General features: G+C 44.6%; 1 protein-coding gene and 1 long non-coding RNA gene across 2 annotated transcripts; both read left to right on the forward strand.

Moving 5' to 3' along the window:
• The first annotated feature begins 2,484 nt into the window (after positions 1-2,484).
• Positions 2,485-55,549, forward strand: LOC147703182 (uncharacterized). The gene is made up of 17 exons (XM_086929478.1): positions 2,485-2,509; positions 4,476-4,529; positions 17,171-17,224; positions 18,915-18,947; positions 30,293-30,349; positions 32,223-32,267; positions 33,472-33,528; positions 33,913-33,945; positions 41,020-41,079; positions 42,247-42,315; positions 43,541-43,606; positions 45,862-45,942; positions 47,730-47,807; positions 51,004-51,081; positions 52,515-52,592; positions 54,563-54,619; positions 55,425-55,549. Exons 1-17 carry the CDS (start codon positions 2,485-2,487, stop codon positions 55,547-55,549), a joined length of 1,050 nt encoding a protein of 349 aa, XP_086785604.1.
• Positions 55,550-56,526: 977 nt separating this feature from the next.
• On the forward strand, positions 56,527-59,354 carry LOC147703183 (uncharacterized). Its single transcript, XR_015297286.1, has 4 exons — positions 56,527-56,623; positions 57,741-57,785; positions 58,400-58,456; positions 58,817-59,354. It is a non-coding gene; the product is annotated as an uncharacterized LOC147703183 (long non-coding RNA).
• Positions 59,355-72,089: the final 12,735 nt, after the last annotated feature.

The following is a 72,089-nucleotide window of genomic DNA, read 5'->3' on the forward strand; positions in this document are numbered from 1 at the left end:
CTCCACAGATCATGCTGTGGATGTAAGCCAAATGTAGCTACCCATAGTGGGTGTCATAAAAAGTGCCTGGCATTCCCCTGTACTTTAGGTGCCATCACCAAGGGCCGAGGGTTAAGGGATGCTTAGGGTTAGCGGATGGATTATGGTTTGTGGCTGGGAGTTAGGATTTTGGATTATGGGTAGTGGGGGTGTTATTAGGAACTGCATTGGGTTACAAGTTGCATTCAAGGGTCAGTAGTCAGGTTAGGCGTTGTGTTAGGGTTGGATAGGAGGTGTGGTTAAGCATTGAGTTAATGGATGGGCTGAGGTTCTTTGGTAAAGTTTGGGCGGAGTTAGGATTGGAATAGCGGTTAAGATTTTGAGCTGAATTGGGGCTATTTGTTGATGGTGTTAAGGTTAGCGTTAGAGGGAGTGACGGGTACGGATTATGGTCAAACTGGCATTATGAATAGAGATTGTGGTAAGGTGGGGAGTTAGAGAAAGGGGTCTGACCAGGAGTAGGGATTGTGATTAGGTGAGCTGTTGATCTAGTGGTATTGATAATTCAACGGTGACAATGTGATAGTACAATATGTACAGTGTGTATTGATGCAGTATATATATGACGATTTGAAAGCAACAATGTAAATGTTGACAATGTAGTCCTTGTAGATAAAGTGATAAATATTCCCAGTCAACTCGTAGGTTACAAACAAAATCAGATGGATTTACATGTTTCTTTATTGAATTGTTCCAATACTTGTACAAAGTATACATACATGGAGCACATAAAATGTCAACCACTGGTTCGTAATATTTGCATTCTGCTTTCACCTGGCTTTTTTACAGCAGAAATAGCCACAAAGATTAAAAGAAAACAAGCATTGGCATAGCCAATAGGTCTCGCCTTTGGGACTTTATAAGTGTTTAGCCATGCAACAGTTTATGTTGCACCAATGATATTGTGCTGCATAATTAAATACTTATAAGGTCCCAAAGGCGAGACCTATTGGCTATGCCAATGCTTGTTTTCCTAACAGCATTACCCGTATCGTACCATAGTCTGCTAAACATCGTTATCTGTCTCCTCCTTGGAGTGCTTTAGGAAAGTATTGATTTAGAAAAGAAACAACCACAACAATAATCTCCCTGGTCTGGGCTTTCTAATATTGCCAGTTGGTTTGCACTGAGGCTACTTCAACATTTTAGCAGTGCTGATGTTGAAAGGCAGTTGAATTTCACCTCTAGTTTGTCAGGCTACACAATTGTTTTGCTTGACGTCATCACCATGGCAACTATCAGTCTCTGTATCTCCGTTCTTTCCCGCGTGGCACTCATCCCTAAATAAAGACCACAGGAATGTAGATGTGGTGACGCCACAGGAAAAGTGTGTGAATGACCTTGATTGAAGTGTCTGAGGAACAGCACTAGATTCGCACATGTGCAGCAAAAGGCGCAAAGCAGACGAGGTGAAGCGTCCTCTGCTTTACTAACCTTACTTGCGCCACCATGAACAGAGTGCATATCTAGCATGGAACAAAGTATAATAAAAGCAGTGATTTTATAGAGTTACAAAAAGTAACTAAAACATGCTTAAAATATTAATGTTAATTCCAAGATGGCGGTATACAGGTCTGTTGATTATAGAAAACGTTAATGGTAACATATTTGTGTGCTAGAAGTTTTAAGTGACAGCTTGGACTGCAATAAGAATATTCAGTACTCCAAGATGGCTGACAGCGGTGTGCTCACGGAGACAGATAAGGGCTGGCACGGAATGAGCATGCAGGCTTGTCCTACGTTAAGGTTTATTGTTTTGGATGCTGATCTAAGCTAAAGCATCTGCGCGACGTGAGCAGCAGCCTCTTCCCTGCAGCAGGTGTTGCAGTAAGTAGAGCAGTTATCAGCGTGAGTGCCAACGCAAGGTAAGAGATATGCATCCCAAAGAGCTGCACAGGTGGGTTTCTGCATGCTTCATTCCCTGCAAGTTACTTCCCTCAAGTTTGCGTTCAGTCCGTTCTGTGCTGCAACCGAGTATAGTTGGCCAGTGCCTCAGAAAAACACCATGCACGTATTGGGATAGTCTTGTGCATTTCCGCCTATCATTAAAATGTACCTGCTTTACAGTAATGTCTGTCTGTTATTTATTATGAATAAACATATTTTGCTCTGATGCCAGTTCCTTGTCAAGCTCCGCAGTAAAGATTGTGTCGTGGATCGCCCCTGCTCTGTCTCAGTGTCGATGAGTGTTATAGTAGCTGTTAGAGACATTGGCTATGTACGCAGAACCTGGGCATCTAGCTTTGGATATGGAGTTATTGGTGGAATGTTTGAGGTGAACTTAGTTTGCTGCGAACTTAGCAAGTGAGAGAGGTGGGGGGAGTGCACGCACACGCGCGCTAAGCAGCAAAAGGAAATTAAACAAGCCGGTAATGTTTGTTTAAACAAGAGTTGTGTGCGCGGATGCTAAAGTGGAACGCGAAAGTAAAACTGATCGCGGTCCAGATGGCGCCTCAGACGGTGAAAGCTGGTGGGTGCATGCGTAACCGCAAGCGCTAGGCCATCAAAAACATGGGGTAGCACTTTGAAAACCCCGCTTACTAAATGTGTCGCAGGGCAGAGAATGCGCTGGCTCAGGCGAGAACTAAAAAAGAACCCCCCCCCCCCAAATTTCCCTGCCAAACAAACAGTTGTATTCTTATTTCCTTGGTGCAATGTTTAACATCCTGATCACCATATTTTGCTGACATATTCACAAGTGCAGTGTTGTGCGCCTTCCCAGTTGTCACACGAGTTCCCTTGTAAAGCGCCTCCATTAAGTAAATTCCAATCACATAATTGAACATGTGTGTATCCCACCAAAACACTTCCAGTTATCTAAATAATATTCTAACGGCATTACATTTCTCATTTGTTATTAATGTTTTTTGATTCTGGTCAGAAGGGCAAGTTTTCCGACCAGGGAACAAAGATGTAAAAAAAGGGAGGCGATCACATTTCCTCATTTGAACATGAGTGAATCAATTTCTCCGTCCGCTAACATATTGGTGCATCGCATGTATGCTTATGCACGCATGCACAGATATGTGTAGACACACACACACTCTTCCCGCCCCCAGGAGTGGTAATAATGTATACATAGTCTTCCTGTGTTTTCCCTAGCACAGGAAGCCAGACCACTAGCTTACCCTCCTTGCCCTGGGCTCTAGGAAACTCAACAACACACATGAGTCTTTGTATCGCATGCCATATTTTTTTGAACTTCCATTTATTCCATGTATTCCATTTACCTGCTTATGTATTCACCCCAGAGGTGGGTACATAAGCAGGTAAATAGTTATATATTTAATACCTTTTTGGTCCTACCTCATACCCTTTAGCCACTCACAACCACAACACTAGTATAATTCCCTACATCTTCCTATGAAAAGACCTCTACAACTCAGTAAATAATTGGGGGATTTTGTTTGTCTGAACTGTTTATGCAACTACTATCAACTGCAGATCAGTTTAAAACCACAGCTCTTGTTGCCTTTTTAACAAATTAAGAGCATTTTATCTGGACCGAAGATCACCAGCACAGTCGATACAGTGTAAGAACCATATGATTCAGACTCAATTAAATAAGACTCAGCCAAAAGGGAGACTTGATTGTTGGACCATAACGTGAAGACCAAGGTTTGGAATTTTTAAAAATGGAAGGCTGAATGTGGGGTACATATGTTGCTATTAGAATAATGTGCACTTTGTCCCCTCAGTGAACTAGGATATCAGGGAAGTCATCTAAAAATATTGCAATTTTATAGCATGTGGTTGAAGTATTATAAACTAGTGTTCCGAAGGATGAAATTCTCTCTAATAGCTGTCTAAGCTGTATAGATTACTCTCCGGGTACTTGGCTTCACGTGTTTTGGCCCTGAGACACCTCTCTAACAATTGGCAAGATTTTTCAATTTCCTTCACCAATTAATTTCTCCGGCAGTGCTGATTCCTTCAGAGAGAATAGCACATTCATAGACCGAAGATCGAAGTAGATGAGTTGGCGCATATATCTACGCTTTTGGATCATTTTCTAATAACTGCAAAGCAAAAGTGAACAAATCTCCTGTTTTTAGAGATTGGTGTTTCAAATTTTCTAGGATTAGAGAATATAGCATTGCTCTCATATACGCAATTGACCTGTAAAAATATATAACCAAATTTGAAACAAAGGTGACGATTTTATTGAACTTGGAAATTTAGATTCAATTTATTTTCTTGAATCGGTATTGGCTTTGGTTTCTTTCTTTCTTCTTTTCAAGATCCTTTATTCACTGCTAAAATGAGATTTCTTTCTACTATATATAAAATGGAGATGACTGAGTTGAGATTCTGTATTAATATGTATTTATATATTTGTATTATGTATCATAATGAATACATAAAACATTTTTAAAACATTTTAATTCCATCACATGTTGCAAATTATGAATCCAGGTTTTTCTTTGTATTTCCAGGTTACAATGCAGGTGCATACCCAGGCGCTGGGGTTCAGCAGCAATATGGCAATGGTAAGACATCGACCAGCAGTGCTCTCAGCCAGCAGGGGTCACTCTAATACTAGTAAACAATGGGTCACTTCAGCAGTAATAACAGAACCAGCTAGCGCTTGTCACTTAAGAGCATTTCATGGGCCTCTCTCTCTCTCTCTCTCTCTCTCTCTCTCTCTGCAAGCGTGGAGTCACTATAGCTGTAATCTGAGCCCAGGTCAGAAGGTGTCACTCTAAGAGGCAGTAGTTTGTTCTTTTGTTACATAGGTGTTGGAACTCATCCTGAAGGGATTGTCACAAGGGCATTCACATGACATTCCGACTTGGATTCCAGGCTTGGAATCGGAATGTACTTTGACGGCAGTTGCTGCTGGGTTGCCTGTTCACTAGACTGAAATAAAGGAAGCTCCTCAACGTACCCCGTGGCGTCTTCCTTTTATTAGGTTATTAGTTCACCTGTCCTCACGCCCCTGTTTAGCTGGTATCCCCATAAGAGCATTACCTCCCTCCCACCACAAGGCTCTCCAGCTCCACTGCGCGTGTCAGTATTAGGCCTGGGTGAACGTACATTATGCTGGCATAATTTGTGCAATTCTGAGAATGTCCTGTTACATGTGTGGGAAATCCCACAAATTACGCTATTAGGCCAGTGTAATTCCTTGCCACAAGCATGCCATTCGCGATAAAAGTTGACCGGGAAGGCACAAGAACAGTTAAATTGGAAAGGGGCGACCATTCGGTCCCCCCGAACGTATGGCAGAGTGCCTCGATCCCCCCGGGAAGCCATTTTGGGCGGGAGGCGCGTCTCGGCTGGTATGCCCGAAGCGGCGTAGCCGGGGCGCGCTTTTTCCCGCCCTAGAGTGGGCTGGCCTAGACACTGACGCGGCTGGCCACGCCCTCGGGGCAGGCAGGGGCGGGTTTACGCCCGCCCTGAAGATGGATAAAAAGGGACGCAAGACCAGAAGACATCCTCTTGTTCCTGTGCTCTGAAGCTGCACCCCCTCGCTGCACGTGAGCTCGAGACGGAACGAAGAGCCAATTTTGAGCGTTTTAATCGTTCTTGTTTGTTTTACAGTTACTTTGTTGGAGAATGTCGAAGAAGGTGGGAAAGCGCATGACTACTGACCAGATGCTGCGCGTTCTCATGAAGGAGATGTCCGAGCTAAAGAAGCGGGTGGACAAGAATGAGGAAGGGGGTCCAAAACGTCCTTTGGCGGGAGCAGCCCCGGGAGGAAAAAACAAGAGGCCCAGGAGGGGGGCAGCGGGTGAAGACATCCCGGGTCCCAGTGTCCCGCTCGAGGCTCCAACTCCCGTGCCGAAGGAGGGGAATCCAATTCCCGTTGTGGTCACCCCCGTGTCCGAGGATGATATGCCGCCCGAGCTGGCGGAACAATTGGCAGCGTGGTTGGGTAAAGGTAACGAGGGCGCCACGGCTGTCGATGCGCAGGCGCTGATAAAGCAACTGCGTGAGAAACGGGAAGCAGCCAAGGTGCCCGTGCCGGCTGCAGTAGGGGACAAGACACCAGGGACGATTGCGACCGCAGAGGCAGCGTCAGGTGCAGGTAAGCGGCCATTGCCGATCGCGAGGGATGAGTCAACACCCTCTCGGAGAGAAAAGTTGGGGCAACATGTTCCTTTGGCAATTAAGGAAAAGATTTGGGCGGGGGAGTATGTGAACATTTTCTCACTGCTTGTTGATCATTATGAAGTAGAGCATGTGAAGAGTCAGAAGGATCTCATGCATCCGAGTGTTTGGCGTGCAAAAATGGCCGCCTTTAAAGTGAATGAGAATATCGCCAATTGGGGCAATGCTTGGGGAATCTTTACATCAATCTTGGGGGAACGTAGACCTGAGTTGCTTTCCGAGTTCCCAATCTATCAATCACGAATCATGGGGTACTCGACATCGCACCAGGGTAATCATTGGTTTTGTTACGATAATCTGTTCAGAAAGGAAAAGGAGCATAATAACAGTTTAACCTGGGATTGTTATGATTCCTTGACTTGGGATAAAATGAAGGAGTCAGGAATGTTGAAAATGCCGTTGGTGGGAAGTAATGTTGGCGAATCCTCCCGGCAATATGCGGGGACGCCCTTTCGATCAGGTACGGGTGCCGACGATTACTCGAAACCTGCCGGCAATACCGGAAAAAAGGGTTTCTGCTTTAATTACAACAGAGGTAAATGTACTAGACCCCAGGGATCGTGTAAATTCAAACATGAATGTAGTGGTTGTGGGTCGTCCCATCCTGAGTCCTTGTGCAGAGCCAAAACGGGTGATAACGGGGGGAGAGGAGGTGCCAAACAGGTCTAATATAGTCCGAGGGGCGCCTCTACCTACCCCAATTGATACCCTGGCGATGATTCCCTGGCTCAGTGAATACCCGGATCGTACTTCTGCTGGGGTGCTGCGGAACGGTTTTTCGTATGGTTTCCGCATCCCGGTAGGGGACTTTCAGGGTATGGAAAAGTGTAAAAATCAACTTTCCGTCCTGCAGCATACGACCGTAGTACAGGATAAGATCCGGAAAGAGGTGACTCGAGGTCGGGTCGCCGGCCCGTTTAGTTTACCCCCGGTCCAGAATTTGGTTTGTTCTCCCTTAGGGGTAGTCCCCAAGAAAGACCCCGGTGAGTTCCGACTGATTCATAACTTATCAGCTCCACGAGGTCTTTCCGTAAATGATGCAATTGATCCAGAAGTGTGTTCGGTGCGGTACGCATCCTTCGATGAGGCCGTAGCCATTTTAAATCGCCTGGGGCCCGGGGCGCTGATGGCGAAGTCAGATATCGAGTCAGCGTTTCGACTGCTCCCGGTACACCCAGACGACCAGCGTCTCCTAGGATTCATGTTTCAGGGTTGTTATTACATGGATAGGTGTATGCCAATGGGGTGCTCTATATCCTGTGCTTATTTCGAGAAATTCAGTAGTTTTCTACAATGGGTCTTCACAAAGAAAACAGGTTTCCAAGATGTAATGCACTACCTTGATGATTTTCTGTTTCTTGGGGCAGCCGGGGATCTTGAATGTGGCCGGGCCTTGGCCGAATTTTGTGTGTTAATGAAACAGTTCGGTGTGCCATTGGCGCCGGGTAAAACAGTGGGTCCTACGACTTGCCTCGAGTTTCTGGGGATCGAGTTGGACTCCATTGAAGGGTGTTTCCGTTTGCCAGCTGAGAAAGTGTTGAAGTTCAGGGCTGCGCTGCAAGTGTGTATAAATGCTTCAAAAGTTACGCTGCAACAATTACAGCAGTTGGTGGGACAGTTGAATTTTGCCCTGAGGGTAATACCAATGGCCCGCCCCTTTTCCCGTTCAATTGCCCAAGCGATGGTCGGCCTTAAAGAGTGCCATCATCGCACGAGACTATCGGCCGAGATCCGCCAGGACATGCGTATCTGGTTAGCATTTCTGGCGGACTTCAATGGTAGAATCGTCTGGAATGAACCAGCCGTGTCTTCTGAAGAGCTGGGGCTGTGGACAGATTCAGCAGGAAGCATAGGTTTTGGCGCCATTTTCGGCACAAAATGGTCGGCACAAAGATGGCCGACATGGTGGCATGAGAATGGTCTGACGAGTAATATTGCTTTCCTGGAACTGTTTCCCATCTTGGTGGCCTTGAGAACATGGCCCGATGGGTTCAAAGATCACTCTGTCATATTTTGGTCTGACAATATGACCGTGGTCGATTGCATCAATAGTCAGGCAGCACGTTGTAAACTGATTTTGAGACTGCTTAAGGAAATTGTTTTACTATGTATGCAATTGAACGTGCTATTCAGAGCAAAACATGTTCCGGGGGTGATGAATCAGGCGGCTGACGCACTGTCTCGTTTTCAAATGCAGGCTTTTTCGGGTTTCCTCCCCTCAGCGGACCCAGAGCCGGCACCCTTTCCCGAAGCTCTCTGGTCTCTCGGTGCCCTGAACTTCGTCACCTCGTGGGAGAGAGTCTAGCACCAAGGACGAGGAAGGCATACGAAGGGGCGTTTCGGGCCTATTTAGCCTTCTTGGGGAATGATAGAGAGCGACTTTGGGGTCACGAGGAATGGGTAGTGAATTTCCTGATGTCCTTACGTAAGGCTGGGAAATCGGTGGCTACGGCCCAGAGGCATCGTGCTGCCATTTCCTTTGTTGCCAGAGCACACGCTATCCAGGACCCAACAGCGTCTTTCGTTGTACAGAAAGCGCTGCGTGGGTGGCAACGCCTTGAGGGTCGCAGAGTAGATGAAAGGCGCCCGATAGGTTTGGATAGATTGTCCCAGTTGTTGGCCACACTCCCGGCCACATGTTCATCTCAGTTTGAGGCGGTGCTGTTCCGAGCCGCTTTCACGCTAGCATTTCACGGAGCAATGCGGGTAAGCGAACTAGTGGCAAGGAACAAACTGGATATGGCAGGGGGTTTGTGCCAGGAACACGTTCAGATCAGGGGAGAAACAATGACTGTCTCCTTTGTAAAATCCAAGACTGATCAAGATGGGATGGGTGACTGCGTCATCATACACAGGATTCCTGGGTCCTCCATATGTCCGGTAAAGTGTTTAGAGGATTACCTAGCACGAAGGGTGGCATCATGGGGGGGGACTTTGTTAAGACACGCTGACGCCACCCCACTGACGAAATTTCAGTTTCAGCGGGTGCTTGCGATGTCAATTGCCGCTGCGGGCTTGAACCCGGGCGAATTTGGGACCCATTCCTTTCGGATAGGGGCTGCTACGGAAGCTACAGCCAGGGGTCTTAATGTTGAGCAAGTGAAACGAGTGGGGCGTTGGTCCTCCAATTGTTACAAAAGATACGTGCGGTTGCACATGTTGTGAAGCTGTAATAATGTACTCACGCTTCTTGTTTTTGTTTACTTTTTCAGTTACGCAAGCCTACGAGGCGGGGCGGACTATGCAGTCGACCCTACACCGGGCCAGCGGTCTGACATCACCGGCTGTGAAAAAGGAGGTGTGGGTCGTGGGCCACTCATACGTGAGGCGTGCCGCAGACGTATTCAAAGCAGGTGACATGATTCACGTAGCTGGGGAATACGGGTACAGGATGTCCTTCTACGGAAGGGGCGGTCTCTGTATTGACCAGTTTCAAACATTTTTCGAGGGTTTGTTAGGGCGGACAAGGTCACCGCCGTCTATAGTTATAGTGCATGTTGGGGGTAATGATTTAGTCACCATCGGTAGACGACTACTCCTGGAGGCAATGCTTTCCACCGTAAGTTGGTTGGCGAGGAGAGTTCCGGGGTGCACGATTGCATGGTCCCATTTGATTCCACGAAAGGTGTGGCGGGGGGCTATCTCTATTCCTGCTTTGAACCATTCTGTTAGAAAGCTTAACAATAAAGTGAGTAGGTTGTTCCGTTCCCGGACATTGCATTCTATTTCTCATAGCTGTATTAATGATGACAGTATGTATTTGGGGGATGGTGTGCATTTGTCTTGGGTGGGGAATGAGTTACTCTTGGGTGACTTCTTAGCATGGTTGAAATCGTTGAAGCATGACCTTTAGGTAGGAGTTGTGTGGGGGGTCCGGATAGCCGGTCAACTATCCGGCCTGTGGCGGTAAGGTCATGATCGGTGAGCACTAATTGGAAGATCCCTATGAGTGGGCGTCACCCAACACGGATGGGAGCGCTCGGGAGAGGTGGCCTTTGGCCCCTCAACGGGGAGGCGGTCCCTTCTAAGGATGGGTCGCCGAAAGAAGAGGAAAGGCGGTCAAGGCCCCTTCCTGTGTAGGAGGGGTTACAGCCCCCTCCTGGGGAATTTCCCGGGGCCAGTGACATCTGCGACGGCAGATGCGGTAAGTTGTGTGGGGTTGGGGGGAGGTCTACGATACCTTCTAGATACCTCACACGAGTCTTCGAACGACCTTTAACTGGCGTCGAGGTGATAAGTGCCCCCGTCAAGTCAAGGGAAATTGGTAGTAGTTGCACTTGAGTACGCCTCAGTGCTGTCGCCCCTCCAAGTGGGGGGGGTATGTCTGGTTAGGGATCTTGACACCGGTTACGACCTTGCCGTTGGCCCTTAAACGTTAGGATGTACAATTTCAATATTTCAAGTAAATGTTTTGTAGGATGTTAGTTCGGCTAGGAGAACCTCTGTATTAGAGAATCTGTTAAGGTTAGCCAAACATCGCAATGTGGTATGAAATTGTACATTAATGTTTAAATGTTTTTAATTTTTTGTTTTAATAAATACGGCCGGGAGGGTCACTCCCTCCCACTTCCAAAAACTTCAAGAACCGTTTCCAGTTTCCCTTCTTTGGGGATTGTGTTGAGAGGGGGTGGCGGGTATCTCAGCCATATGGAAAGGGGCGACCATTCGGTCCCCCCGAACGTATGGCAGAGTGCCTCGATCCCCCCGGGAAGCCATTTTGGGCGGGAGGCGCGTCTCGGCTGGTATGCCCGAAGCGGCGTAGCCGGGGCGCGCTTTTTCCCGCCCTAGAGTGGGCTGGCCTAGACACTGACGCGGCTGGCCACGCCCTCGGGGCAGGCAGGGGCGGGTTTACGCCCGCCCTGAAGATGGATAAAAAGGGACGCAAGACCAGAAGACATCCTCTTGTTCCTGTGCTCTGAAGCTGCACCCCCTCGCTGCACGTGAGCTCGAGACGGAACGAAGAGCCAATTTTGACCCACCCACCAGCCCCTGAGGACAGCTAGTTGTTTTAATAAATTTGATCAATGATTCTATTTCGTTTTCAGGTTATTGTAGTGTTGTGTTGACATTGAATGTGTAATAAAGATTGGTCTAATTTTACAAGTTTGTGATTAAAGAACTTCGGTTGTAAGGTCCATTTATAAACAGGTTTTTTCGGTCATAGTGGCCAATGTAGTTTCGTTAGTTATCATTTGTCGTATTTATTTTTTTGGTCGGGCGGTAAGGTCATGATCGGTGAGCACTAATTGGAAGATCCCTATGAGTGGGCGTCACCCAACACGGATGGGAGCGCTCGGGAGAGGTGGCCTTTGGCCCCTCAACGGGGAGGCGGTCCCTTCTAAGGATGGGTCGCCGAAAGAAGAGGAAAGGCGGTCAAGGCCCCTTCCTGTGTAGGAGGGGTTACAGCCCCCTCCTGGGGAATTTCCCGGGGCCAGTGACATCTGCGACGGCAGATGCGGTAAGTTGTGTGGGGTTGGGGGGAGGTCTACGATACCTTCTAGATACCTCACACGAGTCTTCGAACGACCTTTAACTGGCGTCGAGGTGATAAGTGCCCCCGTCAAGTCAAGGGAAATTGGTAGTAGTTGCACTTGAGTACGCCTCAGTGCTGTCGCCCCTCCAAGTGGGGGGGGTATGTCTGGTTAGGGATCTTGACACCGGTTACGACCTTGCCGTTGGCCCTTAAACGTTAGGATGTACAATTTCAATATTTCAAGTAAATGTTTTGTAGGATGTTAGTTCGGCTAGGAGAACCTCTGTATTAGAGAATCTGTTAAGGTTAGCCAAACATCGCAATGTGGTATGAAATTGTACATTAATGTTTAAATGTTTTTAATTTTTTGTTTTAATAAATACGGCCGGGAGGGTCACTCCCTCCCACTTCCAAAAACTTCAAGAACCGTTTCCAGTTTCCCTTCTTTGGGGATTGTGTTGAGAGGGGGTGGCGGGTATCTCAGCCATAATGAGTGGATGTTCGTGGTCCTTTTGTGTTTTTTGCTCTATTCCTTTGCGGCGAAATGCATCCTTGCTTCAGAAATTGAGAGGAGGCAGCATTTTGTGCTAAAGTATAGTGCGAAGTTCCGTATTTTAGTTTTGCATAATTTTGCAAACAAATGTGCTTAGTTATGCAATGCAAATTACCTGAATTTTGCACACTCTAGTCAGTAGCCCTGACAGGTTTTGTTAGCAGGTGTCACACATTTGTAGTGATAAGGACCAAAATAAACTTCTGGAGTTGTGTCTTGTTCAAGTATTGTACTTATTGGCCACAGTCTCGGCAGTCCGGCATCAACTGGCCATCATTGAACTGTGCTCACCTCAAACCCCACACACCAAATTCCACCAGGTTCGGCTTTAGAGCTTGTGGCGCCCGGTGCAACAATATCTAATGGCACCACCAATGACCACCTCCACCATAGATTACCTCATCACCAACCTTTAACAGTGGCCCAATCTCCATTACCACTCATAACCACTCTCTCTCAGATGCATATTTAGCACTCTCCTTCAGATGTTTACATTGCGCCACTCATAACAGTGTAGGGTGTCAGAGCACTTTGCATCACACACACATTACACAGAGACAATCAATCATACGTGTGTAACTCAGAGTATAGGAAATGTTCTATAAGACAGAGGACTACAAGGTGTAGGAGTCACATGTCATCAATACTGGTAGGCAGTATAGTTTAATAGTGCTTGGTTTAGAGAAGAACAAACTCAGAATTTAAAAAGGAACACAATAGTTGGGTGTTCTCTTTAATAATGAGAATAGATTGCTGCCCAAATGAATCCTTTTTCCAACATTAACCTTTGCTCCAATCAAAACTTTGCAGTGTGCATGCAGTTCTTTGATAAAAGTTAATAGTTCAGTACAATGACAAAGTGCATAGAATGTAAATAGGTCAATGGGTTACTGCTGTTAAAAAATACATAATGTTGTTACTTGCCAGTTATAAGTTCAAATTCTATATTAGGAATTTTAACTTATAAATTGCAAGTAACAAAATTATGTCTCTTTTAAACGCAGTAACCCACTGACCGATTTACATTCTATGCACTTTGTAATCTGCTCGGTATTTGTTTTCTGCAACAGGCGTATTAACCCTCTGCACTACTTTATAGTGAGTCAATACACCAAATAAACAAAACTCTGATCTCTCTTCAGGAAAAACATTAATCACAGGATTTTTTCCGAACATTTTTTTGCTGCCCCAAAATTGCAGGAGGAAACAAACGTGGTAGCAGGTGCTTTAAATTATTAATAGACTTGCAAACACATCACCCCTCGGAAGCCAGCACCCGGTGCGGTGGCACCGGTCGCACTGCCCTAGAGCCAGCCCTGCATTCCACATTCCAGGCAAGGGCTTATGGAATGTGGAATGTACTAACAAAGACATCACCACAATACCTCCCTTCCTTACAATTAACACAATGAAGAGCAAATAAACTAATACAAATTTTAAGAACAAAGAAAGGATGGAACAAAGGCAAAATAACTAAATACAACATAAGTGTGACATATAAAATGAAAATAACGTGAAATGTGCAGAGAACAAAATAACATATAACGAAATCTGATAGCCTTAGTGATAGTACTTCTACTCCTTAGTTTGAAAGATTGAGTAGCCCCATTAAGCGTATTACTCACACCAGGTTTCAAACTCGAACCCCCAGCATCAGACTTGTCGCCTGAGGGACCCCCATTAATTTTTGGTTCAGAGGAACCATTGTCATTGCTCACCTTCACCACCTTCCTTCTGTTCCACCATTCACTTCCCTCAGTGGAGCCAGCATTTCTAGTGACCACTTCCACTCTAACTGGTGTTCTAAACTTAGATATTCCCTTGGCAACATTAGTGGAATCTTTCACATGCACCCAATCGCCCACATGAATGTTGACTCTGTTATCTTTGACTTTGTGCGTGGCATCATACTGGCTTTTCATTTTGGCTTGAAACATTTCAACTTTAGGTCTTACAATTTTATCTACACCGATCATCTGATCAGTTTTCCTTTGACACTCTCTCAACCATGCGGGACATAACCTTGACGCAGGGGGAAACATCGTTCACAACGCGGGGATTACATTGCGATGCCATTACATCACGGTTTTTACAACGCAAGTCATTACAATGACTTGCGCTGGAGGGCACTCTAGGACAAGGAATGGTATAATTTATTACCCAACACCTTCCCTACTGCACGTAGACTGGAGTTGGAATAGTAAATTATACTACTCCCAAGTCCAGCAGCCTCCAACGCAAGTCATTGTAATGACTTGCATTGTAAAAACCGCAATGTAATGTACTGCGATGTAAATGTATGCGTTGTAATGTCATACATCCGATGCAGGCACTCACCCACTGATCATTTTGAATGGAGACAAGCCAGAAACAGCATTCGGACTGAACCGGTGGGACCAAAGCATATTCACCACAACTTCACACAACTCCACCTTGTTTTGTACAGCCCACCGAATCCACTCCACCAGAGTGCAGTTCATTTTTTCTATGAGTCCGTTAGCCTGGGGTTGATACAAAGCTATGCCCTTGTGTCATATGGAATTGCTGTCCAAGAAAACCTTAATCTCTCTAGACACAATTGGACTCCGTTAGCAGAAGTAATTTCCTTTGGACAACCCTCCCTTAAAATTTTGTTTTAAAAAACTTAATGACACCTGAGATTTTGGGTCCCTCTATGAGTTTAACTTCCCACCATTTGCTATAATAATCTACAACCACAATGGCAAACCTAAACTTATATGTCAAGGTACTGAAAGGACAAATAAAATCAATTACAAGTGTAGACCTTACACTCTCATGAAGACAGACAGGCTTTAGGGGGACGGCTTCCATTTTCAGACCTTTATCACCACTGGTAGCACATGACACATGCGCGCACAGTTGCTATAATTTCAGCATCCATCCAACCAGTAACTGTCTCTAATCTTTCTCTTGGTGATCGTCTGACCCATATGTCCTTCATCTTATCTCTTAAACCAGTGGGAGGTACAAATTTATCACCTCGGACCAGCATCCCTTTTTCTCGATAGAAAATTCATCAGCCACTATGAAATAAGCTTGCAACCCGGTAGGGCAAGGCCTTCTCTTTAGGCCATCCCCCCATAGCGAATCTCTGAGCAATCTCAAGTTCTTCATCCTTTACTGTTTAATTATTCCACTCCTGTTCCATGAAAGCATTATCTTGACACACATCAATGGTTGCAATTAAACATTCCTCATCATCTTCATCCCATTATCTGGATACTCAGCAGCATTGAGAGGAGAAAGTGATAAATAGTCCGCTCTCGTGTTTTTCCCACCTTGGATGAACTCCACATTGAAATTGTAGTGCAACAGTTTAGAACTTAACCTGGCCATCCTATGGGTATGAGCCTTGATGACCGTGCCCCAAAGAATGCTGACTAAAGTTTGTTATCAGTCCTGAGAGTAAACCTTCTTCCCCATATGAAACATTTGAAATGTTTCACCGCCCAGCAGCAACCCAACAATTCTTTTTCTATGACAGAAAATACTTTTTCGTTTACTCACAAAGACCTGAGCACAAACCCCACCGTTATTTCAGTTGTTCTTTTCACTTGAGCAATGGTGGCACCCTAACCATCATTGCTGTCATGTACAGTGATAATACATTCTCCGGAAGGAACAAATGGTGATAAACCATCATCGGAAACAATGTCATTTTTAAGTGCTTGATATTCGTCTTGGCACAAATCGTCCCACTCAAATGTTTTGTTCTTCTTTGAAAGTTCCCTCAAATGAACTGTTTTTGCAGCAGTTTTTGTTAGATTTTTCATAAGACTCACAAAGCCCTAAGAAAGATGCTACTTATTCCTTACTCTTGGGTGTTGGGGCTACTCGCATCTCAGAAATTATGTGTCCCAAATATTCAATGTTCTCCCTTGAAAATAATTCTTTTTTAAGATTGGCTCAAATTCCAAATTTTTAGCACTTTATCTGGACCGAAGATCACCAGCACAGTTGATACAGTGTAAGAACCATATGATCCAGACTCAATTAAATAAGGCTCAGCCAATAGGGAGACTTGGTTATTGGACCATAACGTGAAGACCAAGGTTCGGATTTTTTTTAAAATGGAATTCTGAATGTGGGGTACATATGTCGTTATTAGAATAATGTAAACGTTGTCCCCTCAGTAAACTAGAATATCAGGGAAGTCATCTAAAAATATTGCAACTTTATAGCATGTGGTTGAAGTTTTATAAACCAGTGTTCCAAAGGATGAAATCCTCTGTGATAGCTGTCCAAGCTCTCCGGGTACTTGGCTTCACGTGTTTTGGCCCTGAGCCACCTCTTTAACAATTGGCAAGATTTTTCAGTTTCCTTCATCAATTAATTTCTCCGGCAGTGCTGATTCCTTCAGAGAGAATAGCACTTTTGTAGACCGAAGATCGAAGTAGATGAGTTGGCTTTTGGATCGTTGTCTATTCATTGCAAAGTGGAAACTAAACAACCCTCCTGTTTTTAGAGACTGATAGTGACAGTAAGGTTTGTTTTGTGAATACTTAACATTGTTACACAATATAAAATATCTAAAACTTCAGTACAGGAGCCTTTAGCTGGACATTGTAAAATTGAGGTTGAGTCATAATAAAGCTGCACATATCAAATATTTTACAGACTTGGTATTTAAAAAAAATTTAGGATTATGGAATTGAGCAGTGCTCTCATATACGCTATTGACCTGTAAACATATATAACACAATTTGAAGAAACGATGACTTTTTTATTGAACGAAGACATATAGATTCAGCTTTGGTTTATTTGTTTCTTCTTTTCAAGTTCCTTTATTCACTGCTAAAATTAGATTACTTTTCACTATGTAAAATGTAGATGACTGAGTTGAGATTTTGTATTAATATGTATTTATATATTTGTATTAAGTATCATGATGAATTCATAAAACATTTTAAGAACACTAATTTCTTCACATTTTGCAAATTATGAATCCAGGTTTTTGTATGTATTTCCAGGATACAATGCAGGTGCATACCCAGGCGCTGGGGTTCAACAGCAATATGGCAATGGTAAGACATTGTTAAGCAGTGCTGTCACCAGCAGGGCTCATCTTAATATTAGTACATATCTCTCCTTGCCCAATGGGTCACTTCAGCAGTAATACTGGGACCAGCTAGCAGCTGTCACTTAAGAGCAGTGCATGGGCCTCTCTCTCTCTCTCTCTCTCAGCAAGCGAGGAGTCACTACAGTTGTATTTCGAGCCCTGGCCAGAAGTTGGCACTCTAAGAGGAAGTATTTTGTTCTTCCGTACCGTAGGCTGTTACTTCAACAGTCCTCACGACCCTCTTCAACAGGTATCCCCACAAGAGCATTCCCTCCCTCCCAACCACAAGGCACTCCCTCTCCACTGCGCGTGTCAGTAGTAGGCCTCGTGACATTTAAATTATGCGTTTTAATCGATGTAATATTGAGAATTTCCTGGTACGCCTGTGTTGAAGTCCCAAAATTACGCCATTAGTCCACTCTTCGTAATTATGTGCTACAAACATGCCATCTGTGATAAAAATGTACTAGCAATGCGCGTGAACAGAAGAATGCGAGTGGATGTCCGCCGTTCTTTGTGTTATTGCTCTATTTCTTTGCGGCTAAATGCATCCTTGCATCAAAAATTGACAAGAGGAAGCATTTTGTACTAAATATAGCGTGAAGTTCCGTATTTTGGTATCACCGTAATTTTGCAAACAATTTGCGTAATTATGCAAAAACGATTTACCTGAATTTCGCACACCCCAGTAAGTAGTAAGTAGCTCTGATAGCTTTTGTTAGCAGGTGTCACAGTTTCTTACTGTCTGCTCCAACGGCTTTATTCATTTTCTGTTTGTTGGCTGGGCTAGCACATGTCAAGGTTCTTTTATGATTTTAAACTTCCGGGTATTACTCAATGGAAGCAACCGTGCCCATATGCGTGGATTGCAGCATCAACATTAAGGGGCCTATTAGGATGGCGGCGGATTTTCGTCCGCCCGCCACCCTAGCGGTGCTGGGACCGGCCACCAGTGGTGCGGCGGTTCCGCACCAGCAATTAGGAAGCCACGCCAAAGGTTTTGGTGGCAACCCCCATCTGCAACATTGTGACGGGTGGTGCACACAGCACTGCCTGCCACAATGCTGTAGCTGCACTCTGTGCATTTGCACGCACAAAGTGGCACCCCCCCATGTGCTCCCCCACCCCCCCAACATCCTGGGGGCCCGCAACGGGATCCCAACTGAGAAAACTGCATGCCTTTCCGTGGCTGCAACGTTGCCACAGAAAGGCTGCTTCCTGCGTTCATCATAATATGGATGGCGGTGTCTAGCAGACACCGCCACCATATCAGTCCCCTTTTCCGCTCGGTCACCTGTGTGACCGGCGGAAGACCGGCGGACGGTCTTCCTGTCCGCCGGGGTCCCCCCGCCATACTAATATGGTGGGGGGAAATGGGATGCGGGCGGAGGAGAATGTCGGGCGGATCTCCACCGCCATGCGGGCGGTGGCGATCCGCCCGACATTCTAATAGACCCCTAACAGTGGCGAAAGGAAAAATAGAAATTATGGTGCTCATAGCTGTTGTCATTCAGCGCCTCACCAACAAACTGATTTGCCTCTTGGCAGAAGCCCTCTTTAATGTATTACTCCTCAGTTGACAGTGTCCCCTCAAAGGTTTCACCTGCCCTCTCTTTTCTGGAATTAACCCTTTGGTTACCCTCTTTCATTCACAGGTGCAGGGCTCGGTTCCAAGCCAGGAAAAGCAGGTTAGTTATCAGACATGTGTCAATGGGTTCTTGAACCACATTAGAGGGGAGACATCTTCCTTTTCACAGGCTTTTTCCTCCTCCACTTCTTTTCTCTGGCCTCCTTGTTCCCTGGTTCCATGATTTTACTGTACCTCTTATTCCATGCTCAGTTCCTTGGTGCATTTAGCTCCCTGCTCAGATTCTTTCTCTGCTCTTCTTGATTGCCCTCACTTCTTTACACCATTTCCACCTGTTTCACCTTTATTGATTCTTCTGTGCACCTTCTTTCCCTTTCCGTTTTTACTCTTGCCACCCTATTTGCATAGATGTCTGCCATTCGGCGCCATTCCGCGCCAGGACAGTCTCAACTAACGGAGCGCGTTATAAATCTATACATAATATAACATAACATAACATTCGTTTGCCTCCTTTCTCTCTGTGTACTTACTGTACACTTAATTTGCTACATGACATCTTTTCTAGACTCTTCTTCAAGTTCCTTTTCCTTCTTCATTAGTCTGTGACACTTCTTCCTTTCTCACTTCTTTTCTTCGTACTTCTACATCCACCCGTTGAAATTCACGCCAGCTTCCATTCCATCTAATTTACTGCAGCATTCCTCTTTGTAGTGTCCTCTGCCAATCCATCCTTCTTTCCTTTCCTCTTTCCTGCTTCTTCCTTTCTACCTTTCTTCCTTCACACTCCTACTTCAGCTCCCTCGTCTTTTCTCCCCTGCAATTGTTTGCTTCATTCCCTGTTCCCATTCGTTCTGACTGCTTTCTTCCTCTACCTCTTTAATTACTGGTTGCAACTTTCTTCCTTTCTCTGTATATCCTGTTCGTACTCCACTTTATTTATCTCTAGTTCCTCATGACGGCTTCACCTCTATGCACTCCAAATGTCCCCTCACTGTCTCCACTTGCTGTACCATGCTGACTTCATTCCACTCTACTTGTATGCCTACCACGTTCAGCTCACTGCCCTCCTCTTGCTTTCTAATTTCCTTTGTTTACACCTCATTGCTACTTCACTTCTCTGTAGTTCATGTGTCCTCTTCACTCCCTTCACTCCCTTTACTTCCTTTTTCCATTCCTTCTATCCTGTTGTCGCTTCTCTTCCTTTGTCTGTACGCTTCTCCCTCACACTTCCTGCTTGTTCTAATTGCCACTGTACTTCATGCTCCCATCTTTCATACTTCTACTTTACCCCTTACTTCCTGTGTATTTCTTCACCCCTTGTCCCCTGTAAATTCTATTTTCAACTACATTTTTTTCACCTTACTCCCTGTACATTCCTATCTCCTTACTTACTGTTTCCACCTTTCTTCTTCTTTACTTGTTCTTCACTTCTTTTTTTATCTGTTTCCTGAACTTTTTTTTTATCTTTATGTTGTTCCTTTCTTATTTCATGTTCCCTCCTCATGCTCTGTACTTCCGTTACCCTGCCATCTTCCACTGAACTATCCATGCCAGCCTTTCTACATTTGTAGTTTCTGTAGCCTCCTTTTATCCATTTACCTTTCAGTTCCCTCCTTTCTGCTTCTGTACTTCAGGTACTCTACTTTATTCTAGTGAACTTCCTGTGCTTTTCATTTTTTGTACTTCCTGTTCCATTTTCTTGTCCTCTTTGTGTCTTTTTCACTACTTTGTTCATTTTAGCGTTCAGAAAAAACACAGGGGCTGATTAGGATGTTGGTCAGAGTTTCCTGCAAACCGACATGCCTGCGGTTTCGAGCCAGACCAACCTCGGGTTGGCAGTCCGAAACAGCAATTACATGGTACGGTCGCAGACTCCCATTTCCTTTTGGGAGCTTGAGAAGTGGTCGGAAACCGGCCGCAGCACAAGCTCCTATTGAGAAATGGGAGCTACTGTAAATCCCTGCACCATCTGGCACACCGTGGAGAGATTTACATGGGGCACCATATGTGCCCCCTCGGCCCCAACTGGAGGTCGCAGAGAGAGGAGGGGCCCTGCTACTGGCCCCGAAAGTCACTTTCCAACAGGCTTTCCATGCCAGAAACCCCAGCATGAAAAGCCTGTCGGAAACCAACATCATAATCCTGACGGCAGAAACACAGTCCACGCGGGATTATGTTTGGAATGATGAACGGTTTGAATTCCGGCCACTGTAATCCTAATACAGCGTTCGGTATTCAAACCAAGAATGACCGTCAGAAAGCCTTCGACACCATCCTAATTAGGCCCATAGAGGTTTAAATATCGTGGGACACAAATGTCATTACAAAATATTGTTACTATCAAAATATTGTGGGACAGATTATTGTTGTATAGAATATCAGATTAATTTTGTATATCATGTTTTTTTCAAGAATATTGTTGTGTTAAATATTGTTTTCATTAATATAGTTGGAAAAATAGAATTTTAAAAATACATTTAAAATGTTTTAGATAATATTTTAATTTTAGATGTTAGTATTGTTAGTGCAATTTTTTTATTTAATACAGTTTGTAATTTTAAGTGTTGAAGTATTTAAATTTTTTGTTTAATTAGTCATTTATAGTTTATTGGCAGGTTGTTGGCTTTGTAGGAGAATAGGGTGGGAAGTTAAAATATGAATATTTAAATGTAATAGTAATTTATTTTTATTGTAAGTCAATAATCTATTGAGTAGTAATTATATTAATTGTTTTTTTGTTTTGTTTAAATCTGTGTTTCAACAAAACATTATGACATATGCATGAGAAATAATATCTGTCCAATCATTTCAACCACATCTAAGATCGTTGAACAAAGTCTCTCAGGCCTCACTCATGAGCCGGGAATGCCCACTGTGGATCCCGGTAAGATTGTAACCACTGTTCCATGAAGGGCAATAGCAAATAGGCCATGACGGCAGAGCGAGAGATAACTATGTATTTGTGAAGTGGTTCTGGTGGTTCCACGTGCAAAGTGTCACAGGTCATACAGTTCATGTGAGCGCACAGATGCTATAGAAAAACAAACAGTAACTCCCAAAAAGCCCCCAACTACAGCAGTTAAGTCTGACTTCTGGTTGCATATTCTTCACTTTGCCCCCCTGTCCCCCACTCCCTCTTCCCCCCTCCCCCCGTTACTGACAACTGTCCCCCCGCCCCCATCCGGCGGTACTCCATAAAACTGCTACGTCACCCACGGCATACAGCTACAACTCTCCCAACTGACGGACTGCATGAATGTCCCTGCGTGGTGGGATGAGGGTGCACCTGACATGCCACCTATCTTAGATTGTAGAAATGCCTCCCTCTTCAACTGGCCGCTGCCCCGGGCTGCCCTCCTCCATGAGTATGAGAGCTTCAAGTAGACCCTTCCATTGCGCTGCTATGGGTGTCTTATGCAGGCCCAGCGTTTCCTCCCGTGTGATAGCCAGTCCCTCTGTTTTGGCCCACGCCAGGAGGGAATACCTCCACTCCCTTATGTGTGGTGGGGATTGCGCTTTCCAGTGCTTCGTTAAGAGGCGCTTGGCAATTACCAGCCCCAGGTCTAGGAAACGAGAGGTGACCTTTGTGGCAGGGGTCCTATGAAATTGATGCAGTAAGTAAGCAGGCCATTCAAAGGGTATGTTACGGCCTATGCATGTGCAGAGTGTCTCACTGATAGCCCGCCAATAGGTATGTAGTACATGGCAGTCCCACAGCATGTGCACTAGGCCAGCCTCTACCTCCGCACAATGGGGACAGGCCCCATCCACGCGGTGAAAGTAACTATTGATCTTTTCGGGGGTGAGGTACGTACTGTGAATTATGAATAATTGAATCTGACGGAACCACATGTTTCTGGGAATGAGAGTAGGGCTCTTCAATACCTTTTCCCTCTCTCTGTTCTCTAGCTGCAGCCCCAAATCTTCTTCCCACTTGCCCCGGAGTGAGTCTAACTTTATCGCCGCATGCGTGCGGAGGGACGCCGCAAACCAACGGATTAAGTGTCGGCCTCGTCCCATAACGTGGTTGTACTGTATGGTGAGATGCTGACTCGGCTCTTCTTTCATGTCCCCCCACCTAGAAGTTTATGTGGTGATCAGAGAACGATGTCTTAAAAACTGTCCCGGTGGAAGCCCCAGCTCTTCAGTAAGAGACTCAAATGGTAGAAGTGCACCATCCTAATACAGGTCCCCTAGCGTCTGAATGCCTGCTTCATGCCACTCCAAAAGCTCCAGAGACCTGAGCGTCCCAGGCCCGCTAGGAGAACCCACTAACGGTATAGCAGGTGCATAGGGAACCAGGCCCCAGGTGACGTATAGGCAGCGGTGGAAAAATTTGTAAGCCCCTGCTAAGAAGAGGGGAGCCGGCGCTGGTATCTTGGCAGCCGGGTGAAAGAGCTTAGTGATACAGTCCAAGGAAAGGGGGCGTTCTGTGGTTGCGGTATCATCCCGGCCTCTGTCCACGAGCCATCGGGCTATCCACTGCAATTGTGCAGCCAAGTAGTAGTGTTCGAAGCAGGGGGCAGCTAGGCCCTCCTGGTCCATGGGCAAGTATAACTTTGCCAGCGCTATCCTATGACACGTGTTACCCCAAAGGAAATCTCTAAGGAGTGCAGCAAGTTTGTTAAAGAAGGCCGCCGGGACATATAATGGTAAGTTAGCGACGCGGAAGGACCACCATTTTAGATAGCGCCACTCTACCTGTGACTGTTAAAGGAAGCGTCCTCCAGAAGTTCATTTGCGACTTGATGGCTGTCACCGCAAGACCCAGATTACCATCAAAGAGGTCAACTGGTTGATGGTAAATCTAGATACCCAGATACTGGAAGGTATCAGCTTTCCACTGCACTTGCGTGCCAGCCAGTACATAACCCGGATCCCCAGCATCTCCCCCAAACGCATAAAGACAGGATTTATGGACATTCACCCTATGCCCAGAGAGAGCAGCAAAGTCGCGCAAGATGTGTTTTAAGCGAACTGGGATTGCTCCCACATCTCTCACAAAGACTAGGAGGTTGTCCGCGTACAGCGAGACCAGGTGCGTTGCATCACCTAGGGGTATTCCATCTCCCAGCTTTGCCCGCAAAGCCGCCGCCAGGGGCTCAATGGCCAACGCGAACAGGAGGGGGGACAGCGGGCATCCCTGCCAGGTTCCCCTACATATCAGAATGGCATCTGAGATGTAAGGCCCTAGCCACACCCGGACTGTGGGATTTTTAAATAACAGGCCCGCCATTTGCAGAAACTCCCAGCCCAACTCATCGTAGCAGTACTGCCGCAAGATAACTCCATTCTAAGCAATCGAAAGCTTGCTCGAGGTCCAGCACCTCGCTCTAGGCAATTCCCTCCCACTATCTGCTGACACCCGAAAGAACCTCAGCAAATTCAACGACGTGCTACGTTTGGGTAAAAATTCATTTTGGTCAGTATGGACCAATTCGGAGACCACCAGCGCCAGACGTTCTGCCAACAACTTAGCAAAGATTTTGTAATCTGTATTCAGGAGCGCCAAAGGCCTGTATGATCCAAGGTTTTCGGGGTCCCTGTCTGGTTTGAGGAGAGACACCAGATAGGCCTCTCGCATGGACGGCGGCAGTGTGTTATCCATCAGGGATGCGGAGTAGAGAGTATGCAGGTGTTGTGCCAAAACTTCCCGGTATGTCTTGTAATACTCAGCCGGCAGGCCATCCGGTCCCGGCATCTTCCCGGACGCCATGGATCAGATTGCCTCCCCGATTTCCTCCAGAGTAAGGGGACTATTAAGTGCCTCTTGATGCGCCCTTGAGGCTGTTGGTAACTGGATAGTTGCAAAAAACTCTCCGGTTCAGGCTCGGAGCAACGCCCCCTGGATTGTTACAGTTTCGCGTAATGGTCCACCATCACTTTGTGTATCTCTTTTTGTGTGTATACTAGAGGGCTCTCTGGTGTGCGAATTGCTCCGATTGGGGCTTGCCTACTCTCTTGCTTCAACAGCCAGGCCAAAAGTAGGGCCGTCCTGTCCGCCTTGGCGTGTGTATGCAAGCTGTATGGGCCACGTAATTGTGGCATCTTAATCTCTCCATAAGATCCGCATGTTGTGCCCTAAGATCCTCTAAGTGTCCTGACCGACCACCCCCACTCTCCCCTTCAACTTCATATTGGAGTAATTGCGTTTCTATATCTGTGAGCGCCAAGGACAGTTGTTAACGTATATTCCACGTGCCCCGAGGCAGTGCCCTCTAATGGCAATTTTGTGGGCATCCCATTCCACCAGTGCAGAGCTCGCCGTCCCCTCATTTTGTTTGAAATATTCCAGGACAGCTGACCCCAGGGATGCACGGAAGTCTGGATCATCCAGTGCAGCAGGCTGTAGGCGCCAGGTGTTTATGGGGGGGCAGCCAGGATCCCAATTCAGTCTTAGCCTTAAAGGATTATGATCGGAGCGCGTTCTACCCAAGTATTCCGCCACTTCATCCACGGGGACCAAGGACTGTGAGCCCACCACCTGATCCAACCGCACATGTAAACCGTGAACTGCAGAGTAATAAGAGTAAATTTGATCTGTGGGATGCAAGACGCGCAATATATCCAGTAGTGCCCAACGTGACAACCAGTCCGAAAGTGCTTTGTGCGTTGGAAGCTGCCATCGCAGTCCAAAGTGGTGGGAAGGACCTGTCTATGTGCACATCAAGGACCAAATTGAAGTCCCCTCTCAACAGCCAGGGCAGCTCACCGTAAGGTGATAGTATCAAGGACAATCTTGCAAGGAACGAGGATTCATCTATGTTTGGGGCATATATGGAGCCTAATAATATCCACTGGCCATTAAGCATCCCTTACACTAGGGTGTATCTGCCATCGGGGTCTGTCACGGTGTCCTTGCAAGTGAATGGGGTGCCCGCCCTCACCCAGACTATTGTGCCCCTCGCATGCACTGAATATGATGTGCCATAGATGTGCCCTCTCCAACGCCTACGCAGTCTATCAAGTTCCAGCTGGGTCATGTGTGTTTTCTGCAGTAATTATATACATTGTTTAGTTGTTAAGTTATTTTTTTAAGTTTAATTTTGGCGGGATAGGCTTTGGAGAGTGCATCAGGATTGAGGGGTAGACGTACCATTATACATTCCTTAAAACAAATCTATAAGAACGCTAAGGCCAGAGTGCAATATGGTCCAAATGGAGAATGTACATGCCCGTTCCAAATTAACAAAGGAGTAAGGTGAGGATATGTGTTGGCCCCCTTCCTTTTTAATCTTTATATAAATGGGTTAGGCCAAGCACTAACGAATACCGGCCAAGATTTTCCCATGATAAAAGGACCGGCCATACCGACATTATTATATGCCAATGATGCCGTTCTGATGTGTCGCACCAAAGTGGGCCTACAAAGATTATAAGATTGTTTTGCATCCTTTATTCATGAGCTAGGACTGAGGGTGAATACAACAAAGACCTTCATTATGAGGTGAGGCTCGGGTTGCAATAAATGTAGAGACATGTAAATTGGTGAAGAAAAAATAGGTTTTATAAACAGTTTTAGTTATTTGGGTATTTTATTTGACCCCAAAGAGACATGGACTCAAGCAATGCAAGCGAGAAAACATGCCTTTATGAAAATGACCACAGTTCTAGTTAATTAAAGGAAAAAAACTGGGCAGGAGGCCCCTGCAAGTGGAAGGGTTTGGGGATATTGCAATGTTCAATTTTTACAAATGATTCAAAATCAGTTTTTAAGATATATTTTGACACTCCTGAGTAGCGCCCCATCGCATGTTTGCCATTCAGAATTGGGGGTTCCCTATATCACAGATTTACTCAAAAGGGAACCAATCATGCTTTGGTATACGATATGATTGTCTGCAGAAACTAATTCAAATCAGGATATTTTAAATGATGTTTAAATATGGATGGTTTTTTAAAGTATGTGCAAGATTTTCTGTATGACTTAGGTTATCCAGAGTTTTATAATGAACCAAGCACAATGAGTAGAATGTCAAGAGAAAAATTGAAAGCTAAAGGTATGTCACTACTCAAAGCACTTAGACCAGCAGCGGAAATATCTAAGCCCACAGTATTGCATAACCAACTGATCTTAACCATCTATAGCAGGGGTCTCCAAATCGGTCCTGGAGGGCCGGATCCATGCCAGATTCTTTGGATATCTCCATTGAGATACATGTAGTTATTTTAAAAATCTGGCATGGATCCGGCCCTCCAGGACCGGTTTGGAGACCCCTGATCTATAGTATCCAACCTAACCTAATTCTAGTCCGTGGAACTTACAATAGACTACTGCAGACAATATTTAGACTTGGGATACTACACAGAATAATTAGTTTCCCAAACATGAATAACTGGACCAGGGTGATGCAATTATGCCCCTGTGATGATAACTCAGAGCAAATAACAATCCATGCAGTTTTCTTCTGTAAATTTCATAATGCACTAAGAAAATAATGGATATTACTTCTTCTAAAGAAGCTTGGCTTTAGACGATGCCGCCCACTTTTTTAGTATTACAGTTTTTAGGAAATGATTATTTAATATGGATTTTATTAATGTTTCTGAAAAGCATTGTAAAATGTAGGAAATCGATAACACTATGATGGCTAAACTGCTTAATAGTCCAGCTACTATAACGAGATGTAAACAGGTGATTTAAGTTTTTAAAGAGAGATTTGTGAAATAATGAGATGATGATAATGTAACATGTATGGTTCGTTTTTATGTGCTTTTATGATTCTCTTAAATAGAAATCAAATAAAGCTTGTTTATCTATCCCACAAAAAAAGTTTAATTTGTTAATTTTTATGTACATTTTAATTATATAATTAGTAATAGAAATTTACATTTTAGTAGCTGGTTCTTGAGTTTAGAGTTTGTTAGGTTGTAGGGCTATAGGGTGGGAAGTTCATTAAAGTATAAATAATTCAAATTGAATGATTACATATTTAATTGTTCATTATTTACATAAATAGTTCAATTGGTATATTATCTTTTACATTTTGAAGTTGAATTTGTATGTTTTTTAATATATTTTAATTTGATTATTACTACTTATTTATATATAGGTAGTGGGTTGCAGAGTTTGGAACAGAGTGGAACGTTATTTAAAATAAAATGTATTTAAATGTAATGCTAGCTTATTGTCTAAGTTAATTAAATATTGTTTGTCTATTTATTATGTACCATACCTAATTGTTAATTGTTTAATTGTTGTAGTATTTTAGTTTTTTTAATGTGTATTTTAATTTTTGTATGTTTATTATGCATGTGTTTTTTAAAATACTGTGTTATTTACTTTTAAGGGAAGGGGATGGAAGGGTATAAAGTTTCCAATATTTTTATATTAATTGTATTTAACCGACTAACTGACAATTAGTTATGTATAGTTTTACTGCTGTACTTAATATTTTAATTATTTGTTTTATTTTAATTCTTGTTTTGGAAATGTTGTAGTATTTAAATATAATAATTTGGTACTGATAAAAAAAAAACGTGTTATTTTTTGTCGTTAGGCAAGTGAATGCTTTAATGAGAAATGTATTCTTTTTATTTTTGTATATTTTTACATGTTTTGTAATTTTATTAAATAATATGATATTATGGAATATAATCTATCAATTTTTATCTTTTATTATAATATTTTTTGTAGACTATTATGACCTGCATTCTTTATATGTAATTTCTTTAAAGCACAACACTTTCCCTGCTGTTGTTTGGACTGGAGTGTGAATAGTAAATCTAACACTCCGAAGTCCAACATTTTCCCTACTGTTGGTAAAACTGGATTTATATTATAATTTATTGTTCATTTTTTATTTTGTTTGTTTTTATTTTAATTAATTATTTGTAATGTTTATATTGGATTTGGTAAGAAAAAAAATTATGGGTCTAATATATTACTATTTATTATATTGGTTAACTTACTTATTACATTTTGTATTTAGAACTTTTTCCAATTTATTATTTACTATTTCTAACTTTTGTGTAGTTTTTTTTAATTATGTACATATTGTGAATATTTGTATATATATGTGTGTGTGTGTATATATAATAATATGTATATATTTTTATTTATTTAATCTTTAATTTGTATATTTTATTTTAATCCATAAGTAACATTATTTTTGTTTATGTAAATAGTTACATTAGGCATATTTTTTAAATGAGATTTATTTTAATACAATATTTTTAAATAAATGTATGTATTTATGTGAATAATTATATACTGATTCTTTTTTCATATATAGTGCTAAATTTCATTGGAGTTTTGGGTTGAACAACTCATATAGTTTGTGTGCATGTATGTATAGATATATATCAGCTGTGGTCTGTGCAGGTAACAGCGGTGGGGCCGTATAAGGAGTGATTTTGAGGGACGGTACAGAGGGAAAATAATTATTTATTTAATTTTCCCTCTGAATCGTCCCTCAAAATCCCCCCTTACACGGCCAAACGGCCCCACGGCTGTTACCTACATGGACCGCTTGCAATATTTTTACCTGTATTTAGACAATATTCCCTCCCACAATATTTTTATTTCCATTATATGCATTGGGACTCCATATTGTGGTAAACAAAAGTTTTGACAGAATATTGTTGTCAATTATATTTTTTAGGATGATATTGTGTCAGTGAACCATCACCACTCCCAGCTTCTTGCTCTGTAGTTCTTACTTCTGACATCCATAATGTCACTTTTTATTTTTTTCTCTAGTCCATTCCCTTCCCATCCTTCAATGTTATTAGTTTCATCTTCACTTTTGACCTCTGTTATTGCAGCTAGTCAATCAACTGTTGGCATGTCTCTGGTTGTTCTATTTTGGACTACTTCCTTTGCCTACTACTAATACCGATAGGAGTCTAGCGACATTAGTAGGCAATTGCGGTTCTTTGGGTTCTGTAAAATTCATGAAATTCTTGAAGAAACTACAATTGAGTTGCAAAATATTCTTAAGCAATTGTGGGTACATTTTTTAACTATAAATGGACTTTGCAGTACTAAATATTGGCAGGTGAGATTTTAATTCCACTGGCTACATTGCGTGCATTACTAGTGTTTCATTTTGTGAGGATGCAAAGGTGTGCAGTTCAGCAAGGGGCAAAGCTTGTTCCTACAAAATAATTTTAGGAGTAAGTTAGGGCTAATTTAAACTTTGTGAAGTGCATGACGATGGCAAAGAATGTTACGGAGACAGTACCACAAATTGGACCACCCCAAGGGAAAAAAATTGAAATTGCCTTAGGAGTTTTGTTTCCTACAGTCGATGAGAAAAACCTATACATTTATTTTGGCTAGATAATATCCCACAAGAACGGAAGAATTTCACCAAAGGCTTTATTTAGGAAGAACATTCATAATGTCCCACTTTTGCTAAGTGCAAACACTTTTACAAAAACATGCTGGCAGATTATAATTTTACACACTACTTAATGAAATCCAAATCTTCTCTTCAACAGGTTATGGAGCTGGTAACGCCTATTTGGGAGCTGGTGCCCAGCAGGGATACCCTAACAGTAAGATTCACATAAGACTGCTATATGCTACATGCCTTGCTATAATGACACTAAGCGAGACTCTAACAACCAGTCTGGACCATATTACACCTATTGCCCCGGGAACGCAACCGGCATGTGCACCCCTGGGGCACTAAGGTATTTCATAAGAGGCTGTGTATTCTTGTGCGACCTCTTCTGTAATACTAATCATGTTGGCACATGTGTGGTGCTAGCACTATAGTGTGAATGTGTTCACACATTTGTATTGGGATGTGACCCCATGCAAATGATGGGATTACTTTGCCTCTGCGCCCGCACCAGTTACAGATGTGGGCGCATAGCTATAGAAGCCCTGTCTGTGCGTCCCTTGAGGACGGCCCTGTCTTCGTATTTCACTGAATGTGCTGCTTCTAGGGCAGCACAGTTCTGTGACTTCCCTGAGGTTAGCACATTGATGGTAATAAGATGCACTGTTTAGAGGTGCGCCATGGCGCAAACAGGGTCAATGCACCCATTACCTAATATGGGTTCTGGTGTATTCTAAAGCCCTTATCCCAAAATCTGTTTTCCTGCCCTCCTGCTATCTAACCTACTCACCCCTCAGGTTCTCAGTTTCTTGCATTCCTTCACTGCAATGTATCTTACAACCACAGATGCTGCAGCTGGCACTGGTCTTGGATCCAAGGCTGGCAAAGGAGGTGAGTTACTGATGGAGGGGATCCTTTGTGCGTGTTCCTCCCTATTTGCTTTCTGCTACCTCTTTATGTTCCTGTGTACTTCATATCCGGTCCTCTTTCTCTTTATTTTCTGTCCAACCTCTTGCTTTATTCTACTGTACTTCTGGGCTCTTTCTTGCAGCTGTACTTCTTGTCTGCTTTCTTCCTGTTTGCTTCCTGTTCTCTCCACCCTTCCTTCCTTGTGTTACATTACCATTGCTTCCTATGTACATCCTCCTCTTCATCCATACTTCTTATGGGCTTCATCCTCTCTTACCTATTCCATCTACTTGATTTCCCTCCAGTTTTCCATTCATTGTGTTATATTTCCCCTTGTTGGACTCCATCTCTGTGCATCCAGCACACACTTTGCTAACTTTATCAGTACTCCCTGCCACTCTTCCTTTGATTGTACTTGTAGTCTACCATACTTTCTCTACTCATCCCGTTCGCATAGCAATACCATATCTTTCTTGTTCCCTTTTATTTTCTTCTATTCTGCATCATGTTACCTCCTCACTTCTTTTCCGAGCAACTCATGTTTATCAGTTAAATCCTAGCCCGATTTACCTGTTTTATTGTATAAGATGTTCTGCATGCATGTTGTCTCTCATGGTGGCTGCAGGGTGACCAACCTCTTCTTTCTGCCTGGCAGGTTATGGAGCTGGGAACGCATACCTGGGAGCTGGTGCTCAGCAGGGATATCCTAATGGTAAGACTCACAATGGCCTACTGTACAGGCCTCACCACAGGGACAGTCTAGGTCAGGCATGCTCTTACCATTTGTTCCAATGACCTCACTGCACAGTTACAATATCCCACTGCTCTGGTCTGTTTTGCCGGCATTAAGATCAGGCCTCTTCTTCTGGCCCGACACAAGGTTGTTATTTATTGACCTCAAAGGAGGATCTCCTAAACTGCTTTCATCATATCACCACCATTCTAAAGCACCTTCCTATTCTACAGGCCTCACTACAGGACCTGTTCATCAGGTCTCGGCACAGGAGTTATTGTACTATCCTTACCTCAGGACATACACAAGCTCCCTCCAGTGTCTACAGTATGTTTTACCTAATGGTTGTCTTCTATACATGTTGCAACATAGTGTCTAGTCTACAAAGTGCTGATGTCTTCTACCCTAATATAACCCTGTTCTCCATCACTCCCTTTCACAGCTGCAGGAGCCGGCACAGGTCTGGGATCGAAGCTAGGCAAAGCAGGTATGTTGCTTCTCTGTTTTTTATGTCTCTGGACTTGTAGAGGGGTCTGGCTGCCGTACTCTTCATTCGAGTCACACGTTTTTATCCTTTCCCTCCTTCCCCTTTCTATCCTGTCTCATGATCGTCATCACAACTCCCTGCTTTCTCCTCACTTCCTTCCTTATCTTTATTGTATCATTCCCTTTCGTGTACAAGAGGCCCTTTCTTGATTATACTTCCTGATGGATTTTCATTTTCGTCCACTGTACTACATGATCTCTTTCTATGCCATTTCTTCCTTTGTACTTCCTGTTTTCTTCTTCCTTCCTCTGTCTCCTGTCCTCACCCCACTATCATCCCTGAGGGAACACCAAATTCTCCTCTCTGTTCACAAGAGGATTCCCACACAATTTTGATAATCTTGAATAGATTTCCAATGTTTATTCCTTTTGGTATTTTTCAATGATAGTCATTTTATTCACTAAACGTTCCACAAATAAGGCATTATCAATTAAACTTCATATCCAATGCATTTCGGGCATTAGCGATGCCCTTCATCAGCGAATGATAATGCCTGTTCTTGACCGTGGTTGTTATGTGCTTATACGCATAGTTGAGCAGCCTCGTGGCAGCCTCTTAACTTGTGTTTCTCCTACACGAAGTGAACAGAGAGGAGAATTTGGTGTTCCCTCAGGGATGATTCCAGTGACCCACTGGAATCACTTGTGTGACTGACTTAGTGGGGCGCCTGAGGGGTTATGACACCACCTGCGGAGAACCCAAAAGCCAAATAAATAAATAAATAAACACAAAAGCTGTGCACCCTTCCAATTCAAGTTACCTCACCCAACTATCTTCATCTATACTGTTAGCTCTACTATTAATTCATTTAACCGTGTTACCTCACTCTCACTTCCTTTCTTTACTCCTTATTCTCTCCTTTCTTCCTTAGTCTGCAATTTTTTTTAATCTCAACTCACTTCCAATCGTTCTATCTTGATTGCCGTCCTATGTACGTCCTGTTTTCTTCTCTTCTAAAGGCACATTGTGCTCCATTAAAAGTCTAACACTAACAATGTCTGCGTACGTCCTGTTGCCTACTACCTGCCTCTGCTGAAACTGTCTCTGACCCGACTCCTCGGATGAACACTTCTGCTTTTTCTTTGTATCAATATTTACAATCGTAAGAGGCTGGTAAGACCAACCTTCTCTCTTTGTCTGGTAGGTTATGGAGCAGGAAACGGTTACCAAGGCGCTGGGCCACAGCAAGGGTACCAAAATGGTAAGCCCCATGTGGGACAAAGCTAAGTGTTGGTCATTGACGGATAAGTACCATAAAATATCAACCACGGCCTGCATATTCTACATAACCCATCACACTACATCCCAGCCAGGGACATTGGTATAGAGATATATTTGAGCATTTACATATAAAGCGAGCATTACCAAACACCTGGCAACCGATCCATTGGTGATGCTTCACAGATTGAAATGGAGTCTCACTCTTCTGATACCACTAGTCTCATTGTATCCCGACTTCAATAGAGTATCAATAATTTCCCTCATTCTGGCCTTCGTCACATCAATGGAGATGTCATATTAGCGTATCCTTGCTGTCGTTCACAGCAGATTCTCACCCAGGCCATGGTTTTTTCTTTTACTCCAGGTGGTGCCGGACAGGGGAAGGTGAAAGATCCAGGTATGAAACTGTTTGTATTTTTTGAGAATTGATCTTCAGCCTTCCCTTGGATTTCGTCTGGGGCCTGTTCCCCCCCTAGCTTATTATTTGGTCAACTTGGCCCACCCTCAGCTCCTCACTACCTGTGCTCTCCTCATCTCAGCTCCTCTCTGTTTGTGCTATGCCCTCTCACAGCTCCTTGCTGTCCGGAACTATCCTGGCATTGGCCGACCCCAGCTCAAGCCCACGTCTTCACAATCTGGGGTAGCTCATCCTGAAACCTTCATTGTCTGCATCTCATCCCACCCTTAGCCCTTAACTCTCTGTGCTCTGTCCACACTCGGCTTCTCACTGTGGGGCATATTTACAAACCCCTATCGCCACAGGGCTGTCACTTTTATTGATGTTCCTGTGGCTATAGGGGCTTTGCCTTATTTGCAAGGCAAGTTAAGCCACTTAACGTGGCTTAACACTGGCTTTTAAATATGGCACCCTTTCACGCTACACTTAGCCTGAAAGGGGCAGGCAATGGGTGCTGTGGTGGGCATTCCACCACAACACCCATTGATTTTGACAATGCCCCATACTCAAAAGTTTTCCCTGATCTTACCCTGGCGAAACGAGGAGATATGCTTTATTTCTCCTTGTTTTTGGTGTTTCTATGTGTGCTGCATAGTGCAGCATACATAGAAACAGCAAAACGCCATTGAAGGGACACCTTCCTGCACATAAACTATCATTCCCCTCAACACAGGCACCCTTGCACTATGCATCACTACGTTTGTAAATATACCCCTGTGTGCTCTCTTCCCACCCTAAGCCTCTCTCTGTCGAGGTCTCTGCATTCCCAAAGCTGGCTGCTGTTTGAAGTCGGCATACGCTCACATCTCAATAGTCTATTCCAGCCGTCCGCAGTTTCTTACAGCCTTGAACTCTTCAGATCACTACAGCTTCTCACTGTCTCAGCCTACCTTCAGCTCCTCATTGTCTGAACCCAAGCCCACTCCGCTTTCTCCCCTGTATACCACCTTCAATACATCAAGAATATTTTTACATGAAAATTCCACAGGGTTTGATCTTTCATTGGCATTTGAGTGTTAAGAGTTTACCGTGGGGAATGCTCTTATCTGTATACAAGTTCTGAAAGCGCTCCACTCACACCTCAGTTTGCAAATGGTAGTCGACACAGGATACAACTTGTCGGCTTCCATGAGCAATTATCCCCCAGAATGATTTATTGTCTCCTGCCTTTCTGCTTCCACTAAGTCATTCCCCACCTCATTTTCCCATCTTATTCCAGCCCTGGCCAGAGTAACCTCATACATTCTTCTGGCCAATGGGATTTCTGTATGGTTTCTAACTTTAATTAACTTTATTAGATCTGCCTTGGTGAGTCTTCATTGGTTATTCAACCATGGATGTTGTGGGGTAATTTTATTTAAGTTACTGCATTTCCTAGTTAGAAATGCCTAAAGTCTACTGAGCTGCCCATCATATAAATTAAGTATATGCTTTGGGTATAAACCATGGGCCCCAGGGGATCTCAAATGTTCTAGTGTATCTCCAACAGTAAATTTTTGCTAATAATGTCAAATCACTAGAGACAGATACCCATTTTAAGGCCCTCTTGTTATTTGTAAGACTTATGTCATCCTGGAGCTTGGAATTAGCGCACATGGCATGCAGATCCACATGCTCTTTTAATCTCAGTTTTAGTGCATTATTATCACTATAATGGCCATGTCCAACAGGCATGACCACAGTTGGAGTGGTAATGATATATAATCAGTGCAACTCAATTCATTTAGCCTCTTGAAAGAACAGACACCAGCCTGATCAGACACTGATCTACCATTGCAGGCTCTTAGACCCAAGCTCAAGGATTAACTCAATAGTTGATTAGCTACCACCATCCACCTTTTAATGGAGTCAAGATCTAGCTGTGGAACACACCAGGTTGCATCTTCTTCCTCTACCAGGCTAGGAGCCGAAATGGTTCAAAGGTTACATTCAATCACCCGCAACAATCAGAGGGATTCATAGTGGTAAGAGGTCAATTGAATGTTCTAGAATAGTAAGGGTACTACATGCCTTGTTCGTTACATTAAATTCTATTTTAAACATAAAAGATGTAAAACGTTTTCCCACCACTTTCACGAGAAACATCAAAAATATGCGGGGTATCTAAATTTAACCTCCTGATCCTACAGTTCAGGGAATTCTTTACCCAGATAACTAGACCACCAGCACGCTGCCTCTCCCGTTTGAGTTGGCTGCACAATAAAAAGTTGTGAACCCTGATCTATATACAGGTTCTGTGCACCAAGTTTCTTGGAGTAGGCAAATGTCCACCGAATCAATAAAAGTCCCCCAAGATTGATCTGATATTTGGAGTCCTTAAGATGTGCAGTGCTCAGGTCTTTATTAACAGAACAGGCACTGGGTCCAATCTGAGGCGCATGGTATTGTAAGCAAATTTTAGTTGGCATAGGACTCGGGAAGTTTGCAATCAAGTTATCTGCCAGAGCTCAAGATGGAAGCGGAATTTCTATATAATTAAGCTCTCCTCCTGATGATACACAGTGTCTTGTCTTAACGACATCCTTTTGTATAACTGAAGGGCACTTACGAACATTGCGAAGCCAGTGAGTCACTTTGTTTGTCAAAGACTTGTGATCTTCTCTAACACCTTGCTGCCGCCTGGAGATGTTATGCATATAAATAGTTCAGCCTGTCGCTGATCTACGTTCCAATGAGGATATTAACGGTATACTCTCAAATGGAACACAGGATCTCTCAGGTTGTCGCTGACATGTCTCCTTCATGGTCCTCAGCCTGTTATACAGACCATCATTAACGTTCTTGCTTCCTAGATTCCCTATTGTGGGTCTTATGTCTGAAAAAGGGACAAAACGGGATCTATTACAGAACACAACATCCTTAAAGGAAATCCTTGATCTCTGATTCAACAGTAGTGCTGTGGAGATGTAAAGCCCAGGATTTTTGCAGGCAAAAGAAGGTAACAAGCATTGGTTAACCAGAAGAGCTGTGTCTTGCTGGGATGCTGAGGGCGCCAATGACATAGATTGAGAATGGGCCAAGGCCAACTGTTGGAGTAAAGGAATCATTTTGGAGTGCTGTTCCATTAGAACTTAACCTGCGATCTTAAATCTTTATGCTCCACCTTGAGGTCGCTCGCTATCTTAGACCAGTCCTGTGACGTGACAAATGAAGAGCTGGCCTTATTGCGAGTATCAGTGGGGCAACTTGGAGGAGTAGACTCACAGCGAACTGCAGACTCTCGATCCTTTTTTGCAAGGGATCATTTACCTTGCAGGGGAGACACTTAGATTCTGGTACTGACTCAATTTGTAGAGATTCCGTTATGACACTACCATTGTTGATCATAGGCCGCTTGCAGAACTGAAGACCCTTAGCTTTATCAGATTTTCCGGATTGCTTACAGAAGAGTTTTCATAGCGATTTCCCTTCCCCCATAGTGCTAGATGTATAGGAGGGGGAGAAGCGAGCTGGGGGTTGGGATTTAGGATTGATTCGACCTCCTTATTCAGAATATAGATCTCAGTCAGGGTGTTACTATTGTTTATATTATTAATCATTTTCTTTGATGAGGAAGCCCTTATAGATGTCTCCAATACCTTTCTGTTCCCCATGACAATGGGGCAGATTGCAATCAAAAATAGGAATTTGGCTTCTGGTTTACTGCTCACAAGGGAGTCAGGTGAAAGTATACATTTTTTCACATAAAACAGACCAATAATTGCTCGTAACTTCCGTGCCTGGTGTCAGAGGGGTTGCCCAGCTTGGCCTCTTCCAGGTAATGACGGGTGAAGACAGGCTCGGTCTTTGCCCAGGCATAGCCCATGCACGTCTCGTGCTGCTGGAGTTGGTGTGCTAAATAGCCCTATGATGAAGCGCCACCCTGGCACAATGCAATATGGGGCATGAAATCCCTCACTGCCCCCAGAACTGAGCTCTCCTTTTCCCATGTTGTGGGAGTTGACAGCATGCTAAATAGCACTCTGGTGAAGAGCCTCCCTGGCACAATGCAAAACACACAAGATGATGGACGGAATGTTGCACAACGGCAAAACATTCACCCCCAGTCACAGATCTGGGTTTAATCCATCGTTATTTTGCTCACCAAGCCACCCCAGTTCAGACATGGCCATATGCAAATCAGTCTTGACCCTGTGCCTCATGGGAACAGTCCAGACCGAACTGCCAAGCCATGTCTTCCCTGGACCGGAATCAAGCTTCCTAGGACCGGTTTCTGGCTATCAGCCGTCTTCATCCAGGATAGCTTGACTCCAGTAGCGTAGTGAGCACGGGACCCACGTCTGGGCATATCCTTCCCACATAGGGTGAACAGCAAAACAGGCAAGATGATGGACAGAATGTTGCACAATGGCAAAATATTCACCCTCAGTCACAGATCTGGGTTTAATCCATTGTTATTTTGCTCACCAAGCCACCCCAGTTCAGAAATGGCCATATGCAAATTAGTCTTGACCCTGTGCCTCATGGGAACAGTCCAGACCGAACTGCCAAGCCATGTCTTCCCTGGACTGAAATGAAGCATCCTAGGATCGGTTTCTGGCTATCAGCCGTCTTCCCATGAGGCACAGGGTCACTGATTTGCATATGGCCATGTCTGAACTGGGGTGGCAGAGTGGGCTAAAGAACGGTGATGGATTAAACCCATATCTGTTGACTGGGTGTGAGTGTTTTATTGGTTCAGATGCTCCATCCATCACCACCCCCTTTTGTACCACAAAGCAATATGGGGCCTGATGTCCCAAGCAGACCCTAGCAAAGAGTTCTCCTTTCCCCACACTGCGGGAGTTGACAGCACGCTAATGACCATAACTGACAATTTCAGTGTTTTATTAGAGGTAGATTTGATTTAATCCACAATGCTGCTTAACATAAGTTGTTTTTGTGTGAATTTTTGCAATTTTGTCATATTTTTGACATATTTCGGAGGTCTTGTACATAGTGACCATGATCACTATACTGGTGAAAATGAGCCAAGGAACATCATGAGGCTTCTACAGATGATCTGCGATCATAATCACCACATGCTTTCTGAATGTCCTGGGACACAAAATTTGCTATCCACTATAATCACCAGATTAAATATAGTCAACATTTTTCGAAATGATTACATTTTCTACCCCCCCTGAAGTGTGTATGGAGTTTCTCCATGGAGCCCTAGGCATACATTGTTAGGGAAACATCTGTAGTCTTTGAGAACCACCGATCCTGCTACGTCAGCAGAGAGGACCTCTTACATGCTCGCAGCCAATCACAATCCAACAAGTCCACGGACAAAATGTGCGAATCTGCGGACTTTCAATACTGCTAACCAATTGCATTGCAAAACATTTTTAAACTGTGTATGAGGTTTGAACCGAAAATGCTAGCTGCAGAGATATACCTAAAATTAACAATTTCAAGTGTTAATTACTTTTAAATGCTAATTTCTCCTGGAATACTGAGCAGATTTACACTGATCAGCAAACAGGACCAATTTCACATTGTTCTATGTCTTCATGCCAAAGTTGGTGTGAATCTGTCTAGTAGTTTGGACTGCGAGGAAAGTAAAAATGAACTTAAGTACTTCTTATGTACACTCCCAAAATGTTTTGCCAGATTAACATTTGGCCCTCTTTATCAGCCTGCACCAAATTTGGAAAGAATATCTAAAGCAAATTGGTCAAGTTCTCCGAAAGGTGGTGCAGATTCATGGAGATTAGGGGAGAGGAGTTGGTCTAACGGCTAGGGCAGTCGACCTCAAATCTGGGGAACCGGGATCGAGTCTCAGCAAGGACGCGCAACATCCTGTGATTCTGGGCAAATCACTTAATCTCCCTGTGCCAAACATAAATTAATGTGTCCTCATGTAATGCAACAGGTGCTTGTGTAAAGAGCTCTGATACCCAATACCATTGGGTCAAGTACGCGCTATATAAAACTATGTTAAAAAAAAATGGAATAGCTCAAAGTCTATGTAATCATCATATAAAGAAGGGCATTTCCTATGTAAGCTCAACCATAATCCAGGGATAGATACTCGGCATGTAGCACATTTAGCCTACAGATTTGTCTCTTGGAGCCAGTGGCTGCCACTATTTACGGGGGGGGGCAGGAGGAGGCGGGGGTTGTAAATTAAAATAATACATCATTGAAAAACAAAACACTTACCTTCAAGGCCAGCCCTCTAGCCGGCCGTTGCCTCTCAGTCTGCTCGTCGCCACCACTTTCTCCCTGGAAGCAGGAACCAGGAGGAAGCTACCAGGATCCTGACTTCCCTTGCCAATCACAACGCTATAATCACAACGCTACAAAGCAGCGCTGTGATTGGTCTGACCACCGTGGTTCGGCGCTCAGATGGAGAATGGGGGACTGAGCATGTTCTGCACCCAGGCTGTAATACAGCCTGGGTGTAGAACATGCAAAGTGTGCATGACTGTTATGGCAGGCCTGAGAAGACCCGGCCAAACAGTTATGCACACTTTAGAGTGGAGCAATCACTCCTCCTCCTGGACCCTGCTCTGGCAGTACAGCTCTGCCCGCACCAGGAAATGAAAAATTAAAATTATAATAACGCTGGTTATTATCATTGTAGTTTTCCTTTACTGCTCGCAGAGCAGTGGGGCGACGCTACTCCGCCTTAGCGGAGGAGCTGCCACTGCTGCAATACATTTCACAAATCACTGATTCCTTTTAGTTCCGTTTACAGTTTAGGAAGTTCAAAAACATAGTTGTCTTTATCTGACTTTGTATGTGGTACTTGCAGATTACACATAGATTTCTGCAAAAGGAACATTAATCTTCAGAGCTACATTAACTCATCAGTGACTAGTCTGTGGGTTTACCACCCATCTTTGTGTCTTGCAGATCCTAATGAGACGGACTTTGTTTTCAGGGCTTTCAGACCTATGTCTGATATATATTGCATAATGTAGTGATGCACCTAGAAGTGGTTTAGGTCACACTGGGCACTGTACAAACACGCATATTCATTTGGTCATTAGAGGACGCCTGAGACCATTTTTGTTTCTTCTTCAGCTTATGGCGCTGGTGTCCGCCCATACCCTGCCACAGGACTCCGGCCACAGTACCGCAGTGGTAAGGCTCTTCTACGGTCGTTGCATCTCCTCCTCTTTCTTTTGGGGTTCCAGGACTTGTAGGCATATTTAGGCCCTAATGTAAATGGACAGGCTGCTGTCATATTATAACATGACTGAGTCCATTACAGCTGAAACAAGGTCAGGCCTTGTTTCTGCTGTGATGGACTCAGTGATGCCATATTGTGATGTACTTTTGATGTCATAACTCCTTGTAGCTGTTATATGATTAAGTCATGTACTTACTGTATCAGCTGTGATACGTTCAGTGATGTAACATCTTACCTCATATGCCACGCTTCTGTGATTTCATGTTCTGCTGCAGAGATACCACGTTTATTGTTTCCATGTGCTGGCGAAACTGCTATAGATTTTGTGAAGTAATATCCTGTTGCAGATGTGACAGGTTGAGTGATATGCATATGCCACTGTAATTCAGTTACTGGGTTACTGTTGGACCCTCAGAAAGGGCAGTAACACAACCGTTCTCTACATATATCGTGACCTGAGATCTAGCTTCTTCGATGCTTGTGACGGAACGGTTCCGTCACGAGCGCCGGTTGGGCTGTGCTTTTGACGGAACCGTTCCATCACGGCCACGCCCGTTTCTTAGAACCTTCAGCACAGCGCGAAAATTCGCGCCGCGCTGAAGGTGTTAAAATGGGACTGCATTCTGAGAGCTGGAGTCTTGTCTTACCTCAGTTGAACCAAATGAACTAAAGTTGTTGATTAACATGGTTTTTGGATGGGAATTGGCATATGAGCACCCTGTTGACAGTGAATAATTAGGTAGATTTCCGATCCATTCTCTAGCTGCAGATTCCTTACGTTTAGTGACGTCATATCCTGCTACTGATGTCATAGCTTGCTGCAGCTGTGATAGGATCAGCAGCATCATAGCTTGCTGCATCCTTGACAAGATCAGCAGTGTCTTATTCTGCTGTGTAAGTGACAAGTACAGCAGTGTCGTCCTATCACAGCAGCCTGGCCAAAGTGATTGAGTTGTACATGCAACATACACCTGAGGAGGATTTTTTCAGCTAGACGGGAACTGTTTGGTGCAAGATGAATATTCAAAACCAAAATCAAATTTTTAGATCTCTGAAAAGTTTTTGACATTTGACACCTGTTGTGTGGACTCAATCGTCTGTGTTATTATTTCTTGCAGAAGGGCAGTCTCCTTATGGTGCAAGCCTTGGCGCTGGTATCGGTGCAGACCCAGCATCTGCTAAATACGGTGAGGCTCACTTTTTATCAACCCTTTGGAACCTGCTGGAGGCCTACCGCCAATGTGTGCCCACAGACCACACACCATCATCAACCGCTGGATGGTCTGAGGCCGCTGATGCATGCGTGTGAGGCGGGCTCTCTGTCAGACAGGAAACGGGTAACATGGGAAGTTACCCCTTCCTTTCAATTGAAGCTCTCACATTCCTCACTCAGGGGCATATGTACAAGGGGACTGTGCCACCAGAACGTCACTTTTACCCACGTTCCCGTGGTGCAATGACCTGCACCATATTTACAAAGTGGCATTAATGCCATTTTGTAAATATGGTACCCTTTCACGCAGGTATCTGCATGAAAAGGGGGTGAAATGGGTGTTCTGTTGGCCGTTCCACCGCAACACCCATTGCTTTCTGATGCTGCCCCAGATTTACAAGGAGGTGTATATCTGGGGCAGCGCCAAAAACGAACGCCATGCAATAGCAGGCGTTAGAATGGCGCAATGAGGAGAAATGCTTATATTTATCTGCGTTTTTCCTTAACCTATGTGTGCTGCATTCTGCAGCACACATAGAAAGAGCAAAATGCCATTGATAATTGTTTATGTGCAGGAAGGTGTCCATTCCTGCACATAAACAATCATCATTAAATAATGCAGAATGCAGCACACAAAGAAGTAACAAATCGCCATCATTGATTGTTTATGTGGCGGAATGGACACCTTCCTGCAAGGTGTCTGCGTAGGCGCTAGTCAGCTATTTTTAGCACCAGCATTAGGGAAAACACAGGGGTGCGCCAAATTGTTGTAAATGCGGCACATACCTGCATTTTAAAAATGGCAGAGCGTGGCGACACAAAAGTTGCCGCAGCTCTGCATTCCATCATTTCCTTGTACATATGCCCCTCAGAATTTTTCTAATAACGTACTTATGTTCATTCCATATCTCAAATCATAAACATAGAATTGAAGGACGTCACACGACAGGCCATGAGTACGTTTAATGTTCAGAAGCAATACATAATCTTAAATACAGCTTCTTAACTCAACCTGCCCTTCTGCACAAGATTACTGCCGTTCATGAAAAATGACATTATATTTAGTACACATAAAAACCAAGAGATGTGTCATAATATTTTTGGAACACAGACTCTGTCTGATTTCCTCGTGCATAACATTGTTTGCACCATACGAGTGGCCAGTAGCATCACCTAATCCTGTGTACTTCTGCCTCTAGGTGGGGCCGGCAAGCAGCCCTATGGTGGAGCCCAGCTCGGAGCCGAAGGAAAGCCTGGGAAATATGGTAGGACTTATTCAAAATAATTGTATAACATCAAGCAAGACATGGTGAGCATGCTAGGTAGGAATGATGACACAGAAAGCGGTTGCCAACGAAATCAAGTGTGCTTGTTAGCAAAAAATGTGTACTTCATAACATAGCTCAATGTATGATAATTGGAAGCTAATGTACTATAACACCGTGTATGGGAAGCAAAGACATGGCTATCATTCTGGAGATAGCCTTCTGACAAATATTTAGTGAATTTGTTCCCTAGGAACATAGACGGAGATATGTGGCTGGTGTTTCCTTTTTTTCGTTTTCATCTTCATGAGAACTAGATTCCAAAATGTAGGGTTCAACCAGTGCTTAATTTGAGCCGGCGGTTTCCGGTGCTCAGCACCCGCACTTAATCATCCACACCAGCGCTTTTCATGAGCACCAGTTAAGCACCAGTTAAGGGCATATTAATTTATGAGGGAATTAAGGGCCAGATGTATGACCTGCAAAATAGTGCATCACAAATTGCGAGTCATTTGTGACTCGCAATTTGCGATGCGCTATTTTGCAATTACACCAACGTGTTTTACACTGTTTGAGATTCTCAATGGGGTCACAAATTGTGAGGCTCATGAATATTAATGAGCCTCGCGCAATTTGGAAGCCCATTGGGAATAACAGGCCCTCCCAGGGATGGTGGCCTGCTGGGCTCAGTAGACCGCCATGTTTGGGACTGCTTTTTTAACAAAGCAGTTTTTTTATTTTAAAATGCAGCCGTTTTCCTTAAAGGAAAACGGGATGCATTTAAAAAGAAAAATGAAACTTTTCAGTTTCATTTTTTTAAGGGCAGGCAGTGGTCTCTGGGATCACTGCCTGCTCTTAAAAAATATTTTTCAACATACTCACAAAGGGGAAGGGGTCCTTTGGGAGCCCCTTCCCCTTTTAGAGTGGTTTACCACCTTTTGAAGTAGGTGGTAAACTGTGAGTGTTTTAAGGCCGCAAATGCGATTGCAAAATACTAGTACATAGCATGTTGACTCGCTATTAGGAAGGGATGCCCCTTCCTAAAGCGAGAGTCGCAAATGCTATTTTGCGAGTCAGACTCGCAAAATAGCATTTGTACATTCTATTACCCTTACTTGCGGCCACAAACAGGAGGTTCTCTTGTTTACGACTGCAAAAAAGGGTCGTACATCTGGTCCTAAGTGATGTGCCCAGATCACAGGATGCTGAGCCAACGCAGAAACTCAAACCTGGTTCCCCAGCTCAGAAGTCGGGCAGCTCTGGCCATTATGCCACATCCTCTCCCCACTTTCATGGTTAGTAGTTGTTTCTGTTTTAGGCAGCACTAACAGAAGAAATGGGCTGGTGCAAGCTCCCTCCTACAAGAGCCACGGCACTTATGTCTATTTTACAAATTAACCATTGTGTTCAACTTGTGACCTACAGAGGCCCCATCCGAGATATTCATGTGGCACTGACTCGGATAAGACCTGGCAGCAGGGAACAGTCTTATAGAAGGGGCTTGACTCTTCTGAGGTGGAGGCTGCAGAGCTCGGGCAACTCTGCTTTCTCTTGGGACAGGGTTGCTTGGTGCCTCTGTGATGAGGGTATGTCCAGGAATATCGAGGTAGCAACCTTGCACCAAATATCATGGATACAATATCGAAGGACAAAATATCAAACGGTAAGCATGTATAGATTTTCTATACCTAACTCCACATAAATGTACCTTGTACGAGATAGATAATTAGATAGATAGACAGATAGATAGATAGATAGATAGATAGATAGATAGATAGAAAGATAGATAGATAGATAGATAGATAGATAGATAGATAGATAGATAGATAGATAGATAGAAAGATAGATAGATAGATAGATAGATAGATAGATAGATAGATAGATAGATAGATAGATAGATAGATAGATAGATAGATAGATAGATAGATAGATAGATAGATAGATAGATAGATAGATAGATAGATAGATAGATAGATAGATAGATAGATAGACAGACAGACAGATAGACCTTCAAGGTGCATAGATGTGGAGTTAAGAATAGTAAATCTATACTTCCTCCACATGCACTTACGTTCAATATTTTGTCTCTGAATATTCTTCCCACGATATTAGCATACCACGCTATTCCTTACATAGTATAATCGTATGGAGTAGAGCATGCCTGGTCTATTCATAGGCCAGAGATCACATATGTCACTTGAAAGTTTTCTCCTGGTATTTTTTCTCTCAACCTTTGTTATCCGTTCCTCCCACAGCCGGTGCTGGTCCTCTCGGAGTTCAACCTTCTGCTCCACTTGCTGGCCCCTACGATGGCAATGCAAAAGCTGGGAAATATGGTAATGTATTTAACAAGGCTGCAGCAGAGTTGTTATTGGCTGAGTTTTAGATACAGTTCCCCAATTAAGGTGCTATACTGTGTTACGTTAACAAAATCCAGGGCCCCCGGCTTCCCAGGCATCAGATTAATCAGCACCATAGCCCACAAAATCAAACTTTGGCCCATTCAGATTCAGTGGTGTCTGGCACAGATTGGGGGTGGGAGGGCAAGAGGCGGAATGGGGAGAGGGAGAGAGGGTAAAACATTTTTAACGTCTCTCCTCCGTCGTCTCTCCTGGCTGGAATAGGAAACACCCAGGCTCCCCTAAGCACATCACAACGCTGCAGTACAGCGTTGTGATTGGCCTGAATGTTGTGGTTCAATTTTCAGATGGGGCCTGGGCATTTTCTTCACCCAGGCTGTAATGCAGCCTGAGTGGAGAACATGCAAAGTGCGCATGACAGTTTGGCCGGCCAAAGACAGCCGGCCAAACATTCACGCAAGCTTAAGTACACAAACCACTCCTCCCCCTGCTGGCTGTGATGACAGCCAAGCCCCTCCACGCCCTGCAAAGCTCCTGCAGCAGGAAAAAATAAAATGATAATAACAATGAGTTATTATAACTTTATTTTTACTTCATTAACACTGCTGCAAAGCAATGGGCGGACGGTGTACTGCCTTGGCGGAGGAGCCGCCACTGTTCAGATTTTGCATTTTATATTTCAAGTCATGTTTTAACTGTAGCTTTAATTCCCTTAGAAATATCCAGGATTATGAATGAATGAATGTTAACGCGCATTACATTGATCCATGGAGAGTGAGATTATTGAGTTGTTACTATAGTGTGGGCGAAATCTCAACCTACAAAAATATTGCATCCACTATAACTCATGCACTTACCATGACAAAATAACAGTAGTCAATAGTGCATGCGAATATTGCAGATCGATACTTTGACCATGGTGTAGTAGTATAACATCATTCACTGTCTATCCAAGTAACTCGGCCGTTATACACAAAATGCTTTAAAAGTCAAGCTGAGAGTATGTTAGTATTATTGACTTGGGCCTAGGTTTTTAGAGGAATTAGATTCGTAATTAAGGAATTTGGTGGGATTCTGCTGAGCCATTCTTATTCCAATACGAATTACTCATCCCAAACCTCATTTTACTACTATAATCTCCCAAATAACACTTTCTAGACTCTTCCCTCTTCAATCCCCCCATTATCCTTATCAATCCAACTAAAAGTTTCTCATATCCACAGCTCAAATTTCACTATACTATTCCACCACTAATCCTTTTGGGTTCCAGAGTAGCAAAGTACTCTCCGAAAAGTGCTTTGGTGCCTCATCAGGGGTGGTGTGCGTTTATAAATACCATTAAAATACAAAACAATACAATAATGCTGATCTAAAATGTTGTTGGTAGACCCAAGTACACTTTATTGCTTGTGACAGCCAGTTTGGACCCAGAGTCTTTGCCAGTATCAGCATTTGGGGGCCCTTCAGTTATGAAGTCCTACGTCTGTGATAATGTTTTTTAACACTACAGAACATTGTGCTACTGGATGTCCATTTGAATGAGATTTTCAGGTTTCAAAATGACCAGTAGAGAAAATAATATAACATAGCAGGTGTATATGTCAGCACACGTCCACTCATGATGTATCCCTGAGTCCTGTTGACAAAAAAAGGATGTTTATTCTTACCCAATTCAATGATACTTGGCGGATTCCTTTTCTGTCCTCTCTTCTTTCTGTGCTTGTATGCGGCGATTTCTCAACGCAGCCGCTACTCTCTTGCAGGTGCTGGGCAGCTGCCGTACAACGGGCAGCCAATCGTGCCTGCAGGATTGGGAGGAGACTACTCTGCTGGAAAATATGGTATGTGGTGAATTGGAATGGTGCAGAGATGAAGATGGTTAGTGGTATGAAGATGTGGTCGGGAAAGCAGGTGCTTGATAGGCAGCATTCATGCCATCCTGCAGTCAGGAAACCTTCAGATAGTGACCAGCTTTCATCGCGGTTACTGGACAGAGGCACCCCTGACAGCAGGGAAGTCAAGCTAGGTTTGTAGTCTGCATCTGATGGGAAATGAGTGGAAAAGCAGACAGGTCTACATGAAAATAGATTTGCTTTGAGGCCCCTGTCTCAGAAAAGTATGTGGAAATCTGGCAGAGTCACTAAAATACTTAAAATGTGGCTATCTGTGCCCCTATCCGCTCCTGACATATTAACACCAGCCTTTCTGAAGGACAGAAGAAAGAGCTGATATCATTGTTCTCAGCACATGCTATATTTCTTTTTGTGCACGAAATCTTTTTATGGAAAGCATTTGTATTACAAAAAAAAGCAAGGTGCTCAGGGTGCTGATAGTATGCAAAGGCATCCAACACAGTATAGCACAGTGTAATTGTACAGCAGATTAATCAAGCATGGTCTGTGCAAGTTTGATATCTAATACAGTAATGTAAAAAGAGGCCCAATAAGAGGACCCAGCTAGGTTGGAGTTTACATATATAGTTGTTTGGAATAATTAACAAAGAACAACGAAAAATTTGTATAAAGATGGTTAAATAAATAATGATAAAGTCTGATAGGGCAACAAGGACAAAAGTAGTCCTGTGGAAGGGGGACGGAGTGAAGGGAGGAAGGAGAGGGAAGGGGTAAAGGATATTCGTAGGCTATCTCCCCAGGGAGGGTTGGTGGTACAGCTATGTGGTAGCTCAATTGAATAGTCGGAGCGCTGTGAGCCTAGGTGGTGTAAAGCAAGAGTACTCCAGAAGCTCGAAATAGTCTAGCAAAGGCTTCCAGATGTGAATAAACCTGGCATCCGTGTTTGTTATTTTGTGGGATAGACGCTCAGTAGCCATGGCATGCCAAAGACGCGTGAACCATTGAGTGACGGGTGGAGTAGAGGGCTTCTTCCAGTGTGAGGCGATAAGCTGTTTGGAATCTATGAACATTTGATTTAAGAATCGCCAGTCTGTGTGAGTCCTTGCCTCTGGATCTACGGGACGAATGCCTAGGCCTACTGTGTTACAAGATTTTGGAAGGGGATTGCCCACTACCCCTTTGATGTATTAGGGATCTCCTTCTAATAGGTAGCTAGGAGAGGACATGACCACCATATCTGATGAAATTCCCTGGCGTTGTTTTGCACCACCAGAAAAGCGCTGAGGTAGTGGGATAGATAATGAGAAGACGCATCAGGGTGTAGTACCAACGTGTCCCCAGTTTCAAAGCTGTCTCATGTTGGGATATGCGTCTAAAAATCTTGGTTATATCTTGTCATATCATGTCCCACTGTTTTGGAAAAACGGCCTCTGTGGTGTGGGACTACCATGGTGATTAATATGGGTGTAGTTGCACTGGCGTGGAATGTTATACCACCTGGTAGGTACGAGATATCAAGCCCGCATTCAACCAAAAGTCCTCACTACATGCTATATTTTTAACACTTCCACCCACTCCTTGTCACTGCAGGAGCTCCCATGTCCTCTTTCGGTGCTCTTGCAGGAGGACTGGGTGTTGACCCTTCTATAGCAAAATAAGGTAAAAAAGTTCACTCACCACCCAACACAAGCATGGCCCTTAATACATCATCGTCTTCTACATGGTACCACAATGCCTTAATTTTTTGCATTGTGGCATTTACCAAACAATCATTATATAATATCAGTTTCCAAATTTGGGCATCTAAAATTGCATCTGTAGTTTGGTCTCTTGAGCTAAATGTTAAGTTCTTTTTCCAATCTGGAGGCCTCATCTGTTGCACTGTGTCCAGATCTGAGCCCAAAAGTTCATAAGGCTAAAGGTCATTGGGGGTCTTTTCAAGGGTGGATGAACAAACTTGGTGTCTACTTTTCTAAAGGAAGAAAAACTGCACAAGAGTCTGGGGGCCAGGTGTATGACCCCTACAATTTGTGAATCGCACATACCGTTGTTTTGCAACTTGCAATTTGCGACTTGCAAAATGTAATTTACAACAGTGTCTCAGACACTGTTAGCGATTCCTAATGGGGTCTCAGATTGCATGCCTCATTAATATTCATGAGGCAGGTGCAGCTTGTAACCCCATTGGGATTGGCTAGCACTCCCAGCGATAGTGGCCTGCTGGGGTCAGCAGACTACCATGTCTGTGACTGCTTTTTAAATAAAGCAGTTTTAAAAAAAAGAATGCAGCCCGTGTTCTTTATAGGAAAACAGGATGCATTTTTTTTTTAAATCAAACGTTTCTGTTTCATTTTTTAAGAGTAGGTAGTAGTCCGTGGGACCACTGCCTGCTCTTGAAAAATATTTTGAATGCGAGTCACATAGGGAAAGGGGTCTGAGAGTGGCTTACCACCTACTTGAAGTAGGTGGTAAACTGTGAGTGTTTTGCTACCGCAATTGCGGTTGCAAAACAATTGTACATACCATTGGGACTCGCTATTAGGAAGGGATGCCCTTGACACGCCCCTTCCTAATAGCGAGTAGCAAACCCTATTTTGTGAGTCGGTTATAGGTTACTGACTCGCAAAATAGTGTTTGTACATGGGCCAGACCTATTTTGCAGTCGCAAATGGGCCTATTTCCCGTTTGCGACTGCAAAAAATGGTCATACATCTGGCCCTGGATGTTTCAATGAAATACCAAGGCCTGGCACTTGTCTGGCTCTGTTGCTACTATGGAGGTCCAGTAGTCCAGAGCACCGAAAGGAAAAGGAACCTCAAAGGTCAGAGCTGGACTGAAGTGGATTAGAATTGTTTATTGATCACTCATTCAGATAATATAAACTCACAATAAAGTTTCAAAGACCTGAGAGATTTTTTTCCTTCTGCGATAAACTGTGAGGGATCTCTGTACCTTCATCACCCAAATGGTGCAGTAATCTGAAGGCTGCGAGACCCTATGCTCCTTGCCGCGCCAAGCAGCATTCACTGTGCTCCAACTGGCGAATTCCTTTTAAGGTCAAGGTTCTTCCTCCCCACAAGTCACAACTGATAGATCAAGAGAAGGCCCTAAAATAATGCAGAAGATAATACAGTATAGCTTGAGCACCATTTAAACTGTGTATTCTACCGCGCTCCCTCCACAGGTGCTGGTCAGCCCCAGTATGATGCACAAGCTGGGGTTCAAGGAGGACTCGGCGTTGACCCATCAGCTGCCAAATATGGTAAAATACCACCAATGACTCAATAACTTTGCCAGTACCGTCATCAATTATAATTACTTTACAAACAATGTCTCCGCTAGAATAATCAATAACTTTCCCAGTACCTTAATGAGTTACGTAACCTATAACTTCCCTAACAACTTTATCAACAACTATCAATAGCTTTTTTCAATGGTGGACTCAACAGCGCCTTTGTTGGCTTTATCACAACTTCTCTAATACCTTCTTGTAATGGTTCCAGTAATCTCTTTGGTGCTGTCTTCGACAAGTTTCTATAGCTTGCACGATCACTTTACTATCAAATGCATTAATACTGTTGCAAACATTTCCCCAATAACACTCTATGGTTTGGCATTGGTAAAGAGTAAACATAGCTGTCGTACAGTGATGTGCAGTACAGAACTGAAGGCAGAGCTACAAAGAGAGAGGGTTTCTAGGATGGGATGCTTAGTTCTGGAAGGGAAAGGTGAGCTTTTTGTCTGCTTTATTTATGCCTTCTTTATTTTTTGTATAGCAATCAATACCCTTTCCAATAACCTCAATAGCCCGATCAATAGATTATTCAGTTTATGAATACCATCACTATATTCATTCCCCATAAATTCGCTATTAAGTTGTTTTCAATTACGATATCAAAAGCATCTACAATATCTCTTTCTTTAACCTTGCCAATAAAATGACTCTCTAGCTTTACCACTATTCTCACCACTAACTTCATGACCTTTCCGTTAACCATGTTAGAACGTTCTTCAATAATGACTTCAATAGAATTAACAGAATTGTCTATTCTAACTTAGCCATTGGTATTTTTTACTAGTAAATACTATATTTAATAAATACATCAATGTATTATCCAATATATCCCTCTCCTGCCTTTCTAATAGTGTCTAAATTTGTCATTTAAATCTCCTGTAGTTCCCCCATATTACTTTTTTAACAACCTATTTATTAATTTTACACATGTTTTCTTAATTTTTTCTTCAAAATGTTTAGTAATTTCTATGGTAACTTTATTGGAAGTTTATTTATTAATAACCTGACAATTTAATATCCCTTGTTTTTTATTAATTCATTCTAGAAGAACTTGAAAAAAAATCCCAAAGACTTCTTCATTATCTCCAATAATGCCACGAAAAAGCTCTGCAAATTCTTTGCTATTTTTCCAACATTGTTACTGATATTTCTTTGAATATCTTCAGAAAAATTGCATCCTACAACTGCATAACTACTATTTTCTCCAATATAGTAATCAAAACCTTCTACAATGACTTCATCAGTGTTTGCTCCTATGACTTCTCTAGTACATTTTCCAGTCACTCATCGAAGAGGTGTATCATAATCTAAGATCAGCCCACTCCCCTGTCATGGCAAAGGTCTTTCCATGGGTTCACTGTGAGTGCATTACTGACACTGACTCCTTCTTACTCCTACAGGTGCCGGACAGTTGCCCTATGGTGCACAAGCAGGAGTTCAGGGAGGACTTGATGTTGATCCAGCAGCTGGCAAATATGGTAAATGGACATAATTCTATAATTTAATAGTATTACCCACATATCCATTTTGTCACTGCAGAGTACTTCCGTTGGGATACTATTGTCCCTGCTTATGATGTGGCCTCTGCAACCACTAGTTACATTGTTGTACTTTTTAATTAACTCCCTTATAACTTCCATGCCACTGCGTCGTTCTTTCAGTGTAAAGGCTCAGACACTACGTTTAGGGTTCCTCAATCTTTTTTATGATGTTTTCTTTGTTACTTCCTGCCAGAGCATGGTCCATCCCATCCCTTCCCTTGTAACTTCTCAACCCATTTTCAATGCCATTCTGCTTTCTTTATCCCTTAGTCTTTGCATTTGCTCCCCACACTGTATCGTTGTTTCCATCCCCCAGGACATTATATAATGTTACTTCTATATATAATATAACTTCTGCATCACTTCATGACGAGGAGGCTATTTTTATGAAAATATTGTCATCTTTTTTATTCAGTGAATTAAAAATTATGCGTTAAAAGAAATAATACAATGATCTGTCGAACTGCTATTGAAAGTCGCTCTCTATTAAGCAAAGTATTTTTCCGATGTCACCCTCCGTGCATCAAGGCCCAGTTTCCTCGGTTACAGAGGGTGAAGTAGTATGGTCCAAGGTAGGCTGAGCCTAAAAGAAGAATAACAAATGTACACTTTTTATTCCCCAAAACTATTGCCATAGAATAGCTAAGATCAGACTGGGCAAAATTGCAGATGGGAACAAAAAAATATAAATAACTGCAAGGGTGTGAAGATGCCCAAATGAATGACAAAGGAACCCTCTTCGAAAGGGCAGTATGACAATTGTGTTGAAAAGAAGAGGTAGTCACTGATTTTGTCAATAAAAGTTGTGAGAATGCCTTTCCCCTGGTATCTACTCTGATGTTCTGTGTTTTGACTCACTGTTCCTTCAACGACATTGACTCGTTCTCCAGAATAAGTTGGCCAGCACCTTGGAGCTAATGACAAATCTGGAAAGTATAGAAGATTTCCTGGTGTATTTTATTTTTGAGTGTATTCGGTTCAGGGCAATTATCTGTTATTACTTTGTGATGCTCTACTTTGAGGTGCTTTACATCAATGTCACGTTATAAGATAACTGTAAACAAAGTGCAGCTATATATAACGCATACGATTAGATTACATTTGTTTTGTCACGTGTTCCCCAAAATACCGATTTTAAAACATAAAATCCCTAATAAAAATTCTACATGCCCAGTTTGACCCCTCAAAATAAATTATCCGAACCCTCAAAAATAGAACAGTATATCACACAACTAGCTCTGAAGGGCCCCCTAGTACCCCTAACCTCAACCCATCCATGAGCCCTAAAGCCACCTTACTAACACTATACTCAACCCATCCCTGAGCCATAAAAACGTGTAGGCCCCCCGACCATCAATCCATCCATGAGCCTTAAAGCCCCTTACTACTCCCATCCTCAATCCATCCCTGAGCCCTAAAACTCACTTACTACTGTACTCACTAACCTCATCCCTGAGCCCGAAAAAGCATTCCGACCCCTATACTCAATCCATTTCCGAGCCCCAAAAACCGCTTACAACTTTTATATTCAACTAATTGATATAAAACATTGTGGTAAAGGTGCCATGATGTAATGACTGTGAAATCACAGTAGCATACTGTTCTGGGCATTGGAGAAAGGACCACATGCTTGCATCAGGGCCATAGTAGGAAAAGAGGCCAAAAAGTGTCAGGAGTGGGGCGTAAGCTGCAGATGTGGGAGGAGCTACTCAGTGATCCGGAGAAGGACCGGCCAGTCAAATGAGGGCAGGAAGAACAACAATACATGCACGGACACTGCAAACTTGAGTTCTTGCTTCAGAAGTCAAATCTCTACCCCTCCCTCTATCTCTCACCCTCTGTTGTATTCTTTACCCTGTTTTATGCCTCTTTGCCCCCTTCCCACCACTACTTCTCTTCTTGTGCAGCAGGTGCAGCTCAGCTTCCATATGGTGGTCAGCCTGTGATCCCCACTGGATTAGATGGTAAGTTGGCACCATCAGATATTATTCTCTCTGTATGCTGTCATAATGAATAAAAAGAAAACATGTAGTTGTGGACATTGTAATTATGAATGAAAGTGTGTTTTTAGTATAATTATTTTTATGCATTACAGTGTAAGTACTGTGACCTCCAGACACCCCTTTACCTCTCACATTGTGTTTCTACTTCTCCCTCACACCCCCTTGTTTGTCCTTGATTTCAGGCACGCTCGGTAACATGGGGTATCTGAATGGCGACGCACAGCCTGCAGGACTGGCGCCTGGTGAGGCATTGTGGGCACTGTGTATTCTAGAGCTAAACTAAGGGGGATCTCTCCTCTCTGAGCAATGTCTACAGCATTACTAACCCTTCTGCTGCCCAGGGGATGGGGGCCCCATCCCTCGCAGGCCTACGGGCATGCGGGTATTGCTACTAACAACCGCGCAATTCTGAATAGCTGGGTGATGCTGGGGATACACAGCGGTGACCTGGGGGAGGACTTAACTTAGAAACCAAACTCTCCAATAGCAGAACTGGGTTCATGTGTCTTCTGAAGCAGGATTGGTGCAGTCCCTTGACCTTTAGTACCTTTGATGCTGTTCTTCCTACCCCTGGTCTCTAGAGTCATGATGACAGAAGCAACCAAAGACCCCATTAAATTACATTCTGTTGTTTTCACTCATTTACATCCACATCCCCCAGAAGAATGTAGTAGGATGGGTGGATTAGAATGCCAATGCTGTGATGTCATCGGGGTCACAGAATGCATGACCTCTCTTAAATTAACTATGGTAATTTGGTGAACAGATGTCCATAATAAGATGCGGGCTGAGCTCTTGTACTATGAAGGGGGCAACCTGGAATGTATTTCAGTGCCCTGCACAGGACTCTGCGGAGGGAATGCCCCCACGTACGGAGGAAAACCAGGATGAATTCCTTTGCCTCATAGAATCATTTTCATTGGAGTTTACAGGAGCACAGAAAGATTAAGAAAGCTGTAGTTCCGAGGTGGAAAGTGGAAGTGCGCCATCTAGACAGTTGAGTTCTGTTCTGGGGCGCGTGGAGTCAGAAGGACGTAAGCACGTAAGCATGTAGTCTCGAGACAGGCAGACAGAAAGGGAGCTAGTTTGAACCACATGAGAACGGAAATTCTAAAAATGTCAGCACTGGGGGAAGGAAGGACAGGTAGAAATTATAGAAACATTGGCCCACCTTAGAGCAAGAAAAGAGCTGCACATATTGTAAGGTGAATTTAAAGCTCACCCAGCTGAAACGTGTTGAGTAATAATGTTTTGGGAAAATTTGGGCTAGTTTGTTAAAAACCTCGAACTACTTGGCATTCTAACTGGCTGGTTTATTGGTTTAATTGTTTGTTAAATTGTTATTACAAAATGTTTTACGGCCATTCTCAAACCTCCCACGAGGAGGGCATCGTGGATAGATATATAGCTTTTTAAATGTTGAGGAAGAGCTGTCCACTTTCAATACACAACTATTTTTAGTATTAGTATTAGAGACTAAGAAATATTGTTTTCACTAGACCTATAACAAATTCACAAAACAGTTGCACACTCTCCAGAGCAGCAGTGGAGACAAACAATGCAAATTAAGTCAAAAATGCTTGAGGCACACATTGGAGGGTAATATTATTAAGAACATAAGCACCATAGTGGAGACCAGAAGGGTCTTTGGCATGAGGATACGAGGGAATTAGCAGATTAAATTGGTCTGGTATGCATAATCTGCTGCCATAGTCAGTGTTACTCTAATCCTATTCCCAATGTTCTTTAGCACCCTTTCCCAGAGCATCCAAGTAGTAACAAGTAATTCTCTTCCCCTTTTGAAGTGAGAAATGAGAGACCACTAGGCTATACTTGGGGGTGCTAATATTGTGAACATTCTCGGCTTCCCAGGAACTCTGGCTCCGTTGCAGGAGGTGCAGGGCCGACAGCCGCTCCCGGAGTATGCAGCTCAGTCCAAATCCATGAACACAAAATCCAGCAAAGGTATCAGGGTGGTGGGATGAGGGAGGTGGGGAAGGGAAACTGGAAGGGCAGAGGGTATGAAAAATGATTTGGCTTTTGCTCCATCCTGACTTTCACTCCAAGTCTGCATAGCTGACTCAGCACAGCCAGCTTGCAGGGGATAGTTCTCTGCATAAGGCCACCCACAGGAAGAACACACCGCCTCTTGGGCTCCCCACTATACTCTGGTGAAAGAAAATTGGGATGTCCTTACTGCGAGCTGGATCCTCAACATTAATTAGGTTTATTTTTGGTGTGGTTGAAGATCACTGGGGCTTGGTCCCTTTTCTTGAGAGCTTTGATTCTTGAATTATCTCTTACCTGCTTGCTTGCTGCTTCTCCGCCATAGCGGACAGACTCGGCATGCAATGCTTCAGCTTTCCTGTTGCTGGGCTTCTGCTGGCTTAAGACACTAAACAAGATGTGCAAGAGTCTCCTGAATTCCGTCAGCTTGGGAATGTAAAGTTTAAAGTTGGGACAACAATTGGCTTATGAGGTGAGACGCAGACATAGTGCCAATGGCCCTCCTTACAGGGAGATCATGGACCGGACCAACCATGTCCTGTCGGAATAGTATGGCACATCCCACTTTTCCCTCCTCTTTACAGGAGTGGAACAACCCTACAGTGCTCCAAATAGGTGGAAACTGAGAGGCAGATTTACAAGCCCCTTACGCCACTATTGTGTCACTTTTCCCATGTTAAAAATGATGCAAAAGTGGTGCAAGGGCCTTGTAAATAAGCCCCTGAGAGTTCTCTCCTTACCCACATTTGACAGTTTGGATTTAGCTCCCAACCCTTTCTGAGAGATGCTGAGAAGCCCTACCCCTTCCATATAGGCTGGGTCATTCTCTGAGAAATCCTGCTAGGAGACACCGGGAGCCTCAATACTGAAAAATGCTGGAAGCCTCACCGAGGCCGCCTACTGTGTATCGCTATTGAGCACCTACTGGGCAAACAGGGACATCCCCAGAGTGCCCCATACTGGGAAGAGGTAGTGCCATGTCCACCGATCCTCTTCCTTCCCATAGAGCCTCATTCTCGTAGAGATAGACAACCCTTCTGGCCCGCACTCCTGACCACATTGACTTATTTTCTAGCTGGATATGCGCAACTGGGAGCCGGACAAATGCCTAATCCATACGGTAGGTCTCCATTTTCTTTAATACTTGTGCATAGAGAGGGGGGAGGCAGGCGCTCTGTGGGTGTTCAGGGCGCGTGTAAAAGTGAGTGCGGTCAACTACACTAGCAAAGTGAGAATTTAGAAGACTACTATATACACGGTTTCCTTTGGCCAGTAATATAGCCTGGTGGGCTAATGTGCCTACAGCAGTTGTCTGTAGGTCAGTGGTTAAAAATCCTCCTAGGCTGATTCAGCCATTCCTCCCTGTAAATGTGATTAAATTATAATCTTTGATTTTGAAATAAAGCATGCATTTTTTAGGGGTTGAGAGTTAATTCATATTCTGGAGCGGGCTTTACTAAACGTAAATATTATCATCGATTTGGAAGTAAGAGATACTAATGATAAGTGACCCTGCTTGGTAGTATAACCATGAGAGTATACTAATGCCATTTGGTGTACAGGAACAAGTGAGGTTTCTGGAAATGCTGGTGCCTCTAAAATTCCGGGAGGCTGGGAGTAGGGTCAGTCACATGCCATGCAATGGTTAACAACAGCCAATAAAGTAGGCCAAAGGGAGAGGCAGGGTAGGTATTACTCTACAGCTATGTCACAGTCTTTCTCCTACACTTCCAGGTAGTAAAGAATCCAAATACGGAATGAATGGCTACTTGGGAAATGGAGGTTATAGAGGTGAGTGACCCCGTGGGGAGGAGGGAGCTGGGTTGAGTGGTGTCTCAGAATTTGTACAGGGATTCACCGTCTGTTTACCTCTTGGGTTATATGTGCTTAAGATATTGGAAGTTGGGTCCAGAGCATGTCTTTCTAGCATTGGGTGGGCACATGGAGGTGGCTCAGGGTTACAGATCTGTCACCTCTAGGATGGTGGACCTCCTCGGATTGACACAAATGTAGAACCGCTGAGCCCTGGATGTGGGTGGTCACCTGGGATTGGCACTGGCATAAAACACTGCACTCCTAGTGGTGGATGGGCTCAAATGGGTGAACATCCAGCTGTAGCAACCACACCAACTTGTTTATCCTTTCCCGCAGGTGGATGCGCCAACGGTAAATGTTAACGGAAGATGCGCAGAAGTACCAGAAGGCCAACCACAGACAATAACAGAATCTTAGCTCCGACCACAGACCTCTTGAGCTAGAGCTCCTCATCTCTCTGTCTTTATCACTGTTTTTTATGTTGTGTTTGTAACCAATGTCCATATTTTTTTACTGTATTTTCATGTGGGGTGAGGGGGTGGTGGGAAGGGTCTGGGGAATGGAGAGGGGACAGCACAAGAGAGCACATGGCTGAGGCAATGAAGGGGCTATTTCTCTTAGTAAATTACCTATTGTTAAGCATTCAATATTTTATCTTGCAGGAAATATCCTTGAGTAAAGAATGACTAGTAGTGGTGTACAACTGCCAGGCCAGGGTTGGGAAAAGAAGGTTTCTGGTAGGAAAGGACCAGGGCATAATGGAACTTCAAGTCTTCTAAGAACTTGACACAGTAAAGTGCTTTGGCTGAAGAAGGATATTGTGTGTCCAAAGTGTAGCACATGTAACGTATCTCAGGATAAGGAGGTCTTCATAGTGGGAGAAACTCTTTTGGGGGAGGGTAAAGGGGGTGCCTGAGGTAGGGAAGGGCTGTACGTCATATTCCTTTTGACAGGTGGAAAACTGCCTGTGGAGAGGAATATGCCTCAGATGGAAAATGTGCCCCAGGTGGGGAAAGGGCCCTGAGAAAGGAAAGGACCTTATTTTTCAAAAGAGATACTCAGGCAGGAAAGGCTCCTCTGGTGGTGTAAGTGTCACTTGCCTCATGTGGTGAAAGGTCACTGGGTAGGGGAAGGGCCTCACGTTCGAAAAGTGTATTGGGTGGGGAAAATTCACTGATGAGAAAGAGCCTTAGCCAGAGAAGAGGCCTCTGGTGCCACCAAGTGGTGTACTCTCATAAACAAGCGTTGGTGTTTAAAAATAAGTGGTGTGCCTGAGCATTGGCAACCACCGGCACAAATTAAGCTCTTGAGAATAACGTTTTCTCTGTTCCCCATTATTAATCCTGCACCCGTGCCGCACCTTGTGTTGGTAACATGCCTACTGCGGAAAATTCCAAGAACTGATGTCAGCCATGGTACCAGAGGTTATATGCTGAATGTCAGTGACCGTGGAAGGCGAGAACATGCTTCTGGTACCAAACACAAGCTCTGAGATATGAGACCATCAAGCTAATTTAAAGACACCAGCAGGAACCTAACTTTGGCCCCGGTGTCTAACATTCTGGTAATCAACTTGAGTGACTTGTGTCACCGGAGGACCTCTCTGAAACATGTTTGTAATGTTTGTAAGACCTGAAACAATGCCAGTGTGATCATCTGTCATCTAGGCTGACCTCAACCACATCAATAAAAACCTAAAACAAAAACTTCAATGTCATCAGTTATGTCTGTTTGTGCCGCAGCGAATGCTTCTGCGCATGTATATGAGCATGGAAGAATTGTCATGTACGTGTGCAGAAACCTGATGCTGCCTCAGTTTTGCGGCAGGGAGGGGACCTTCTTTAATTGTATAGTAGCACTGAGGAGACCTCATGTATGTAGAACCAACTAGAAGACCTCACAGATAACTAACTTTGCATTGCTAAGAGCTCATCTATATGTTCATAGGAGCAATATGGAGGCAATCTAAATACACATATGCTCACACAAACACGTGATCACTTGGTTGACTTCTATTGCAAGTAGATGTGAGGAAATCTCATGTGTATACAGGTGCTTCAATATCCGCCCCCGGTAACAAAAACAGCAGTGCTTCAAACAAAGGGGCTGGTCCGACAAAATTGCCAGGGCTGCTTTGGGTTCCAAGTCTGGCCCTGGTCAAGGTCTGGCACAAGTGCAGATGGCAGTCAGTCTATTCCTACCTCTTGCTAATAATTCTGCCTGACAAGGTGCTATGGGGTGTAGGAGCAGAGATCCTGCTGCAAGATATGAAGCCTTTTCTGCAGTATCCACAGTACCCACTCCAATAAGCAGTATATTTGGCTAGTAGTATTTACCTGCACATGAGCTGACTCACATCATGATAGGTGTGCAGACTCTTTGCAGGGTTCCACGGAGACTTTGCATGTCACTGAGGGGCATATTTGCAAGGACATTGCACCACTGGAGTGTCACTTTTTGCGATGCTCCGGTGGCGCTGTGCCCTGCTCCATATTTACAAGGCAATGCTAAGCTACTTTGGGTGGCTTAACGCCGCCTTGTTTATATGGTCCTACTCGATGCAGTGTTCAATCAATCAATCAATCAATCAAGTAATTTGTAAAGCGCGCTACCTACCCGCTAGGGTCTCAAGGCGCTGGAGGGGGGGGAGCTGCAGTCAGTGATCGAAGAGACAGGTCTTGAGCAGTCTTGTGAATGCCGGGAGGTCAGTAGTCTGTCGTAGGTGGAGGGGGAGGGCATTCCTGGTCTTGGCGGTGCGGTGGGAGAAGGATCTGCCCCTGGAGGTGGTTCTGTGGATGCGCGGGACGGCGGCCAGGGAAAGGTCGGTGGAGCGGAGTTTCCTGTTGGGTTCTACTGCAAAGGCCATGCAATGGGTGTTGTTGTGGGCGTTCTCACACTACACCCATTGCTTTTTGACACTGCTTCAGATTTACATGGATCTGTAAATCTGAGGCAGCGCCAAAAAATTACGTCTCCCCATGAGAGACGTAAGTGTGGCGCAACGAGGAGAACATTTTTTTAATGAGAAGGAGCAAAACACCACTGAAGATTATTTTTGGGCAGGAAGGTGTCCCTTCCTGCACAACAACAATCATCCCTGTAACATAGTCACCAGTCCCTGCGTTAACACACAGCTGCTGTTTTAGCGCCGGCGCAGGGGAGAGCGCACGGGTGCCCCGTATTGTTGTAAATGTGGTGCTTCCCTGTGATTTTAAAATGATGCAGCTCTGCGCAGCAAAATTGCTTGCAGCGCAGCGCAGCGCTGCGCCTTTTCATTGAATCTATGCCCGTTAGAGACTCCACCTGGTTATCAGGTTTTGACAAAATTATATACTTATCATTTTGTCAGTGCCCACTTTCGCACTTTGTGTTAGTGCCCTATTCACAAGCTGCATTGCAATATATGCCGACTAGTTGCATAACCACAGCCATCCGTAAAATGCGGTTCATGTGTCATCCAATCAAGGAATAAACAAAGTATACATTAAAACTCATTTTGTCCGCAGCAGTTCTCGCAAGGTAAAAAATCCTGTCATTACAGACCCACCTCGCTACTACCTATGCGTGCTAAAAAGCATTCAACTCTCCCGACACCACTTGGGAAAAAGATTTCTGCTAGATCCCTCTCAGACAGAACACCAACCACCACACAGTGGCAAAGCAGCACTGTTGGCAATATCAACGACCTCAGAACCATCAGGAAGCAAGGAGGTACCACCCTCTGGTCCTTCTAGACCTGACCATGGCTTTTGACACCATCTCCCACTCAGTCCTTATTCCCTAGGTGTCAGACTTTGGCATCTGAAAGTCAGCTCTGAAAGGGCTTCATTCTTTTATTTGATAGATCTCGATGGTCACTTTCCCCCCCTTTCGGTTTATTCCAATGAGTGTGATGTATCTCAGAGCTCCTTCTTCAGTCCTCTTTTATGTAATATCGACATCTACCTACTTGCCATTTTGATGAGCGACTTTGAGTGCAACAATGTTTCCAATGCAGAAGACTCACAGATGACCATGTCCATAGCTCACATTTGTTCCCAAAATCAAGACAACTTTCAGACCTGCATGGTAGCTGCCTCCAAGTTGATGAGTCTGAATTGTCTTAAAATCAATGGGGACAAGACGTTGGTACTCATATCTGGGAAACAGTCCTCGGTCTGGACACCGCTCTGGTGGCCTGTTAAGACAAGACCCTCACCTATTCCTGTAAGCTCCATGAAAAGTTAGGCGCAGTTTTTGACACCAAGCTGTCTTTTTACACCAAAATAATGGCATGACTACAGTGTGTTTCCAAATACTAAGAATGCTGCACAAGATCTTTCCAAGACTTCCATCCACTTTAAGAAAACTGTAGTTCAAGCTCACATCTCCTCCCGCTTGGCTATGAGAAACTGCTTCATCTGGGTGCACCACACTACCTCTTGCCCAGAGTTCAGGTTGTTCAGCACTTGACTGCCCGCCACGTCCTAGCGCTCCTCCACAGGCTTTGGTCTATGCTCATCTTGAAACACTGCACTGGCTTCCTGTGTACACACCTACTATCTTTAAAGCTCTCTGTTTTACTTACCGAGCAGTAAATACCACCAGACCAGCTTACTTTAGAATAACATGTTCTTGCCACCACCCCTCTTCCCTACTGCGTTTAGCATCTGTTAACAAACTTGCTAAATACTGGAAATCTGATGGAGACTACTAGCCGCAGAGTCCTTAACGTAGAATTATCCCCAGGCATGAGACTGGATCCGGCATTTTTTTTGCCACAGCATCTCTGCACGGCCAGAGGATGGCACCACATGACTCTGCCCTGACGTTGTCCCTGTACGTGACATCAGCGAGGACACAAAAGTCCCACCCCAGCGTGCTGACTTCAGTTTCCTTCTTTTCCGCGTGCAATGCGGATCCGGATTGAGTTCCCTTGACCTGTTTTCAGGCCTTCTTTTAACGCTTTTGCATTGGGAACAGTGTGCAAATGCCTTCGGGTTAAAAAACGTGTACTTTGTGTACGCGTCAGATGTCGGCAATGGCCTCTCAACCTATTTGTATGTGGTGTTTGGGCGACCACCATGATTCTACGGACTGAGACGCTTGTCAGCATCTCAAGCCGAAGTCCAGCGGGAGCGCAGGATGAAATTGCTTTCAACCCGCTTGTCCAGATCGGTCTTGTCACCACATCCATCCCCTACCTCCAAAGGGTCCAGAAGCCGCTGATTCTGGCTGTGGCATCGTCCTTCACCCAGGCCCCACGGGCATCACTCGCCCGCCGGTAAGTCCTACAGCTTGTTACCGAGGCCTTGTCCTCGTTCTACAGAGGGCGCAGGTTCCTCTCAGGACGTGCGCCCTCGTCCGTCACCACCCTATCTGCCTTTTCCTGGTGTTAGTGCGATTAGGGCCCAAATGGAGGCCTACACTATGGCTCTGCAGGCTTCTTTGGACCCCCTTCTCTTCCTGAGACTTCCGCGGATCCCTTGCCATGCGCGGGGCCTTCTGCGGACTCACCAGTGGATTCGACCCCGGCGCCGACGAGTTCGGCTTCAGGTTTTGAATGTGTGGTGTTGTCGAGGTGTGGCCCTACAGGGTTCCCCTCTTCAACCTATGGCGTCCCTGCCTCGCCACAAAACCCGGCGGGGTTCCCTGTGGTGTCGCAGGAGGTCACCCCCTCGGTCCTCTGCGCTGGCGGCTGTCTTACCGGAGGCCGAGCTAATGCCTTTCCGGCGCCGACAGCTTTCCTTCTTGGCCCTGGCGGCGCCGCGGGTGGAGGCCGGGACCCGGGCACCTCCCCGAGTCCCTCTCGGTCCTCTACCCAAAAAGGCACCGTTCATTAGCCACTCCAACTCTGACCCCGCCCCTTTCTCCTGTGAAGCACGTGGTGGTGGATGTCGACCCGGCCCCCCTGGGGGCCACTTTGGCGCCAATTGAGGACACACCGGTGCCCATGGCGGACTCCACTGCGCCATCCCGGCGTTGGGTCGTCGACTCGTCTCCGGATGTCCAATTCTCTCCAGAGGTTTGTCATCTCCTTGTCTCCCCTTCACCGGAGACTGGGCGCCGCATCATTGCCTTTTCCCTCTCTACTTCCAGGGCGGGCTCTACACCATCTCCGCGGCCACAGCCCCCGGACCCTCTTTTCTGCCCCTTGCTGTTGATTCCCCGCAGGCTCCTCCACCTTCTCCGGAGACCCCTCAGGCCCCTTACTCGTCCATGGGTCTTCCATCCTACAGGGGCTGGCAGTTTCTTCCTCTAGCTGGGCTCGGGGATGGGCGGCTTAGTTTGCAGCCTTTGCCCACGGAAGAGTTGCTGTCTCCCCTGCGACGCCCCACGGAGGCGAGTGTAGCCTTTGTCCGGGCCATTTCCATGGCCACTGGCATTTTGCAAATGGGCAATCTAGCCACTCCACTCCCTACAGACCATTTGTTGGAGGTTCTCCACCAGGGCTCTGGTGGAGGGGAGCTGCTTTTTCCATTTGAAGCTTCGCTCCACAATTCTCTTCTGGGGGCCTGGGGGCGTCCTGCTATGGGTGATCTGGTGCCTCAGCCGCTCCTCCACCACAACCGTCCTGCTACCCACTATCCAGTCTGCCTTTTTTCCCACCCTTCTGCCCAGGGCCCTGTCCTGAAGACTGCTTTTCCTTCCTTGCCTTCAGTGTTGCTGCCTCCGTCACAGGAAGCCCAGTGGTTGGACTCCTGGGGGCGTAACATCTTCGCTTTCACTAGTGCTGCTTTGCGATCGCTCAATACACTTTGGGTGTTGGCCAGGGCTACCTCCGGCCTATGGGATTCCACGGAGTCCCTTCTGTCTCGCTCCTCACATGAAGGTGTCTGGGCTGATCTGCGGCACCATGTGCTGGATGGTCAAGAGTTAGCTGCATTTATTCTCCGTTCAGCTTTGGATGTTCCTGATTCTCTTGGCCATGCTATGGCGAGTTCTGTGGCTCTTCGCCGCCATGCTTGGTTGCGGGATAGCGTCTTTCCAGAGAATATTTGGGAGAGTCTTGTTGACCTGCCTTTTGATGGGATTCTTTTATTCAACACCCACGCGGACTCCACCATTCAATGACTCTGTGCGGGGCTCCGTCCTCCTCCCCCTCCGTAAACTTCGGCTTGTCGGTCCTCAGGTGCCTTATGGGAGGCATTTATTCCACCTTTCTCTTTGGGCATAGTGTTTCGGTTAGCCCATCTGTGTGTTCTGTGTGGCTTGGAATGCCTTGAGGGTCCTTAAGTTGGACCGTCTGTACTGTTGGCTGCTGGTACAGTCCTTTAGTTTTTGTGGAATGTGTGTGTTTTTTGGCTGTTAACAAAGCATTATAGGTCCTCAGGTTGGACCATCTGTGTATTTTTTTTGGCTGCTTGGTAAGCAGCCTGTGGCGCTACCCATAGGTCCTTTATGTTCTTGACCTCTGCTGCGGGTTTTTTCCCTAAGAGGTGTTCCCATGTTTTATTTTGGGACGTGTCATACCCTAGTTGGGGTACTTGTAGCTATTGTATAGCTCTGTCCTCGCCTTTCCTGACATCACTGTATACCGCTTGGTGCAGTCTTTTTTCTTCTTTCTTAGCGCAGATTGCGCTGCTCCTGGTTCTGTCCTGCTCAGTATATGATAGTGTTTCTATCCTTCGTCTACAGGGCTAGCCTGTCATGCATTTTGTCCCTTGTTCCTGCGGGATATCTGCTTTTGCCTTCCCTCTTCAGTCTCTGGATCGTTAGATCTACTTTTGTCATGCCGTCTACGGCGTTGTGTCGTGGTGTTTCCACCTTGTTATCTGACGTTTCGGCATGGTCCTCTGCCTTGTGTTTCAGGGGGCCTAGGATACTCCTGGTGTTCTCCTGTGTTCTGGTTGATGGATTTAGGTCTGTACTACTTATTTCTCCTCTTTATCTTCTTGCTTGTCCCACTTCTTTTCGTGCCTCGGGTTGTGACACTGGGACGGTCCTTCTCTGGGGCTTGTTCTGGAGTTCCCTTGACTCTGCCTTCGTCTTGCGCTTGGCTTGCTCTGAGCACACTACTTCATAGTATTTACCAGCTGTCGGCTGCGCATGCCTGGTCGTTATGGTCTATCTCCGTGGGCCTCGGCGTGTACCCATATGCTCCTGTCCCTTGCTCTGCTGGAGCTTTGCGCAACTATTTCTTCCTTCTCACGTCTGCGCTTCTTGGCTGTGGGGCCATTCCTGCCTTGTCCGCTGCCTAGGGGCTGATGCCAGTTCAGCTGTCCCCATCGCTGTGTGTGTTCTCCTGCGACAGGCTCTGCCTCTGTTTCCACCTCTGCTCCTTGGATTTTGCGGGTGGTTATTTTCTTCCTTTGGTACTCTCTTGGTGCTGTCTGTCGCTCCGGGGTTTCTGGCGGACGCCCTTTGCCCTCGGGTAGGCTTGTGGTATCCTTGCCTTCCCTTCTCCTTGTTCTTGCTTACTTCTGCTTGGTGGGGGCTGGGCCGTCCTCCCTGTCCCCATGACACATTTCCTGTTGGGGCCCTGTGTTCTTCCAAGCTGGTGAGGTTCCCTTGCAGCCCCTCCCCCCCTTTGGGTGTGGCTAGGGTATCTATTCTACGTTAAGGAATTTGCGGCTAGTAGTCTCTATCGGATGTACAAGTTACTTACCTTCGGTAACGATGTATCTGGTAGAGATGATTATAGCCGCAAATTCCTTCACGGCCCGCCCTTCCTCCCCGTTCTGCGAGGACCTTCAGCTTGGTCTTCTGCACTCGCCTCCCTCCCGGTGGCTTGTCTTCTGTGAGTGCCCTCTTTCACTTCCTCACTGGCAGGGTGCTTTGTTCTGTTTATTTGTTCCCCTCTTTCCTTTCTGGTAATTGGACGGTAGGTTCATGTGTACTTCTTCATCCCTACACCCTGGTTTCCAGTGTGGGGCCTACTCATAATCTTCTCCCTTTTTCATTGCCTGGGGTTTCTGACTCCTCTGGAGTCCTCTGGGTTGGGGTCTCTTGGCTGTGCCTCAGCCCTTAGCTCTTTACAGGGGATAAGATACTCCTTGATGGGGTTGTCTTGGGGTACCTTGTTGATACTCATCTTTCCGGGCTTGTGGCTCCTTCACTGTTATAGATTGTGGTTGCAGCCTTTCTGTCATCTGCCAATGACATTTTTCACATGTTTTTCTGCTTCCAGGGAGGATATCGCCTTTGCTTTGCAGGGGTGCTCCTCGGAGCAGTGCTCTGCTCTTTTACTTCCATGACCTTCGGTGATACAGTGCCTGGCACTGTCCCTAATGCTGCTGTTTCTTTCCATATCCTTCTTCTCTTTCTGTTTCACTGATTTTTTCACACACTGTTCCCATTCTCTCACAGTTTTGTTTGTGATGGCTCCACGTTGTGGCGCGGAAAAGTTCTCTGAAGAAAACTGATGTCAGCACACCGGGTTGGGACTTATGTGACCTCGCTGACGTCACGCACGCAGACTACATCAGGGCGGAGTCATGTGGTGCCATTCCCCGGTGCGCAGAGATGCTGTGGCAACATTTGTTCCGGATCCAGTCGTACGTAACTTGTACTTCTCTTGCAGATCAGTACCACCCCAGCCTCAGCCTTTTCGGAAATACACTCCAAAATGTGTCTTTCCCAGCTTGCTTAATCTTCTCTGTCTAGCTGTGTTACAGCCCTAGCATACCCTGGGGGTAACAATTGTGTTCTATTAATCAAGATTAATTCATTCACTCATTCATTTGTTCTCTTTTTTTACTCGGGCTAGGGGCATACGCCCCTCCTAGCAGTGACCTAGAAATATCCTACAGATGATCTAGAGTTGTGGATAGCAAAATGTCAAAGAATGTCTTAATTGTGTGAGGTTTCATTCTTTCTACTGCCCAAGGACCCATGTGGTAGGTTGTACTATGTCTCTTGCTGGGAACCTAGGCAGCACCTATCCAAGAGGTAGGTTGTAGATAGGGCTCACCTGCATGACCGGAGTGCTCCGATTCAACCTTCTCCATCTCACTCACTGAGACTGGTAGCCATTTCATTGGTGACCTGCACCACATCACTCACTTGCTACCTACAAAGAAGTAAATGAGTCTGTGTTCCTCCCACTCTTCTCAATCTCCAGCACCCCATTCCCTGTGAAAGTAAGATGCTCCCAGAGAATCTTCCCGCTTGTGACTCAGGCTTGGCCGTGCACCAAACAATCAAGACCTAAGTCCCTGAATCTGCTTTTAAAGAGTGAACCTTTCCAGAATTAGGATACTCCCAAGGGCAAATTTTCTTCCTCTCTTTCACCTGAAGCTGTGGCAGTAAGGTCAAGGCGGCACAGGCAGCTCAACATCGAGATCCTTGGTCTTATCAGAGAAAACTGGGCACAGATTTCCTAAGCCCTTATGTTGCTATTTAGATGCAAAACAACCCCAGGGCTTAAGTGCTGTTTACCAAGCTACTCAAAGCCACCTTGCATGGATCTGCGTGGCTTAGTAAATCCAGAGTAACGCAAGGCAGCGCAAATCAATGCCTTGTGTTACTCTGCTTTGGGAAGATCTTTTATGGGTGGAATATGGGTGTTCCAATGCATCCAACCATAGATTTTACCACACTCCCAAGTTGACAAATACTTGGAAACCTGGGAATGCGTCAAAATGGTACGCCTTCCCAACAGAGGTTTAACATGAAGTTATCTTTTTTTCTCCTCATTTGTTCCTCCTGCTTCATGTGCGGCATACTCCTGCACATGTAGAAATAGAAAATAATTTCAATTATTGTTTGTGTGCAGGTGGGTGTTCCTACCTGCACAACAATAATCCTGCCTGTTATGCAGGCACCATTGCACAATGGCATACGGGTGCAAGGGAGTAGCCAGAAAATGAAGCCTCCATGAGGAAGTCATTGTTATCATCAGAAAAAAGAGAAGCCATTCATTCAAGCAAACTGAAAGAACAGAAATGTTCCTCAATAAGTGGTGCCTCCAGCAGCATCAGCGGACAACTTGTGTGATACTGGATAAAACTTTGTTGTAGGAAATCCTGTGCTGCTGCACAGATATCCCACTGTGCCAAAACTCCAAGCGCACCCACGCAGGCCATAATACAAACACCAGCACATTTTTGCTCATGGGACACTAAGGGACTCATCAGCAGATCAAAATCCGGGGCAGGAGACACCGTATTGGAGAAGCAGAGGTCCAATGCCCATTCAAATGAAAAATCCAAGCAAGTGAAGACAGGTTGCACGCAAGTGTAATATGCAAAACGAAAGGACAATCCGTATGCCGCGCTGAGTGTAGCCAGGGGCAGAGTACCATAGCATTCAAGCATACGGTTACAAAGCATCTGCAGACGGTCTTGGCTGTGTAGTGCCACAGGAAAAGCAGCCATTTCACAGCAGGCAAATTAATAGTAGTACTCCAGCAGCTAAGGTATGTAATAGTGGAAACCCATCGAAGATGCTGGAAAAAATAGAATGAATAAATGACGGTATTACACCAAAAATAGTTTGGAAAGAAGACACAAGGCCAAAGCCCACAACTTTAAAAAATGGGGCAAGCCTGCAGTATAAGAGGCATTGAAAATGATATTTATCAAAGCACCGAAATGCAGTGGGAGATCAGTATTGAGAAGGGGTTGCACCTCTGATCGGGTATTGGCCACATGAAGGATGAATGTTTCACGTGCAGATGTGAGAGAAGCTTCTTTTTGGGATAATACTGCTCTAATTCTGCTCAACTTATCGAAGTCAGCTATGAAGGTCCAAATGGAAGGCCAGGTCGAGTTATCGAGGCTCCTATGTGGGGGTGGAAACAGTACATTTTTACAGCAAACCACATGTTGTGAGACTGTCACAATGTAAGGGATGTCAGCAAGCATACCGCAGCATCCTCATTATTTAAAAGCAGATAACTACTGTTTGCAAGCAGAGTGGCAGCTGGTGAAATATTGGGCACTGAGATGCCTTTCAGAATGCATGCTAGATTTGGGGCTGTTAAGTTACAGGCTCAGTGCAACTGCTTATTTTTGCAACCCAGCGAAGAGTTTGTAATGTCCATGCAAACTGCATAACTGAACGCAATTGATTCTGTCCATGATACAAAACAGACACATCATCTTACACAATATCAACAACAGATGAAACAATACTGTCAAATGTATAAATGCGGGAGGAAAGTGTGTTAATACTATTATCCACTACAGCAAGGACTTTTTCCAAATTAGCCTGGTCTATCGCCCTAAACGGGAAGCAGCCTCAATTTGGGACAGCTTCCATATTTCATTATCGGTTGCGTAAATAAATTGTTTCGATCTAGCACCAGCAGGGCCCTTTATAAAATCTGTCAAATCAATGTCACCTTATAATAACGACAAATGTTGTTTCACAGATGACAGTATTGAGTATTTTAACCAGTTTTGACATAATTTACCAACCAAGTAAGTGGTGACCGAATGGGAGTTAGAAAAACGTGGATCAGGCTTATCCTGTGTAAAGCCAGGGGCCTTGTCATGGAAACGGAGTTAGCAAGCATTTGAGCTGGTTTGCCAAACCAACCAACCTTGTGGGTCTAAAGCAGAAATATTAAAAGCAACATTCTGGAATAAGGACCGCAAGTCGTCAATGGAATAATCAGTATGATTGGTCCAGTTCAGATATGCAGCCAGAGTGGGAATGGCAGGGGCATTTATTTGCTTTGAAGTTGCCAATCCAAAACACATAGTCAGATAGACTGAATCATTCAAAAATAAAATTTGAGTCGGAATGAGGCACGCGCAATGTAAAGCTTCAATGCCTCGCACCTGCCAGGGTCTAGAACCCCACACAGATTTAAGATCTATTGTGGCCTTCCACAGATCATAGCCACCCACCGACAAATTATTAATAAAGGATTGGGAATACTCTAATTTGGTGTGGGTGAGCATCACTTTAGGATTGGATGAAACATTTTAATTTAAAATAAAAGGATTCCGGTTTGGATTTATCAAAGTCTGTAAAATATGTAATTTATTTCAAAAACGTTTTTGGGCTGCCTTCCAATGGAGCCGGGCAATGTTCCCACTGTGTGTAATTAAAAAACATTTCTAACTGGATTAGCTTTATGCAGGTAATGATGGCCATAATGCTGGTAGCAAAACAAATCAGCATAATTTGCAGTATTCAAATACAAACCTTCAGCATCAAAAGCAGCATAGCACTTCAAATCTGAAAACAAAGATTGTATGGCATGTACGTCCCAATCATCACTTATGAAAACACGAAATACATTTAGTATGTTAATTATCTCTGTATGGCCATGAATCTGAAAATCCACTGCATCCCAAACTATCCCATCTGCAACTGGCCAGGCACATATGTTGACAGAAGTCAGCTCCCTTTTCATGATGTTAGAAGACGAATGCGGGGCCAAAGTTCCATCGACCAGTTTCACAGCAGAGCGTTCAGGTATGTAGTGACCATCAATGAGAAGGAAAAAGAATGTCACAAATCCAATTGACAGGAAAAGAAAAATGGCAAAAAGACCATCCAAATAATATGTCCAAGGTGGAATCAAATACGTTCGTTTAAACCAGGCCACAAAAATAAAAAATTTGGTAGGGGTCAATGATAATGTAGAGTTTGAGTCAAGGGAGAAGGGTATCCGGTTGCAAACCAGTCGACGACTCGGTTGTGGGATAAGTATACTTGGTTTCTTCATTAAGAC

Source organism: Lissotriton vulgaris, chromosome 7 (genome assembly GCF_964263255.1).
Source record: "Lissotriton vulgaris chromosome 7, aLisVul1.2, whole genome shotgun sequence".
Lineage (NCBI taxonomy): Eukaryota > Metazoa > Chordata > Amphibia > Caudata > Salamandridae > Lissotriton > Lissotriton vulgaris.

Excerpts from the sequence above, each read along its gene's own strand:
- LOC147703182 (XM_086929478.1), top strand. The coding sequence starts at position 2,485 with ATGGCGCCTCAGACGGTGAAAGCTG. Across the intron at positions 18,948-30,292 it reads TTCCAAGCCAGGAAAAGCAG|GTTATGGAGCTGGTAACGCC; the intron begins GTTAGTTATCAG and ends TCTCTTCAACAG. Across the intron at positions 33,946-41,019 it reads GGGGAAGGTGAAAGATCCAG|CTTATGGCGCTGGTGTCCGC; the intron begins GTATGAAACTGT and ends TTTCTTCTTCAG.